Source organism: Saccopteryx leptura, chromosome 3 (genome assembly GCF_036850995.1).
Source record: "Saccopteryx leptura isolate mSacLep1 chromosome 3, mSacLep1_pri_phased_curated, whole genome shotgun sequence".
Lineage (NCBI taxonomy): Eukaryota > Metazoa > Chordata > Mammalia > Chiroptera > Emballonuridae > Saccopteryx > Saccopteryx leptura.
The window spans coordinates 242,001,210-242,073,298 of record NC_089505.1 but is presented as its reverse complement, the minus strand read 5'-3'; the positions used below and the strand labels follow the sequence as shown (position 1 = coordinate 242,073,298).

At 42.5% G+C, this 72,089-nt stretch overlaps 1 protein-coding gene, 1 non-coding gene and 2 pseudogenes across 2 annotated transcripts; 3 read left to right on the top strand and 1 right to left on the bottom strand.

Moving 5' to 3' along the window:
- The first annotated feature begins 3,548 nt into the window (after window positions 1–3,548).
- Window positions 3,549–3,998, top strand: LOC136397875 (proteasome subunit alpha type-6 pseudogene; annotated as a pseudogene).
- Window positions 3,999–35,480: 31,482 nt separating this feature from the next.
- On the top strand, window positions 35,481–36,195 carry LOC136397874 (max-like protein X). The gene is made up of 2 exons (XM_066372362.1): window positions 35,481–35,578; window positions 35,669–36,195. Exons 1-2 carry the CDS (start codon window positions 35,500–35,502, stop codon window positions 36,193–36,195), a joined length of 606 nt encoding a protein of 201 aa, XP_066228459.1. The 5' UTR covers window positions 35,481–35,499.
- Window positions 36,196–38,877: 2,682 nt separating this feature from the next.
- TRNAA-UGC (transfer RNA alanine (anticodon UGC)) lies at window positions 38,878–38,953 on the top strand. Its single transcript has one exon. It is a non-coding gene; the product is annotated as a tRNA-Ala (tRNA).
- Window positions 38,954–60,437: 21,484 nt separating this feature from the next.
- On the bottom strand, window positions 60,438–61,189 carry LOC136397873 (max-like protein X; annotated as a pseudogene).
- Window positions 61,190–72,089: the final 10,900 nt, after the last annotated feature.

Below are 72,089 nucleotides of genomic sequence, written 5' to 3'. Positions count from 1 at the left end.
TCACTGTCAGCCTGAGCTAAGACTGTGTAGAAATTCTAAAGTATGTCCACAACTGTTTTCTACATTTCTTCCATTAAATGGTGGGCTTGAAAACTAGTTGGGCTTCTGTGACAAGTTCAAACAAGAGAGTATGTGGGAATGATGCTATTGGGCTTCCCAGGTTAGGGCATGAAAGGCAACACAGCTTCCACCTTGCTTGCTACAACTCTTCCTCCTGGTGCCTTCAGCTGCCATGTAAGCATTCTCAATGCCTGGGAGCTGCCATGCTGTGAGGAAGCCCAAACCAGCTCATGGGGAGAGACACCATGGAGAAGTTCTGAGGTGGCATAGAAAGAATTGTTGGGCCAGTCCCCCAGTGGCTCTAGCTTCCTGCTCTTTTAGCTCTTTTTGACCTGACTACAACTGCCTGAGAGACGGTGAGCCAGACCCACCTTTCCCAAATCCCTGACTCATGAAAACTGTGAGAGATGAAATGGTTATTATTGTGATAAGCCACCAGTTTTGGGGTTGATTTGTTATGCGATCTTTGAAAAAGTACCCAAAGTTTGGACTATGCCAGAGGCAGCTTCAATGTGTATGTTGCATAGTCTAGTCTGGTATCCTGGCTTCTCTGCCCTTGATTCTGTGCACTTATGGACCAAATCCCGTCATTCTCCCCGTGAAACTTTCAGAGGGAGCCAGAGTGATTAGCCAAATTAGTCAACATTACCTGTATTGCATGACTCATTGGCAGTTTGGCTAGCCTGAGCCTTTGGGTCAGGTCTACTACTCATCCAATCAGCAACCACTCTTGTTTGCTGTCACAGTTTGCCTGTTCAGGGGACTGTAAGTATGGCTCTCTTGGTCTGAAGTTAGGGTGTCAGGTGTCCAGTGGACCTGTGTGGTACCTGTGCCTTCTCTCTGCTGTTCCATGCTGTGCTCTGTGCTTTAGAATCAGCCCACTCCCAACACTTACTCATCTTCACAGTCTCAATTCAACATTGCCTTCCTTGCAAAGCCTGACAGGTTTCTTCAGAGCCCTCCTTTGGCTCTTTGCATTCCTGCCCCACTTCAGAAAACTCAATGGCTTCCTATTCATCCCTCCCAGCAGGTTAACTGCAACTGCTGCTGAATGACTGGGCCTGGGACTTAATCATTTCAGTATTCCCAACGCTGGCCTCTGCTGCTGGCTCCTAGCAGGGCTGGAGAAATCTTTGTTGAATAAATAGATGTATTTAGGTAAAAGAGGAGAAAAGGAGCCATCACACGAGCCACTCTTGAGTTTGGAATGCTTCTCATGTCTAAGTTGAAGGGCTGGGTTCTGGTTTACTCCTCTTCCAACATTTTGATACTGGCTAATTGATTATGTCATTCTGTTAACTGAACTAGGAACAGGTTGTGTCCTAAGTATGTGGTCTGGAACTTGAAACACATTGTTCCCTCATAAAAACAATGTTACAAGTCGGTGGTTTTCAGATTAAAAATCAAGCAAACAAAAAAAGTCATGAAACTCTCTTCAAAAGAAATTGCTCCTTGAAGCTCACTTTCCCCCTGCTTTCTACATCCTCTAACCCCACCCTATCAGCAGCAGATATCCAAGATAGACACCTGCAAGCTCAGATTTGAAGCCACAGCCATAAACCAGTGTTGGGCCGAAGCACAACCTAGAAAGCCCAGAAAATACCTGAAGTAAAGGCCTAAGGTGGTTGTAAGCTGCCTAAAGCTTATCGGGAACATAACCAGAGGCAGCAAAAGGTATCTACAGGAAAAGCAATAATGCAATTAATTTCTATTTATTCAGTGCTCACTTTAGATACCTTCTTTTAATTCTTGGAACAGCTACGAAATGGGGAAAATAATAAAGATCTACTTTGGAAGTTGTTGGGGATAGAGATAATGTATGTAAAATGCCTGTGCTATGTGGCCTAGAATAAATGTTTGTTGATTGTGTGGTCTCCTTTTCAGTCTGCCAAGGAGTCCCACCAGCCTTGGAAGGTCTGTGCTCATGGGTCAAGGTCTTGAGCCTCATGACAGGTGGTGAGTGCCTGAGAGTTCACATCAGGAAGAGTCCTCATTTGGGGTTAAGCATGCTAGCATGGAAGTTGAAACATGTAGGTCCAAATCCTGGCTTTTCTAATTACTAGTATGTACATCTGTTTCCTAATCAGTGGAAAGCAGATGATGATAACGATGACGACGATGAAGATACCTGTCCTCTCAGGTTGATGGAAGCTTACATGCATCGATACACCTGAGAACAGAGCACCCGGGAACGCTCACAAATGTTAGCTGTCAGGGTCATTGCTTTCTCCTTTGCTCCCAGAGATAGAAGCATACGCACTCCAACAAGAGTGTCTCTCACTCCTTTTTTTTTTCTTTTTTGGCTCTTGAATTTTTTTGCATCCCAAACATCTGAGTCAGAAAGTCAAGGGTGGAGACCAACAATCTGCATTTCAACAAAGGCTTCCAGAGAGTTCTGAGGCATACTCTAATTTGAGGACCACTGTTAGAGATCAAACTGCTGGAATCACTTGTTTAAGACACTCTCACTCTTTAAGCTCTCAGAGTCCTGAGTTATGTATGTAAAATAGATATTGCCACAAAAATGACCCCTGGAAAAATTTTCTACTTGCTACACTAAGACACCCTAGTAAAGGCAGCATTATTTTAAATGTCTCTGAACCACTTTTACAAAGTGGTCATATATTTAATTCCCTTCTAAATTCTAAATTGAAAATTACTTTCATATTGTTGGCACCTATCATATGTGGCTTGTGTTAGATAGACTTATTCTGTGTTACTACAGAATACTCACTTATTCAAGTAATCACAATTCAACTCTTTGAATGTTGATATAGCACCTACCAGTTTATAGCAACCTTTTGTGCGTTAGGAAAGAACAGACAACAGACCTGCTTTAATTTTTCAGATTTTTATTTTAAAAATAAACATTTTCAATGGCATTTGGAAGTTTATACTTGTAAAGAATTTGAGTGAGTTTGGGGAAATTTTCTTTAGCTCTTTAAAAATGTCTGGAGTTCCCTTGACCTTCTCTCACATTGATGTCCATATAAGAGAAGACTTTCCAGGATTTTGCTGCTTTCATTGAGTTCTAGATTCCAGGTACAAAGAAATTATATCTTAGGTTCTGGAGGGTTTGCTGGATAGAAGACTTGTCCTAATGGTGCTCTTTGAGCCATTTTAGGGCAATGACAGAAGGCCTGGAAGAGGAGAGCTGAATAAAAGTCATTTGGATGCTCAGAGGGAGGTTACAACTTGTTGAAATACTACTGCTTTGTCTCCGACAAGTTCTAGACTAGATTACTTAAAATAATGATAATAATAACTCCTGGTGCAGAAAAAATGGGGCCCAGAGATGTGCTTGACATAGTGGGTGCACCAGCACGTTCCATGGTTGCAGCACTGGTTTTGACCACACAACTCCATTTTATCACCCAAGGGCTGGGCTCTTCCGAGTAGAATATCCTTTTAAGGCCATTAGGCAGGGTGGCCTTACATTAGTAGCTGTCAGAGGAAAAAAATGTGCACTAATTGTCACACAGAAGAAAATGCCTGACAAAATGTTGGATTCCAGCACAGTGACTCACTTAGTCAAGATTACTGAAAACACTGGCTGTGTGATGACAGGAATGACAGCTGACAGCAGATCCCAGGTACAGAGGGCATGCTATGAGGAAATGCGAGCATTGTGTGAGGCTCCTGTGGACACACTCTGCCAAAGAGTTGCTGGTGTTTCTCAGGTCTACATGCAGGATGAGGCTGAAATGAGGACTTTTGGTTGCTGCATGATTTTAATTCGTATCGTTGAAGAGCAAGGCTCTCAGGCAAACCAGTGTGATCCTGCAGGTTACTACTGTGGGTTTAAAGCTGCTGCAGCAGGAGTAAGACAAACCAAGCCGACCAGTTTTCTTGAGGAAAAAAAAGTGAAGAAAAAATTTAATTGGACATTTGAACAGGCAGTGAAAACTATGATTACATGCCTGACTATGGTTTTATAAATTTTTCAAACCTTCAGAATTAGAGTTGCACCAAAGTTGTGAGTTCGATCCCTGGTCAGGGCTCATATGGGAAGCGAACAATGAATGCACAATTAAATGGAACAAAATAAATGCTTCTCTCTCTCTCTCTCTTTCTCTCTCTCTCCAAATCAGTTAATTAAAAAAATAGAATTTCAAGTAATTACAGCAGAAAACCCTAAATTCAGAATTCTTACAGAAGCAGAGATGGACACTTATCTTGTTGCTATAGCAGACAGACTAAACATTGTAGTTAAACTAAATCCATGATACCACTTGCTGGTGTGTTTGGTGTCCACAGACCACCATTACGGAGCCCCTGGATTGAAAAAAGGAACTTCTCTCACTCCTTCTGCCACTGAAGTGGTTAAGACTCTATATAAATAAAAACAGTGCTTTTTGGAGAAATATAATAATAATAAAGTTTGAAAGACTTTTGGAAAAGTAGCAGTCATTGGCATTCAGCCTAAGATTTTAAAAAACAAACTAGGTCAGCCTGACCTTTTCATCGCTTGATACTGTTTCTAGAGTCATCTATTGAGAAAACATAATAGACACAAAGTCTGGAGCATAAGAGAGACTCAACCCATATTTGTTGACTGAATAAATGGAGACTTTTGCAAGGCTTTTGATAAGGTCTTTAATGACTTGGTTGATACAGTGATAGCACAATGCAGGCTGGATTCAAGGGCAATTAGCTGGGTTAGACTTGCCCAGAAAATGCCATGCATACCAGCCCGGAGGCAGAGTGCTAATGCTGGGCGATCTCTCTCCAGAAAACTCTCCGTGACAGGGATGCAACATAGAGAACAGGCTCTTTGAATAATGCCGGAAGGCAAGGTATATATGTGCTGAGGAGTGGAATCCAGACCAACAGACTTTACTTAGCAATTAAAAAAATTATTTGTTGATTTTTAGAGAGAGAAGAAGGGAAACAGAGAGAAAGAGCTTCACTCATTCGTGCTGTCATTGGTTAATTCTAGTATGTGCCCTGACAAGGGATTGAACCCACAACCTCAGAATATAGGCTATACACTCTAACCAACTAAGCTACCCAGTCAGGGCCTACTTAACAATTTTTAAACCCCTTTATTCCTTCTTGAATATATGCAACACCTACTTACTGTAGGCAATTTGAGAAATATAGGAAAAGTTAAGGAGGAAAAGAAAAAGAATTCATGATCTCCCTTTACTCAAATATAACCACAGTTAATGGTAATGTATCTTTTCAAAATGCTGGTTTAATGTATACACATTTTTAAACCTAGATGAGTTAAGTTGAGATCTCTTTTCACTTAAACTAAACTCTTGTAGAGTATAATTTGTACTGATTATGTAACATTCCATCATACCTGGCTCTGCACATTTGCTGAGCCAAAATAAGTAATAGCAAACATAGTAGCAAATATCCACAAGGTATTTTATTAAGGCTCAGGTACTGTTCTAAGGGGTTTACACTGAACCTTTTTAATCTCCAAAATAACTCTATGAGGTATTATTATTATCCTTATTTTACAGATAAAAAAAGAAACACAACTTAGAGTTTAAATCACTTGCTCCAAATCACCCAGATATTAGGTTGTGTGGGAGCAGGAGTTTTTCTCCTTTCTGAAGTCAGTTCTGATAGTTTACATTTATTACATGGTATGGGAATAAAGAGCCACCTGGAAAAGAAATTAGGTAGATTTTCATATTACACTTTACCTTAGTATAAATTCCAGATGAATCAAAGACTTCAATATAAAAGATGAAATCTTAAATATGCAAAAACAGTGGTTTTCAGTGCTGGTTTAGAGTCACCTGAAGGATTTAAATAAGAATTATCTATTTAAATCAGAATCTCTGGAGAGAACGGAGGCCCTGGTATTTTATAAAAGCCTCCCTTTCCCCATGATTGGAGTGTAGCCAGTGTTGAGAAGCATGGACCTAAAGAAAAAATGTGCAGAATTAAAAATACATGTGGGAAAAGAGAAAGCTTTCTATATGATATATAAAACAAAAATTCTAAAGAAAAAGATGATCAATTTAGGGGGAGTTGTTATTTAATGGGTATGGAGTTTCAGTTTGGGAAGATGCAAATTTCTGGAGAAAGATGGTGGTAATGCTTGCACAACAATGTGAATCAATGCCCTTCATGCCATTGAACTGTATGCTTCAAAATGGTTAAAATGGTAAATTTCATGTTATAATATTTTACCACAATAACAACTTGCACTACAAAAAAATCATAGGAACAATCAAAACATAAATAACAGACTGGAAAAAAATATGTAACCTATTATAAAAGGAACTTATATATAAAGAGCTTCCACAAATCAATAAAAAAGAACAACTCAATGTAAAAATAGATAAAAGATATGAAAATACAGTTTATAGAAAATACAAAAAGTTCTTAAACATAAGAAAAAAGAGCATTCTCACTAATTGTGAGAAAAAGTAAAATTAAAACTACACTAAAATATTATTTTCACTTAGATTAAGAACGATAAAAACAGTTGGCTAACTCAGTGTGTTGATAAGGGCCTTAGGAAAAAGTTACTTTTATTTATTACTGTTGGCAATAAGATACAATATACACTGGTATATTGTCTATAATGGGCAATATCAATTAAAATTCCTAATGTGCACACAATTTGATCTCATAATTCCACATTCTAGAAATTTATTTTATATAAATATTTATGTACAAACTGATGTGTGTATAAGATTATTAACTACAATATTTTTAAAATGGCATAAGTAGTTCCCAACATCTATCAATAGAAGAATTCACTGGGGAACAATTTTTTTTCCCATCTTCTGTTGTATGAGGTTTTAGAACTGTTTCTATATATTTCTGCATCGCTGATTCCAAATCTGAAATCCGTTTTTTGGTGCATGCTCTAGTTTTTATACAATTTTAATTTCTTTTTGTTACAGTTAATGGCATGCATTGGTTTTTTAAATTGGAGTTAAAGGGCAAAGACTCTTGGATTGAACGTAAGCACAAGGCAATTAATGTTTTATAAACAGAACTTTTACATAATTGTAGTTGTTTTGAAATGTAAAAAGTTATCCGATAAAAACACCCTCTTATTTTGTTTTAAGATTGAATCATGGCTTCTCCGAGTAAGCGTAAATGTAAAAATAGTCCTGACACCTTCTGTTATATATGTGGCTGTTACACACTTCAATGTCAAAGGCACAATATTTCATCATTTGTGACACATGCATATATTGCCTATTTTCAAATTCCCCTTGGCGATCAAGACAAGAATTGGGCTCCTCATATTGTGTGTCATAATTGTGAGGAAATGCTTCGTGACTGGACAAAAGGAAAACACAAAGGAATGCCTTTGGGTATTCCCATGGTTTGGCATAAACCTAAGGACCACAGCAGTGACTGTCATTTCTGTCTGATCCATACAAAGGGCATCGGCAAGAAAAAACGGCATATGATCGCATATCCTAATATTCCTTCAGCAATACGACCTATCCCACACTCTGAGACACTCCTGGTTCCAGTTTTCAATGGTTTTATTTCTTCTAAGGATGAAGAAAGTGAACATGGTGATCAAGTGTATTTTGATAAGATGCATGAGGAAATGGTTGTAGAATCTGAAGGGTCTTCTTCTGATGCCAAGCAGTCATTAACCCCTCAGCACTTTAGCCAACCCAAATTGAATGACTTAGTAAGAATGACATAAAAATTGTCCTCGACTTTCTGAAGTATGAGGAGCATAACTGGATCATTTGTGTGGATCTTAAAATGGTAAATTTCCTGCTAGGACAACAGAGAGGTTTCACAAAGTATCCTTGCTTTCTGTGTTTGTGGGACAGCTGAACTCAGGAGAAACACTGGACACAGAAGGAGTGGCCGAAATGTGAAGCCCTGGAAGTAGGGATGCAAAATATTGTGAATGAACCTATAGTTAATCGAGACAGGATCATTTTTCCCCCACTTCACCTACATCAAACTTGGCTTATTGAAGCAGTTTGTTCAGGCTTTGAATAGAGAAAGTGACTGTTTTCAACATATTATTTCTGCTTTTCCTGCCTTGTCTTTTGAGAAGATAAAAGCAGGTGTATTCGATGGACCTCAAATTCGAACCCTCATATGTGACAAAGAATTTGCCAGGAAGATGAATAAGAAGGAGAAAGCAGCATGGCAGTCTTTTGTGGCAGTTACAGAGAACTTCCTTGGCAACAAAAAAGCAGAAAACTATGAACTTCTGGTTCAAAGGATGCTGTTGGCTTTCTGCGACATTGGATGTAACTTGAGCATTAAGATTCACTTCCTGAGACCCTGGCCAGTTAGCTCAGCGGTAGAGCGTTGGCCTGGCATGCAGGAGTCCCGGGTTCAATTCCTGGCCAGGGCACACAGGAGAGGCACCCATCTGCTTCTCCACCCCTCCCCCTCTCCCTCCTCTCTGTCTCTCTCTTCCCCTCCTGCAGCCAAGGCTCCATTGGAGCAAAGATAGCCCGGGCGCTGAGGATGGCTCTGTGGCCTCTGCCTCAGGCACTAGAGTGGCTCTGGATGCAACAGAGCAAAGCCCCAGAGGGGCAGAGCATCGCCCCCTGGTGGGCGTGCCGGGTGGATCCCGGTCAGGCGCATGTGGGAGTCTGTCTGATTGCCTCCCTGTTTCCAGCTTTGGAATAATGAAAAAAAAAAAAAAAAAAAAAAGATTCACTTCCTGAACAGTCACCTTGATAAGTTTCCCAAAAATCTTGGAGCTGTTAGTGATGAGCAGACTACTGCTGGAGCATCAAACAAGATTGTCCTCAACAAGTACACAAACGCAAGAGCTACAAACACAAATTTTTGCCTGAATAGAATTTAAATAAGTTTTGAGCAAGTTTTATAATTAAAATAAGTGTTTTTATATGTTCTTTTTTAAAATTGTAGACAAATTCTGATGCAATCATATCTTTTAGTGTATTAGTGTATTTACTGCATTATATAAATTATTATATTTTCACAAAGATGATGCCCAAGAAGACATTCTACTTCATTGTGTTAAATTAAACTTTGAAAATTTTACAATAAGATGAAAACCTAAAATCTTGAATTGCAAAAAACTGTAGCTTACAGAGAAAAACTAATGTCAGATTTGAGATCAGCACACTCAAAATAGGTAAGATCAAGTATTTTTGTGGATGCAACAAAAATTTTGTTCCCCAGTGTTTCAAAATATTTTTGATATGTTTATTGTGTATACTTAGGAGTAAGCTGGAGGATATTTAAAAAATAAGGCAGATTTATATATGCTATATGGAATGGTTGTAGCTATGTGAAAACAGCAAGTTTGAAACAGAGAAAGAATATAAAATAGATGTAATTTTACGCATGTAAAAATATGGTAAGAAAAGTGGTCTCTGAGAAGAGGACTGGGATATAAAAATGACATTTTTCACTGTGTGCTTTTCTTAATCATGACTTTAAAAGAAAACTTTATGAATGTTTAATCTCTCCAAAATAATTATTTTTCTTTAAATGAAGCTTCACTGGGGAGGAAAAGAGCTCTAGAAATGGGATCCAGTGGAACAGAGAGTTGAGGGCTTGTTGTTGTCTGCTTTTGTTTTTAAACAGTTGGGGGAACACTCAGATATTTTTTATGATGCAGGGATAACATCGGAAGGAAGAAAGAGGCTGCTGAGGCCAGTTATTTGGGGAGTAAAATCAAGATCGCAAGGGAAGCCTTAGCTTTGGACCAGAGCAGACACAACCTCTTCCCAGAAATAAGGGGAGGACTGGTCCCGAGAAAGACGAAAGTGGGGCAAGAGGGTCCAAAGAGCTCAGAAGAGATGGACATCCTGGTAGGCAGGTGTAAACTAGATAGGTAGGTATGCATTCCTTGAATCCAGCAGTGGCTGTGTGGACTCAGCTGGTTCACTGGCTTCTGGGGAAATTGAATGTCACGGTTACTTTTTGCCATAACCTCCCAGCTGGCCTTTTAACTTCAGTGGCAGGTGCCATCCAGAGCCTTTCTAGATCTATCTGGTCTGCTGACAGACTGAGGTCGACATCTGCACTAGGATCTCAGAAAGGCATTTGGGTTGGAGCTGAGTCACAAGTTGTGTGGTGGTTTCAAAGCCCTGGCCAGGCCTCTCACTTCTGAAAGATGAGGTTCTAACTGCCCTGGAGTGCTGCCTCGATTAGGGCTTGACTAGGGTCTTGCATTGTCTGGAGGGACTGAAGCTCCAGCCTCATAGTCTTTATTTTCTGTGGAAATCCTAAGATAAGTTATCTGCAGATAGTGAGGTGGCGGTAGCCCTGGGGAGCAGGGTTAGGGGACCACAAGGACAGTGGTTAAAATTTAAAGCTGCTGTTGTGTGACAGTGAACAAGCACTGGGGAGGCTCAGAAGGTGATAGTTGGCAGCTTTGAGGGCCCTGTGAAACTTCAGTGATGACAGTCCCTGTGGCTGAGTTTTCTCTTGCAGTTTCTAGGACCCAAGGACACTCACTGAATAGACAGTAAAGAAGGGAAGGAGCTGGCAGATGGAGGAGTGGGGGTGCTAGAGGGGATGAGGTCTGAGGTCAAGAGGGGAGAGGGGAAGCATTCATATTTCGTGCTTGCCTCTTTGTCTCTCGTGTGGACTAGACCCTCCCTTTCAGCTCCAGGCCATCCCAGGCCCAAGTCTCACTGTCCCCAGGGCCTGAGATAGTGCCTGATTGGGCACTGTGGAATGTTTGACCCTGCAAAAACAAAAACCACACAATACAAAAACAAACAAACCCGAAGTCTTTTATCGGTTGATTAAAGCTGTAGGTGTCTTTTATCCCAAATGGCATTATCCAGCTTATTTGCCTAACTTGTTCCCCAGACTTGTTTGCTATTTCCAAATATGAAAAAAAAATATTAATTGACTGCCCGTCCACTCAAAGAATGAAGCCTTTCAGCTTAGTGGCCATGCAGTGGTGCAGCACTGTTGGCCGAGCACTGTGGGACTTCCGAGGAAACGGATTGCCTTTGCCTAAGAGATATATACTGAAGGATACCCACCTGCTCAAAATAATCACATTTTCCCTTAACTTAGTTAAAACCACTTTCAAAGGAAGATGATATTGAAGATCTATGTTTTTAAATATATATTAAGCTATGATTATGATGACAAATAATTTGCAGAATTCCAAGCATCCCCTCTCCTTTCCTAAAAACAGTTTTATCACTGGTGATTGGAATTCTACTCTTGGTGATCCATTGCTGTGTACTCCTCTCCCAAAGTGTTTGTGCTTTGGGGTTGGGGGTGGGGTTGGGGATGGGGTTGTGGGAGGAAGGTTCTGTAGAGGAGAGGGCATGCCCCTGCCTGGGCTAACACTTTGTTACTGACTCTGATGTACTGGTGGCTTGCAGCTCAGAGGGGCCAGCAGACACTCAATGTGTGAGGAATGCAGAGGGGAGGTTCTTAGACATGATTTGGAAACCAACAGCTATCTTCCGTAATTGGGGAGGGCCTACCCTTCCTCCCTTCCAGACTATGCTGCACGTTCTGCTATGTTTTTTTTCTGATTTTCTTTCACCTCTATGAACCAAGGAGCTTCCTACAGCCTCCAAGAGAAACTCTTATTTGTTCAGTCATTCATCCGGCAGCATTTAGGAACCTGCTGTGTGCCAGCTCCTTTGGTAGGAGCAACGTAAAGGTGCCTGTGTTCTGGATCTCTCCCTGGATGGCTTGCATTCATGTGTCCTCAGCTCCAGCTGGCTCAAGGTTCCACAGATGTCTTTGGGTATTATTATCTAAATACCAGGATTAACAACTCACTCCTGAACCCTGAGCCATAGAGAGACAGCAGTGTCCTCCGAGGACCTGGGAAAGTGCACATGCCAGGCAGCACGTAGCTGCTACTGCAGGAATGACAGCGTTGCTATGGAAACAACCCAGGCAGCCTTTCCAATCACAACCGCTAGTTTCTTTTTGTTATTAGTTCCAGGGAGACACGTGCATAGCTGTCTCTCCTTCCTTTTCTCGTTTCTGGGAGTCGTTGAAAAATGGGGTAGGGAGAGGTTGAATGGAGCCTGGGCAGGAAAACAGCTGGTGGGTGGTGGGAATCCAGCAGACCAGTGGTACAGTGGGACAGTGGCTCATGTCCCAGCTCACAGCCTCTGCCACTGCGGCTGGAAAAGCCTCTCAGAGCTGATCACGTTACTCCAGACCCCTTGCCCACCCCTCTTCCTGTCCCCTCAGGATGCATGGCATTTAGGGGCAAGGCCAGAGAAAGCAAGATTACTGTAATTAAACCTTGTTCAGTTTCCCAGAAGACAGAAGCAAGGGTCTGGGGACTTTCAGGCTGTGCACTGTAGTTGCAAAAGCACTGGAATTGGAGTCAGGAATCTAGATTCTGTCTGAGGCCTGGCACAGTGTGATCTTAGGCAAGTCATTTCCATCCTGCTGCCTCAGTTTGCTCATCCAGAAAACAAGGGGACTGAAATAGAGCAACGATTCCAAAGTGTTGCATCAGAATCATCTGCAGATTCTTTAATAAAAATGCATATTTCTAGAACCAATTACAGGGAATCCTATTCAATATGTCTGGGGTGGGCCTAGGGAATCTGTATTAAGGTGAATATAAATTTAAATCATTTGAAGAGTATTTATATAATTGAGGTAATTTAGAAACACCTTGAGAGCAGTCACACCAGGACTGTGAATCACTGAATTAGAGGTAAATGTCAAGTATACTCAGATAATTGCAAAGAATATACTAAGAGTATGTTATCTGATTAATCTCAGGCTGTTATGGTGGTAATGCCACTTACCTCATTATGTAATGTCTTTTAGTACAACAACAACAAAAAAAAAAAAAAAAAAAGGAAAAGAAAAGAAAAAAATGATCATTGCTAAAATTCTCTTAGCCAGGCATGACTGTAAGGGTGTACTTTGGTATCAGGAATGGACAGGTACTTATTCAGCCTCTCCCCAGTGACCATGACCTACCAACTGCCATACCAGTGAGTGCAGTAAGAGGTGGGGCAGGGATGGGGTGGGTGGAGTGGGGAAGAGTAGGATTCCTAATACTTTCTCAAAACTTTCTTTCCTTCACTTGAGTAAGTCCATTTTCTCTGGGTCTTTTTGGAGTCTTCACCTTTTAAAATAAATTTATTCAATAAATATTCATTGAATGCATACATATAGCCAGACTCTGTGCTGGGTACTGGGAGACAATGAAAAACAGGGTTATAGTCTAGTGATAATAGATGTCATGAGTGCTATGAAGGTGCCAGAGGAATACTTGGGATGGATTCTCAACCAGGCTTGCCTGAAATACCTTCTTGCACTTATCCTGCCTCTAAGTATAAGCATCCCCCAGGGCTCAGTTTTACACAAACATAACATGGAATTTATTGGCAGAAGGATGGACCAGAACAAGGCAGGCCATGACCAGCAAACTGAATGGATTAAGGAAATGAAGGTGGCCCTGGCACGAAGAATCTTACAGTTGATGAGAAGTTTGAACTGGAGATCAATCAGCATCAAGAAGGTTCAAAGAACCTGACCAGGTGGTGGCACAGTGGATAGAACATCAGACTGGGATGCAGAGGACCCAGGTTCGAGACCCTGAGGTCGCTTGAGCACGGGCTCATCTGGTTTGAGCAAAGCTCACCAGCTTGGACCCAAGGTCGCTGGCATGAGCAAGGGTTGCTCAGTCTGCTGAAAGCCCATAGTCAAGGCACATATGAGAAAGCAATCAAGACAGAAAACACCAAGCCTAGACTCAACCAGCTCTACAAACAACACACCCAAACACACAGACATAATGAGAAGACAGAGAAGTGCAATTCAAATGAAACCACAAGAGAAACCTCCAGGAAATAAACTGAGTAATATGGAAATAACCAAACTTCCAGATGCAGAGTTTAATTTTTTTTTTTTTTTGTATTTTTCTGAAGCTGTAAACGGGGAGAGACAGACAGACAGACTCCCGCATGAGCCCGACCGGGATCCACCCGGCATGCCCACCAGGGGGCGATGCTCTGCCTCTCTGGGGTGTCGCTCTGTTGTGACCAGAACCACTCTAGCGCCTGGGGCAGAGGCCAAGGAGCCATCCTCAGCGCCCGGGCCATCTTTGCTCCAATGGAGCCTCGGCTGCGGGAGGGGAAGAGAAAGACAAAGACAGAGAGGAAGGAGAAGGGGAGGGGTGGAGAAGCAGATGGGTGCTTCTCCTGTGTGCCCTGGTCGGGAATCGAACCCGGGACTACTGCACGCCAGGCCAACGCTCTACCACTGAGCCAACCGGCCAGGGCCCAGATGCAGAGTTTAAAATAATGATTGTTAGGATGCTTAGGGATCTTAGAACAACAATGGATGGTCATTACGAACACCTAAATAAAGAAATAGCAAGTATAAAAGAGAACATTGAAATATTAAAAAGAATCAGTCAGAGATGACAAATATAATATCAGAAATGAAGACCACAATGGAAGGAATTAAAAGCAAAATGGTTCTGGCATAAGATCAAGCATATAGGATCAATGGAACAGAATAGAGAACCCAGAAATAAACCCACACTTCTATGGACAACTGATATTTGACAAAGGAGGTAAGAGCATACAATGGAGTAAAGACAGCCTCTTTAATAACTGGTATTGGGAAAATTGGACATCTACCTGCAAAAAAATGAAACTAAACCAAAAACTTACACCATTCACAACAATAAAATCAAAATGAATAAAAGTCTTAAATGTAAGCTGTGAAACCATAAGCATCTTAGAAGAAAACATAGGCAGTAAGCTCTCTAACATCTCTCGCAGCAATATATTTGCTGATTTATCTCCACAGGCAAGTGAAATAAAAGACAGGATAAACAAATGAGACTATATTAAACTAAAAAGCTTTTGCACAGCTAAAGACAATCAGAACAGAATAAAAAGATAAACTCACACAATGGGAGAACATATTTGACAATACGTCTGATAAGGGGTTAATAACCAAAATTTATAAAGAACTTGTAAAACTCAATACCAGGAAGACAAACAATCCAATCAAAAAATGGACAAAAGAAATGAATAGACACTTCTCTAAAGAGGACATACAGATGGCCAATAGGCAGATGAAAAAATGCTCAACATCACTAATCACTAGAGCAATGCAAATTAAAACCACAATGAGATATCACCTCATACCAGTCAGAATGGCGCTCATCAACAAAACAACACAGAATAAGTGCTGGCGAGGATGTGGAGAAAAGGGAACCCTCCTGCACTGCTGGTGGGAATGCAGACTGGTGCAGCCACTGTGGAAAACAGTATGGAGATTCCTCAAAAAACTGAAAATGGAACTGCCTTTTGACTTAGCTATACCACTTTTAGGAATATACCCCAAGATCACCATAGCACTGTTTGAAAAGAAGAAATACACCCCCACATTTATGGCAGCATTGTTCACAATAGCGAAGATCTGGAAACAGCCCAAGTGTCCATCAGTGGACGAGTGGATTAAAAAGCTTTGGTACATATATACTATGGAATACTACTCAGCCATAAGAAATGATGACATCGGATCATTTACAACAACATGGATGGACCTTGATAACATTATCCTGAGTGAAATAAGTAAATCAGAAAAAACTAATAACTATATGATTCCATAAAAATGAGACTCAGAGACATGGACAAGAGTGTGATGGTTACCCGGGGGTGGGAGGGTAGGAGAAGGATAGAGAGGGAGGGGATAAGGGAGAGGAGGGGCACAAAGAAAACCAGATTGAAGGTGATGGAAGACAATTTACTTTGGGTGAGGGTTATGCAACGTAATCAAATGTCAAAATAACCTGGAGATGTTTTCTCTGAACATATGTACCCTGATTTATCAATGTCACCCCATTAAAATTAATTAAAAAAAAGAAAAAAGAAAGCTTTCTGAGTGTTGTTTAATTTAATACTCATGTCAGTAATTTGCAATTTTGCTGAGGCATAAAATGGCTCTGAGAGGTTAAAGTTTATCTATTTATATAAAAAAAAGAGGAAGCAATCAATGAACAACTAAGGTGTCACAACAAAAAAAACTGATGATTGATGCTTCTTATCTCTCTCTGTTCCTGTCTGTCTGTCCCTCTCTATCCCTCTCTCTGACTCTCTCTGTCTCTGTAAAAAAAAAAAAATTAATTAATTAATTAAAAGAAAAGAAGGTTCGAAGAGCTCGGAAGAGATGAATATCCTGGTAAGCTGGTAAAAACTAGACAGGTAAGTATATATTCCATGAATTCAGCAGTTGTATGGGCTCAGCCTCAGGGTTCTGGGGGAATGACTACGGGATGCCTTGTCCAGAGGAACTGAGAAACTGCACATAACATCCAGGCACGGACACTGCCATGGGGCATGACAGGGGTGGAGGGAGATCAGTGAGAGATTCTCTGGGAAAATAATATTGGAGCTGAGATCTGAAGAATGAATAAAAATTAACTAGACAAGAGAAGAGGAAATTATTCCAAAAAGAGGAAGCAAGATGTGGAGGCCTAGTAGAGAAAAGGCTATCAATGCCTGCTTCCTGAATGGGATCAATGGGTTCATCTTCTATAGAGAATGAACAAGGGCTCAGGAACTTTATAGGGAAATGGGCTAGGCCAGGCATGGCCAACAGTTTTTGCCCCCAGGCCAGATTAGAAAGAAAACTTTTTTCACGGGCTGGACGAAATATTAAAATTTAAAAAGTGTTAAATATAAAAACGATTCTTTTAAGTGAACAAAATTTTATTATGTAATTCGTTTATGAATAAATGTGAGTAAAAAAATTTTAATATACAATATTATTTTAATAAACATATATTTTAATAAAAATATAATAACGTACCATATAAATATCCAAACTGTATCACAATCAATTGAAACAATATTTAATTAATAGAATGAGCTTGAAGGGGTTATATCGCAAATAAAATAATTATTTCATTTTACAAACAGCCTGGACACGTTTTCAACTATCAACTGCAGCTATTGTCTATGCTACAATGCCACTTGACTTAGCACACTTAACCACAAAAATAACAAATTGTTTAATCTTGGGTGTGCACTGGCAAACTCCGCCTAAAAGAATTTGGGTTTCACATCGCCGCTAAACGTCAAACAGTTCATGTTAAGTACAGATGAGTACAAAAGTTGTAAATCTTTATAATGGAATTTTTTTTTTTTGTGGCAGTGACAGGGAGAGTCAGAGAGAGGGACAGATAGGGACAGACAGACAGGAAGGGAGAGAGATGAGATACATCAATTCTTTGTTGCAGTTCCTTAGTTGTTCATTGATTGATTTCTCATATGTGCTTTGACCGGAGGGGGGCTACAGCAGACCGAGTGACCCCTTGCTCGAGCAGGGACCTTGGGCTCAAGCTGGTGAGACGTGCTCAAACCAGATGAGCCCACGCTCAAGCTGGAGACCTCAGGGTCTCAAACCTGGGTCCTCCACATTCCAGTTCGACGCTCTATCCACTGCACCACCGCCTGGTCAGGCTATAATGAAATTTTTTTAAAAAAATAACTATTTTGAATCCATTCCACTGGGGAACAAAATTTTTGTTGCATCTACAAACATACTTGTTTTCACACAATTCGAGTATGCTGATTTCAAATCTGACATTAGTTCTTTTCTGTAAGCTACAGTTTCTTTTTGGGTTTTTTTGCAATTCAAAATTTTAGGTTTTCATCTTATTGTAAAATTTTCAAAGTTTAATTTAACACAATGAAGTAGAATGTCTTCTTGGGCATCATCTTTGTGAAAATATAATAATTTATATAATGCAGTAAATACACTAATACACTAAAAGATATGATTGTATCAGAATTTGTCTATAATTTTGAAATAGAACATATTAAAACACTTATTTTAATCATAAAATTTGCGCAAAACTTATTTAAATTCTATTCAGGCAAAAATTTGTGTTTGTAGCTCTTGCGTTTGTGTACTTGTTGAGGACAATCTTGTTTGATACTCCAGCAGTAGTCTGCTCATCACTAACAGCTCCAAGATTTTCAGAAAGCTTATCAAGGTGACTATTCAGGAAGTGAATCTTAACGCTCATGTTGCATCCAATGTTGCAGAAAGCCAACAGCATCCTTTGAACCAGAAGTTCATAGTTTTTTGCTTTTTTGTTGCCAAGGAAGTTCTTTGTAACTGCCACAAAAGACTGCCATGCTGCTTTCTCCTCCTTAATCATCTTCCTGGCAAATTCTTTGTCACATATGAGGGTTCGAATTTGAGGTCCATCGAATACACCTGCTTTTATCTTCTCAAAAGACAAGGCAGGAAAAGCAGAAATAATATGTTGAAAACAGTCACTTTCTCTATTTAAAGCCTGAACAAACTGCTTCATTAAGCCAAGTTTGATGTATGTGAAGTGGGGGAAAAATGATCGATTAACTACAGGTTCATTCACAATATTTTGCATCCCTACTTCCAGAGCTTCATGTTTTGGCCACTCCTTCTGTGTTCAGTGTTTCTCCCAAGCTCGGCTGTCCCACAAACACAGAAAGCAAGGATACTTCATGAAACCTCTCTGTTGCCCTAGCAGGAAATTTACCATTTTAAGATCACACAAATGATCCAGGTATGCTCCTCATACTTCAGAAAGTTGAGGACAATTTTTATGTCATTCTTACTCAGTCATTCAATTTAGGTTGGCTAAACTGCTGAGGGGTTAATAATGACTGCTTGGCATCAGAAGAAGACCCTTCAGATTCTACAACCATTTCCTCATGCATCTTATCAAAATACACTTGATCACCATGTTCACTTTCTTCATCCTTAGAAGAAATAAAACCATTGAAAACTGGAACCAGGAGTGTCTCAGAGTGTGGGATAGGTCGTATTGCTGAAGGAATATTAGGATATGCGATCATATGCCGTTTTTTCTTGCCGATGCCCTTTGTATGGATCAGACAGAAATAACAGTCACTGCTGTGGTCCTTAGGTTTATGCCAAACCATGGGAATACCCAAAGGCATTCCTTTGTGTTTTCCTTTTGTCCAGTCACGAAGCATTTCCTCACAATTATGACACACAATATGAGGAGCCCAATTCTTGTCTTGATCGCCAAGGGGAATTTGAAAATAGGCAATATATGCACGTGTCACAAATGATGAAGTATTGCTCCTTTGACGTTGAAGTGTGTAACAGCCACACATATATATATAACAGAAGGTGTCCGGACTATTTTTACATTTATGCCTACTTGAACAAGCCATGATTCAATCTTAAAACAAAATAAGAGGGGGCCCTGGCCGGTTGGCTCAGCGGTAGAGCGTCGGCCTGGCGTGCGGGGGACCCGGGTTCGATTCCCGGCCAGGGCACATAGGAGAAGCGCCCATTTGCTTCTCCACCCCCCACCCTCCTTCCTCTCTGTCTCTCTCTTCTCCTCCCACAGCTAAGGCTCCATTGGAGCAAAGGTGGCCTGGGCGCTGGGGATGGCTCCTTGGCCTCTGCCCCAGGCGCTAGAGTGGCTCTGGTCGTGGCAGAGTGACGCCCCAGAGGGGCAGAGCATCGTCCCCTGGTGGGCAGAGCGTCGCCTCGGGTGGGCGTGCCGGGTGGATCCCGGTCGGGCGCATGCGGGAGTCTGTCTGACTGTCTCTCCCCGTTTCCAGCTTCAGAAAAATACAAAAAACATAAAACAAAACAAACAAACAAACAAAAAAAACAAAATAAGAGGGTGTTTTTATCAGATAATAATTTTTTACATTTCAAAACAACTACAATTATGTAAGAGTGATATTTGTAAAACAGTAATTGCCTTGTGGTTATGTTCAATCCAAGAGTCATTGCCCTTTAACTCCAATTTAAAAACCAATGCATGCCATTAACTGTAACAAAATGAAATTAAAACTGCATAAAATCTAGAGCATGCACCAAAAAACAAATTTCATATTTGGAATTAGTGATGCATAAATATATAAAAACAGTTCTAAAACCTCATGCAACAGAAAATTTAAAAAAGAAATGTTCCCCAGTGAATTATTGAAAGTTAACCCTAGATTAGTCACATGCTGAATTTTTTTCATGTATCACTATCTTCTTAAATATCTCGATTTCCAATAATCAAAGATGCTTCCACTTCTGAGTAGCTGAAATTTTAAAGTAGCGGTGAATATTAAAAATTTAATCGCAGGCCGCAGAAACTCATTACGCGGGCCGGATTCGGCCGCAGGCCGTTATGTTGGCCATGCCTGGGCTACGCCCTGGGAGGTATTAGGAAGCTTGCAAATGAGACAGAATTTGGAAATGACGTTCCTTCCTAACCAAAGGGAATATTAATGATCACTGTACAGTTGGTCTGGCTATTGTTTTGATATGGCCAATTTGGATGGCCTTTCATCCCTTTGGGATAGCTAGATAGCAGGAAAGGAAACATGAGGTGCTTGGATGTGGTTATATATATATTTTTCTTCCACAAAGCTATGTACCTCATAATAGATTGTTACTTTTGCTTTAAACAGTCAATTATCTTTTAATAATTTTAAAAAAGGAAAAAAGATTTAAAAATATTTTCCCATATAGTTACCATTTTTGGTGGTATTTAGTCTTTTTTCTAGATCTGAATTTTTATATGGTATTATTTCCCTGTCACCTGAAGAACAGCCTTTAACATTTCTCATATATGGATTTACTGATGATAAGTTCAGTTATTATTAACCTGAAATATCTTTATTTCATCTTTAATTTTAAAGGATATTATGATTGGATATAGAATCCTAATTTGGTAGTGTTATTATTTCAACACTTTGGAGATATCATTCTATTGTCTTCTGGCCTCTATGGTTTCTGGAAAAAAAGTAATCATCATTCTTATGATTGATTCTCTCTGTATGTAATGTTTTCTCCCCTTTTACTACTTTAAAATTTTTCTCTTTTTCACCTGACCTGTGGTGGCGCAGTGGATAAAGCGTTGACCTGGAAATGCTGAGGTCACCGGTTCAAAACCCTGGGCTTGCCTGGTCAAGGCACATATGGGAGTTGATGCTTCCAGCTCCTCCTCCCCTTCTGTCTCTTCCTCTCCTCTCTAAAATGAATAAATAGAAATTAAAATTTTTCTCTTTTTCTGTGGTTTTCAGAAATTTAACTGATAATAATGTTTTCTTTATATTTATTATAATTAAGTTTTCCTGAGCTTCTAAGTTGATGTTTTTGTTTTTTTTTTGTATTTTTCTGAAGCTGGAAATGGGGAGAGACAGTCAGACTCCCGCATGCGCCCGACCGGGATCCACCCGGCACGCCCACCAGGGGCGACACTCTGCCCACCAGGGGGCGATGCTCTGCCCCTCCGGGGCGTCGCTCTGCTGCGACCAGAGCCACTCTAGCGCCTGGGGCAGAGGCCAAGGAGCCATCCCCAGCGCCCCGGCCATCTTTTGCTCCAATGGAGCCTTGGCTGTGGGAGGGGAAGAGAGAGACAGAGAGGAAGGAGGGTGGGGGGTGGAGAAGCAAATGGGTGCTTCTCCTATGTGCCCTGGCCGGGAATCGAACCCGGGTCCCCCGCACGCCAGGCCGATGCTCTACCGCTGAGCCAACCGGCCAGGGCCTAAGTTGATGTTTTTAATAAAACTTGAAAAAAATTTTTGTCTGTATTTCTTGAAACAATCTTTCTGCTCAATTCTCTTGTTCTCTCATATCTTTCTGAGATTTCAATGGCCTATGTTTTTGACTTCTTACCATCTCACATGTCATTAAAGTTTTCTTCCTTCTTTCAATGTTTTTTTTTTCTTTGTATATTAGTTTGGATAATTTTTATTGACTTCTTAAATTTACTAATTCTTTTCTCTACACTATTTAATCTACTCTTAATCTTATCCAATAAATTTTAAAAGTTCAGATACTAGAATCTTTAGTTTTATAATCCCCATTTGGTTATTTTAAAAATAATTATTTATTTATTTATTTTCTTTACAGAGAGAGAGAGTCAGAGAGAGGGATAGATAGAGACAGAAAGACAGGAACAGAGAGAGATGAGAAGCATAAATCATCAGTTTTTCGTTGGGACACCTTAGTTGTTCATTGATTGCTCTCTTATATGTGCCTTGACCGTGGGCCTTCAGCGGACTGAGTAACCCTTTGCTTGAGCCAGCGACCTTGGGTCTAAGCTAGTGAGCATTTTTTATTTTGCTCAAGCCAGATGAGCCCGCGCTCAAGCTGGCGATCTCGGGGTCTCAAACCTGGATCCTCGGCATCCCAGTCTGACACCCTATCCACTGCGCCACTGCCTGGTCAGGCTTAAGAATAATTTTTAACTCTCTCATGAAATGTCCCATTCTTGATATCCACTCAGAGATTCTTTAACATATTTATCACTGTTATTTTATTTATTTATTTATTTATTTATTTATTTATTGAGAGAGACAGATAGACAGATATACAGACAGATAGGGAAAGACAGACAGGAAAGGAGAGAGATGAGAAGCATCAACTCATAGTTGCGGTACCTTAGCTGTTCATTGATTACTTTTTTATATGTGTCTTGACTGGGTGGCTCCAGCTGAGCCAGTGATCCCTTGCTCAAGCCAGTGACCTTGGGCTCAAGCCAGCAACATTGGCTTTCGAGCCAGCAATCTTTGAGTTCAAGCCAGTGACCTTGTGGTTGTCTATGATCCCACAATCAATCTGGTTACCCAGCACTCCAGCTGGTGAGCCCACATTCAAGCCGGCAACCTCAAGGTTTAGAACCTGGGCTCAGGCCAATGCTCTATCCACTGCACCACCACCTGGTCAGTCTCATTGTTATTTTAGAATGTTGTTTTTAAATTCTAACATAGGGGTTGACAATATGTCTGTGTCCATTGACTCACTGACTATTTTCTCTTGACTTTGAATCACAATTTTCTGCTTCTTCGTAAGTCTGATAATTTTTGTAATATATTCAATATTAAATGTTGCATTGCATAGGTACTGGGTTTAGCAATCTTACTCCAGAGAGGCTTAAGTTTTGTTCTTGATGGTAGTTAAATTACTGGTGGTTCACTCAGTTATTATGGAGGCTTCATTTTAGTTCTGTTATGTCAGGGATATTTTCCCCTTAATCCAGCGGGTTAGCCCTTAGTCTTACTCCTAAAATATAGCACTTATGGGACTTCACTGGAAAAGTAAGACCCTCTAAATTGGTTTGAAGTTCAAACTTGAACTTAAAAGTCAGTCTCCTCAGCATCAGACAACTCTTAAAATATCTGCATATAAAGTTATTGCTTTCTGCTGGGTTGTTTGGATTCTTTTTCTGAACATGTTTAGTTCAAAGTAATACAACGATTTGAAGGGGGTTTGCACATAGATCTTGGGGTTTCTCCTCTGTGACTCTCTTCTTTCCAGGATTTTCCCCTTCAATGTCCAATTGCTTTCCCAAACTCTGACCTCTGACTTCTTAGCCCACTAAGACTGATGCTTTTTCTCTTTGAGCTTTATTCCCCTGCACCACACCACACAATCCTTAGGGGATAGATAGGGTAACCATGGATCTAATTCATCATATTTTCCTTCTTTTAAAGGTAAAATTCTCTACACTTTCTGCTATCCACCAATGTTCTCCAGTGCCCTTAAACTTAAAAAAAATACTTTGTTTATAGTTTTAAATGATCAACAGGAGGATTAATCCTATATCCCAATATATTACTGAGATAAGAACGAATAAAAGGTGAGTTTAGTCTTTGCATTTGACTTATAAGTTTGTGAATCCAAAGTAGAAGTGATAAGAATGACTCTAAATGACTCATTTGGAACTGAGGGAAGTTTAAGGGTCAATATGGCCCTTTCATAGAACTGAGAACCAGCATTCAGAATTGTGATGATGGAGACCAGTTAGGGGGCTGAGGTCTTTATGTAGGTATGTGTTGAAGTCTCATTTTAGAAGGGTGGAAATGGAAACAGTGATGGGATTCAGCTAGGCAAGTGGACAATCTTGGGTCTGATGGAGAAAAGAGGAACAGGAAGATAAAATTGACAGAGAGGACCCCTCCGTTTTAATCTTGAATGGTAAAATAATAGCACAGCTCTTGAGAAAGCCATGAAAATTGAGAAGAGTTGTTACAGGTAGAGGTGATAACAGTACCTGTGAATAGTTCACCTGGAGGAGACAGTGTTGAAGTCAATTAAAGTAGAAGTGGTGGTCTTGTTGAAGGAGAAGGTATGGAGAGAGACAAGTGGCAACCCAGGGACTGATCCTTGGCAAAATCTGGCATTTAGAGGATGGGAGGGTAAAGTGGAAGCTTCAACAGGTCTAGAGGAAGGAATGGAAAGGTGGAAGGCAATCTCTAGGAGAACCTGTTAAGAAGGGTAGTTCAAGAATAAGGAAGCCCAAAAGTTCAGGAGCCCAAGTTGGGAGAAGGCAAAGAAAAACAACCAGAGGTAAGTAAGTGGTCACTCATGACTTGGTGAGGGTAGTTCCTGGAGAGTCATGAGAAAGAAGTCATCATAAAATGTTAAAGAGGGCCTCACCAGGTGGTGGCGCAGTGGATAGAGCATCGGACTGGGATGCAGAGGTCCTAGGTTTGAGACCCCGAGGTCGCCGGCTTGAGCGTGGGCTCATCTGGTTTGAGCAAAAGTCCACCAGCTTGAACCCAAGATTGCTGGCTCCAGCAAGGGGCTACTCGGTCAGCTGTAGGCCCGCAGTCAGGGCACGTTTGAGAGGGCAATCAATGAACAACTAAGGTGTTGCAACGCGCAATGAACCTTCTCATCTCTCCCCGTTCCTGTCTGTCTGTCCCTGTCTATCCCTCTCTCTGACTCACTCTCTGTCTCTGTAAATAAATAAATAAATAAATAAATAAATAAATAAAACTGTTAAAGAGGAAGTGAATTTAATTATTATTATTATTTTTTTTTGGTATTTTTCTGAAGCTGGAAACGGGGAGAAACAGTCAGACAGACTCCCGCATGCACCCGACCGGGATCCACTCGGCATGCCCACCAGGGGCGACGCTCTGCCCACCAGGGGGCGATGCTCTGCCGCGACCAGAGCCACTCTAGCGCCTGGGGCAGAGGCCAAGGAGCCATCCCCAGCACCCGGGCCATCTTTGCTCCAATGGAGCCTTGGCTGCGGGAGGGGAAGAGAGAGACAGAGAGGAAGGAGGGGGGTGGAGAAGCAAATGGGCGCATCTCCTATGTGCCCTGGCCGGGAATCGAACCCAGGTCCCCCGCACGCCAGGCCAATGCTCTACCGCTGAGCCAACCGGCCAGGGCCAATTTAATTATTTTTAAAGAATGTCCTCTGCCTTTAATGCAGCCCTATCCCTCATTCTCCACTCTTCCAATCTCAGGTCAGGCCCTTAATTGCCTCCAATCTTCCCAGAGACTGGTGGTTGCACCTGTTGCCAAGTGGCTTTTACTGGGAAGTTTCAGCCCTCTGGGAATTAACCACCCAGAATAGGACTTGGCTCTGGGAAAAGGAATGAGCTCGCTGGTTGAGCAGCCTGGCCTTCCCCTGCTTGGAGATAAATACGTTCCACTTCAGAATTTTAATTTGGGCTTTCTAAACATTTAACTAAGATAACAGATAACACTTAATTGCACACCTATCTTCCTCAAAGCATTTTGAACTAGATTCTCCCAGGATCCAGATTGTCTGGAGATAAATCAGAAGGAAAAATTTGTTTCTTAAGCATCATTTTCTCTTCTTACAATCTCAGTATTAGCTTTTGGAGCTAGTCTCAGATGGGGTGAGCTTCGAGCTTGATGTGGACACAGTAAGTGCTGGTCATTGATTATAGTTCTCCAAACCGAGGGACTAAGACATGGATTAACTGGGCATGGAAAGTAGGCTGGACAAACGTGGGGAGGAGGTCAGGATGCTCTGTGAGGTCCAGTTTGATGAATGAAGAGGCCATTCAACAAGATAGGGAATACAGGAGGAATAATGCATTTGGGGAAGAAATCATGACCTTAAGAACTGTTTGGTGAAGGGGTAATTTGAGATAAAACCATTCTTTTTTTTTTTTATTTCTGTAAACATTTTTTAATGTGGTATAGGTAACTAGTAATGACAGCAATTAAATTTTTAGAAAGTTTCTTCATAATAGTGCTCAGTAAATACTTTAAAATTTTTTCTTAAAATAATTTCAGGCCCTGGCACCTGGCTCAGTGGATAAAGTATAGGCACAGCATATGGAAGTTCCGGGTTTGGTTCTTGTTCAGGGCACACAAGAGAAGCAACAATCTGCTTCTCCCCTCTTCCCTCTCCTCCTTTGCTTTCTCTTCTCCTTCTGCAGCCAGTGGCCAAATTGGTTCGAGCTTGGCCCCAGCGCTGAGGATAGCTAGGTTGGTCTGAGTGTGTCAGCCCGAGGTGCAAAAGTAGCTCAGGACTGGAGCATCATCCCCAGACTGGGTTGCCAAGTGGATCCTGGTCAGGGGACACACGGAGTCTGCCTCACTATTTCCCCTCCTCTCACCTAAAAAAACCACAAACAACAACAACAACAACAACAAAAAACCCCAGTCCTTTTTCAGATAAAGGAAAGGATCACATAACTTAATTCTATTATAATGACAGCTTCTGACTTCTAACACCAGTAGGGGTCCTATCTCAATTCTTCTACTGCCTCCAAGTCAAGCACAAGAATGAACACAGAAATTGGGGTGGGTCTGGTCTGAGCTGGTTCTGGGTAGGAAGGTGATTAAAGGACCCCACTGATGAGGCTGGTTGAGGCATGGCAGGGCGGGGGAGGGTTGTAGATTGGTGTTGCTGCATAGGGAACAAGGCAGTGGGAAACTTGCAGAAATAAGCTCAATGTCTGGCATATAGTATATACTTCAATAAATGGCACCATATTTCCCCATGTATAAACCACATCTTAATTTTGGGAACTGAAATTTGAAAAAAAATGTATTACATAAAGTTATTGAACTCAAGTTTTATTCATCATAAAATTTATACAACTTGCCTGACTAGGCGGTGGTGCAGTGGATAGATTGTTGGACTGGGATGCGGAAGACCAAGGTTCGAGACCCCGAGCTCACTAGCTTGAGCACGGGCTCATCTGGCTTGAGCAAAAAGCTCACCAGCTTGGACCCAATGCCCCTCGCTTGAGCAGGGGTTACTTGGTCTGCTGAAAGCCCGCAGTCAAGGCACATATGAGAAAGCAATCAATGAACAACTAAGGTGTTGCAATAAAAAGAAATTTATGCAACTCCTCATTACTGTCAAAACTCCCATCCATTAGCTTGTCCTCAATTGTGTCAGATGGTAGATCATTGACTTCATGTATTGCCTTGTCCTCAGTTCCATCTATGGCATTTGAAATGCCACACTTCTTAAATGACTTGACAATTATCTCAATCTTGGTATTATCCCAGGATCTTTTCACCCAGGTACAAATTTCTCCTATAGTTGGTTTCTTCACTCTTCCTGCCGCTGTCAAATTGTCCCCAGAAAACTTCATCCATTGGTTCCATTCATCTCTCATTACAGCCTTGAAGGGTTTGTTAATGCTGACATCAAGTGTTTGGAGCTGGGATGTCAAGCCTCCAGGTATGATGGCAAGTTTTATTTTTCACTTTGCAGTGATCTTCTTTGTGTTTTCTTCTGTTATGTGTGCCCTGAACTGATCAAGCACCAATAGGGCAGGTTTGTGTAAGAGCCCACCTGGTCTCCTTCTCCAAACTTTCTCAAACCAGATCTTCATTCCATCCTGATCCATCCAACACTTGTCATGAATGTGGACAATCACTCATCGAGGAATGTCTTCTTTTGGCATTGTTTTGCATTTGAAAATCAGCATAGGAGGCAGCTGGGTTCTGTGGGCACAATAAGCTAGAACAACTATATAATGGCTCTTTTCATATCCACTTGTCTTCACAGTTACAATTTTCACCCCCCTCTTACCAACATTCTGTTACTTGGGACATCAAATTCAAAGGGGACTTCGTCCATATTTGCAGTCTGTCCCAACTCAAACTGATGTGTCTTTTTATATTGAATGTCAACATGATGAAATTCAAGGACCTTCTCAGGCACCTTTTGGGCAAGTCTGGTGCATGTACGCATATTTAGTACATTCCGTTTCATAAACCTGAAGCACCAGTTGTCCTCCCCTTTGAAATTAGTAACTTCTTTTTCTTTCTTTTTTTTTTTTTTAAATTTATTTATTCATTTTTTAGAAAGGACAGAGAGAGGGAGAGAGAGAGACAGAGAGAGAGAGAGAAGGGGGGAGGAGCTGGAAGCATCAACTCCCATATGTGCCTTGACCAGGCAAGCCCAGGGTTTCGAACCAGCGACCTCAGCATTTCCAGGTCGATGTTTTATCCACTGCGCCACCACAGGTCAGGCCAACTTCTTTTTCATCAGCAATTCTTCTTGCCTCATGCTGAACCATCTTTGTGGACACAGGAATTCCAATTGCTCTTTGCTCTTCAATCTATATCTTCAATTCCCTCTCTAACTCAGGCCATTTTGCTGACTTGCCTCTGATGGCTTTCTTCTGCCGTGGCATTTTCAGTAGGGTTTCTTCTTCCCGTAGCCAGTCTCAGATTGATTTCTCAGTTGGAGGACGACCAAACTTATGTTCAGCAGCATGATTTCCATTCACTTTTGCAAACTGGATCATTTTTAACTTGAATTCAGCACTGTATGAAAATCTTTTCTGAGCCATTTCTGGGCAGAATGTGGCAAAACATAACCTACTGTAATATAGCGGTAACAAATACAGTACAAAACAATGAGCTCAAAGACAACAAATGCAAAAAAGCGGGAAATGCAAGTAAAAATATCTACAACTACTGTATGAGACGCACCTAGTTTATAGATCCCAAATTTTTCAAAAAAGGTGCATCTTATACATGGGGAAATACTAGTTATCATTACTTATACACTATTATTTTTCAAAGCATACTGTATACTGGAAATCCCAGACAATATAAATGTTAGTAGGTATGAGAGTGCAAATGAGTCTAGGAACCACATTCATGGTGGCAGGGACAGTGGGGACACATTTACCACATCCATAGGGCTTAGCAAACTATCCAGAACATAGTAAATGCTCAATAAATATTTATTGACTAAATAAATGAGTAAATAAAATCAAGCCCAAATCATTTATCTCTGCAGAGATATGGTAAAGTGTGTTGGTTAAAAACACATATTCCAAACCAGATACTGGGGTCCATATCCTGAAACTGACTAGCTGGGAGACCCTGTGCAAGTTATTTAACTACTGTACTCTATGCCTTGGTTTCTGCATCTGAAAAAGGGAATGATAGCAAAAGTAACTCCCTCAAAGCATTGATGAGAGGTCTAGATGAATTAATATCTGTGATGTGCACAAAATAGTCTCTGGCACATTGTCAGAGCTATATAGTGGTTTGCTTCTTTGAGACACATTTGCATTTTTAAGAGACTCTAAATGCAGAAGAAGCATTTATGATGGAATAGCCCCCAAAATAAATCACTAATGACTAAATTCCAGTATCTTTGAACTTACATCAAGAAAGCAGTCAATGTCACCTGTGTCCCAAGTCAGGTGCTATTTTTCTCAGAGGGGAATTTGATGACCAAAGAGGCCATTAAACAAGATAGAAAATACAAACATTCTGAGATAAGATTTAGGAAAATTGCATGAGCAGGGAGGGTGGTTCTTGATTCTAAACAGCCAGAGAAAATGCTACCTTCTGTTTCCTAGAGAGAAAATGCTTGGGAAATGGCCATACTGACTCTCTTGTGAGAATGATGGGAAGGAGGTAACTCAAAGTGGTGCTGAGTCTATCCACCTCTAATTCAGCCTGAACCTTCCTGCGGGCCCAAGACTTGAGATATTTTTACAGCATTGATAGAACCTTGCAGAAGTAGAAATTCTTCTTCTCTAGGTTGAGATCTAGAAATGAGGACATCTTTATTTAATGAGAAGATCAGATGTGACCAATAACGGAAGTTAGGAGTTAGGAGAGGGAAATGTTCTTCACTATCTATTTTATTTGTAATAAAATGTTACATTATTTGTATTGGTCCAGATTCAATCAGGGAGGTTGAATCACTATGAGTATTGTGGAATAAGGAATTTAGAGAAATTACACCTTACATGATTGTGGAAGCTTCTGGGTGAGCACAGGCCTCAGAAGGGGATTTGAAGGATCACAGGAGAGTCATTAACCAGTCCTGGTGCTTGTAATTGAGCTGAAACTTGAAGGGAAGTTGGGAGGATGGGCACATCCTGTAGGTGAATTGTCCTGCAAAGGTGGCCCGTGTAGAAGTCTGTGGAAGGTGGAGGGTTTAGTATGGCTTGTGCCTCTGAATGGGTGATCTGCATATCTTTCAAGCCAGGGGTTAACAAAGCCAGGTTTGAAGTACAGTGTCTGGTAGTAAGACCTGGGCTCACTACTGGCCCACAGGGTTGGCAATTGGGAAAGACCTAGGAGAGGAGCTAGTCATGAGGGGAAGGTGCCTGTACCTCTGCATTGAGTGTTTCTCACCACTCTCATTTATGAGGCTGTTAGAGCCCAATGGTTGCTGCTACTGCCCCCACATTGCATCCAACTTCCCCTCTGAGACCCACAGTCAAAGGGGTTTTGTGAGACATAGTTCCCAACATAGACAAGATAGGTTCTTTTGTTTATTTTACTTATTTTTTTAAGAGTTATTTTTTAAACTTTTTTAAAAAATTATTCATTTTAGAGAGGAGAGAGAGTGAGAGAGAGAAAGAGAGAGAGAGAGAAAGGGGGGAGGAGCAGGAAGCATCAACTCCCATATGTGCCTTGATCAGACAAGTGCAGGGTTTTGAACCGGCGACCTCAGCGTTCCTGGTCGATGCTTTATCCACTGTGCCACCACAGATGAGGCCTGTTTATATTTTTATTAATTCCCATTTTGCTTCATTTAAAAAAGGATTTCTGAAGCAGCTTGGAGAAATATTTGCCACTGAGTGAAGTTTTTAAAGGAAGTGATGGAGGCAAAGATGAAAGTGTAGAACAATAAAATAATTCCAGGGTGATGTTAGTGTTCAAGAAATTCATCTAAGAGCCTGTTCATTGAAGATGAGGGCTATAAATTTGCTTAGAACATCCTTGGAGCTCAAGCAAATATTTTGTAATAATGATTGTCACAAAGGAGTGGCATGGATTATCCTGGTCCTGAGACTTAAGAGAAATATCTTCTGGGGTCCTCAAAAATAACCCTGCAATAGTGCCTTAGAACTATTCAATGAGAGCTGTTTTCCTACAAGGGGTTAAAGCAAAGTAGACTGAGCAGAGCCCCATTCTATATACACTCTTCTGCTGGAAAAGGGACAGGAGACTGTTTCTTTTTTTTCTTAAGTGAGAAGCAGGGAGACAGAGAGACAAGCTCCTGTATGTGCCCCAACCGGCATCCACCTGGCAAGCCCCCTATGGGTGATGCTCTGCCTATCTAGGGCTATTGCTTCATTACTCAGCAATAGAGCTATTTTAGCACCTGAGGCAAGGCCATGGAGCCATCCTCAGTGCCCAGGGCCAACTTGCTCCAACCAAGCCATGCCTGTGGGAGATGAAGAAAGCAATAGAGAGAGAGAGAAGGGAGAGGGGGAGGGGTGGAGAAGCAGATGGTTGCTTCTCTTGTGTGCCCTGACTGGGAATTGAACCAGGGACATCCACACGCTGGGCCAATGCTCTACCACTGAACCAATTGCCGCGGCCTGGAGACAACTTCTAAACATTATATCTAGATGAATGGGTGATCTGCATATCTTTCAAGCCAGGGGTTAACAAACATTTTCTGTCAAGGGCCAGATGGTAAATATTTCAGATGTTAGGGCCATGAGATCTCTTACAACTAATCAATGCTGTCATCGTAGGGTAAAAGCAGCCACAGAGACTCTGTAAACAAAGGAGTGTGGCTGCGGTCCAATAAAACTTTATTAGGAACACTAAAATTTGAATTTCTCATAATTTTTGTGTGTCACACAATGTTATTATCCTTTAGAGCTTTTTAAAGGTGTAAAAACCATTCTTAGCTTGTGGTCTGTAGCTGTACAGAAACAGGTAGCAGTCTGGGTTTGCCCATGTGCCAAGATTTGCTGACCTTAGTTTTAGATGATCCTCTATAAACAGTGATTTTTATAATTGGCTAAGAAAGTGGGAGGTAAAGTGTTTGAGGTTAGGGTGGGTAACATTACTATAACAGACAAACCTCAAAATCTCGGTGGCTTACTGTAAGTATAGTTCTCTGCTCATGTAATGTCCAAGCAGTTGTCCTTAACGGGTGGGTGGCTCTCCTCCAAAGGGTGACTCAGGGATCTGGGCTCCATCCTCCTTCTGGCTCCACTCCCTGTTAGCAGATGTGAAAAGACAAGGTGATGGTGTGCCTGGTTTTCAACCCAGAATTGATACACACAATCAGCTACATTTAGATGCAAAGATGTGGGTGGTAGGTGTGCTGAAGAAGACAGAAACTGGCCACTGTCTGATAATGATGCGCCCCTGTGAAAGGAAATGCTAGTTTGTGTTGGGCTGCTAGCTGCCCTGCTACAGTGATGTTCTTGGGCAAGAACTTGAGTATAGATAGTGATGCTGAGAAAGGGTGGCTCTTGAACCCCAATGAGTGTAGAGAGGACATTATTTTTTGAAAGTTAAAGCTACTAATCAGTATACATAGGGAACTAAGATGTTGCCCTTGAAAACTACTCTGGGTGTGTCCAGTACAAACTCCAACGTGCAGGTGAAAGCTTCAATATTCTTCCTTCAAAAACATGATTGTGCCTGACCAGGCAGTGGCGTAGTGAATAGAGTATTGGACTGGGATGCGGAGGACCTAGGTTCAAGACCCCGAGCTCACCAGCTTGAGTGCGGGCTCATCTGGTTTGAGCAAAGCTCACTAGCTTGGACCCAAGGTCACTGGCTTGAGCAAGGGGTTACTCGGTCTGCTGTAGCCCCATGGTCAAGACACATATGAGAAAGTAATCAATGAACAACTAAGGTGTTGGAATGAAAAACTGATGATTGATGCTTCTCATCTCTCTTCATTCCTGTCTGTCTGTCCCTATCTATCCCTCTCTCTGACTCTCTCTCTGTCTTTGTAAAAAAAACAAAAAACAAACAAAAAAACCATGATTTTAACATACTTTCTGGAAAACTTCAAAGAGTTGTGACCAATTTCCCAACATGGCCAAAGAAAAACAAAACAAAACCATCAACAAAGAACCCAGCGAACTAATAGTATTAAGCAATATAACCTGCTGTTGAACTTTCCAAAATATAGTCATCTTAAAAAGTATTTCCAGATGGCTCAGGAATTCTCAGCCTTGGCACTCTTCATATTTTGGGCCAGATAACTCTTTGTTGTGTGGACTTTCCAGTGCATTACATGACAAAAGTAGCTTCCCCACCCAGCTTTTATACACTAGATGCCTGTAGTGTCCTCTGCCCACCCTGCCACCCCCCACTCCTCCAGTTGTGACAATCAAAAAATGTTTCTGGACATTGTCAAGTGTCCCCTTGGGGACAAAATTGCTCCAGGTTGAGAAATATTGACTATCTAAATGACAAAACTTACCAAATAAAATTGCTGAAAATGAGCCAACTAAATGTTGCAGGGCTAATGCCATTAATGACTATGTTGATTCTTGAGTGGTTGGTCTGGGGTCATGCTTCCTGTCAATTAGGAATTGGGTTGGTCTGTTAAGACCTCTCTTGGTAAAAGATGATAGCACTTTGTCAGTGGCATAGACCTGAATGGCTGCCTTCAGTATGTTCCCTTCAATTCTCAGAAGCAGGAGGGTATTTAGCTACACATCCAACGTGGTTCCATGTCAATACATTTAAAGTAAATTATATAAAGTCTATGGTATTGGGACTAAAATATGCCAGAGTAAACTTGCATGAAACTAGTATCTGATCTGCCAGATCGACTCTACCAACCCCCACCCTGGAGGTGGTTGTAAGTCACAGGCTCTAAATACATTAATACTGCTCAGAGCCCTGACCTTTCTTATTTTCTGATTTTGGTCTTAGAGGCAAAGATGTGATCGAATAAAGGCTGAAAACTGATCCATTTCTAAGAGTATGCTCTACAACAGCGGTCCCCAAACTACGGCCCGCGGGCTACATGCGGCCCACTGAGGCCATTTATCCGGCCCCCCGCTGCACTTCCGGAAGGGGCACCTCTTTCATTGGTGGTCAATGAAAGGAGCACATTGACCATCTCATTAGCCAACAGCAGGCCCATAGTTCCCATTGAAATACTGGTCAGTTTCTTGTCTTAAATTTACTTGTTTTTTATTTTAAATATTGTATTTGTTCCCATTTTGTTTTTTTACTTTAAAATAAGATATGTGCAGTGTGCATAGGGATTTGTTCATAGTTTCTTTTATAGTCCAGCCCTCCAACAGTCTGAGGGACAGTGAACTGGCCCCCTGTGTAAAAAGTTTGGGGACCCCTGCTCTACAATGTGATGGAGAATGCACCTAGCTTAATGGCTGAAACAAAATAAATAATAAATGTTAGTTATCTTTGTTGTCATTTATTTACTTTTTGTGACAGAGACAGAGAGAAGGACTAATAAGGACAGACAGACAGGAAGGAAGAGAGATGAGAAGCACCAGTTCTTTGTTGTGGCACCTTGATTGTTCGTTGATTGCTTTCTCATGTGCCTTGACTGGGGGCTACAGCAGAGCAAGTGATGCATTGCACAAGCCAGTGACCTTGGGCTTCAAGTCAGCGACCCTTTGGGCTCAAGCCAGTAACCATGGGGTCATGTCTATGATCCCATGCTCAAGCTGATGAGCCCGTGCTCAAGCCGGATGAGCCTGTGCTCAAGCTGGCAACCTCAAAGTTTCGAACCTGGGTCCTCTGCGTCCCAGTCCGATGCTCTCTCCACTGTACCACTGCCTGGTCAGGTATCTTTGTTGTTATTATTGCCGCTATTACTATTATTATTGTTACAACTGGCAATCACAGAGAAGCTTTGCTGAAAGCTATGCAAGCAGGTAGGGTAGAATATCTCCCTGCCTCCTAGTTCATTAAAGAGGAAATTAGACTAGAATACAATCCAGACTCATTACATGGACTTCAAGACCCTGAGTGATCCAGCCCCAGCCTGAATCTAACCTGATCTTGCCCCATTTTGTCCCTAGCTCACCAAACTCCACCACTTAGGCTTTTTAAATTTCCTCTGCCTCTGGTAATTTGGCTTTAGTGGGTCTGAGGTAAGCCCAGGAATGGGTACTTTTTCCTACTGGTTCTGATGGGCCAACAAGTCTGCAAGTCATGCTTGGCTTAACCTAACCTAGCTCCGAAGCCAGACAGTTGCCAAGTGAGGTAAAAAGCATGTGTTCTGTGAAGCCAGGACTTCTTGTAGGGAGGCTGGTGTTTTAGCAGCAGTGTGGGCTGAGTCCAGGCTTGTGGAGAGTGGTGGGGAAGAGGAGACAAGCCCAGGGAAGGCAGAGCCTAGCAGGCAAAGTGAATAATGCAGTATCCACTTCAGGATCTCCCTTTCCTAATTGTGAAAAGTTGGGGGTGAGTTCAAGGCCTCAGCTCAGAACTAGACACTCGGGGAGGAGTGGAGTCTCCGGTGGTGGTGGTGAATAGGGCGGGAATGGTGTCATCTCTTAAAGTAAAACATCCCGGCTTTCTGGTTACGGTGGGTCAGAGATGACGGAACCCGGAGCCTCTCCAGAGGACCCCTGGGTCAAGGTGAAGTATGCTTACAGCGACAACAGTCTGGACCCCGGTCTTTTCATAGAAAGCACCTGCAAGGGAAGTGTAGTGTCCAGAGCTAATAGCATTGGTTCCACCAGTGCCTCTTCTGTCCCCAACACAGATGACGAGGACAGTGATTACCACCAGGAGTCCTACAAGGAGTCCTACAAAGACCGGCGGCGGCGAGCACACACTCGGGCTGAACAGAAGAGGAGGGATGCCATCAAGAGAGGCTATGATGACCTTCAGACCATCGTCCCCACCTGCCAGCAGCAAGACTTCTCCATTGGCACCCAGAAGCTCAGCAAAGCCATTGTTCTACAGAAGACTATTGACTACATCCAGTTTTTGCACAAGGAGAAGAAAAAGCAGGAGGAGGAGGTGTCCACACTACGCAAGGACGTCATGGCCCTAAAGATCATAAAAGTGAACTATGAGCAGATCGTGAAGGCACACCAGGACAACCCACATGAAGGGGAGGACCAGGTCTATGACCAGGTCAAGTTCAATGTGTTTCAAGGCATCATGGACTCCCTGTTCCAGTCCTTTATTGCCTCCATCTCCATGAGCAGCTTTCAGGAGCTGTCAGCCTGTATCTTCAGCTGGATTGAGGAGCATTGTAAGCTCAGACCCTACAGGAGATCGTGATTGGCGTCCTGCATCAACTAAAGAACCAGCTTTATTGACCCGAAGAATGGCCAACAGGAGGCGTTTAGCCTCCTACTTGGTCAGAGTCACTGGGCTTATGAGATTAGACTGCAACACGGTATATCAGTCAGCTGATTTCCTCTTGATGTTTGGTCCCCAAGTCTCCCTCATCCTCAGTGGGACTGGGTTGCTTTTTGAAAGCTTCTCATTAATTTATTATATTGACCATAGAGCTCGAACCTACCCAGTGTTTCCCCCTGTAGAAATAATCAAAGTGGGTCTGTCTGGGTACCCCCCCCCCTCTTCCTGAGCCTCAGATTACAGGTTTTGGCACATGACCTATAATATTTGTCTTGGTCTCTTGGGTAACAACTGGCCCAAGTTTAGCCGTTTTGGCAATAGTCAGATGGAAGAAAAGAATTAAGAGGAAACACTTCCACAGCGACAAAAGGTGAAAGGCCACTCACGCCTAGGTTATAGTTGCCTGGCCAGCCCCAGGTAAAGCCATGGCTTTCTGGTCCTGCCAGTTTCCTGCTCCTGCCTTCTCTTGCCCTCTCCGTCCCTCTCAGGCAGTAGCACTGCACAGCAAAGTCAAATGTGACATAGCACCACCTATTAAAGTTTTTATTTTTCTAAATACCAACAATGCAATTTTGCTAAAGTTACAATTTAAGAAAATTAGCTGGGCCTCAAAACCACCCCCAGCCTTTCTTGTCAGGTATATCTTTGTTTCCACCATCTCTCTGCTGCCTGCATTTCTCCCAGGACTTGGGGGTGGGTAAAGGCCTTCTAGGGTGTATAGAACCCAAGGGAGTCTGGAGTGCAGCCCTCGAGACTCCCTGAATGCTGTATATAATAGCCTCTCTACCCTTATCCCACTAAGCTCCCTTTTGGCCTTCTTCAGGTTTCATATCTGGGAGGTTTGATTACCAGAGGAAATTAAGTATTTTTATATCAAATTATATTACAATAAATATTGCTAATGCTTTTCTTTAAAAAAAAAAAAAAAAGTAAAACATCCCTATTGTCAAATTTTCCTTCAATGACCTGCATTTGCCCATGAAACCCCAAGTCCATTATGTGCATATGTTACTCTGTTTAGGAATTCTTTTTCACAGCAACACTTAACATTTAAGAGCCACTAAAAAAAGAACTACTGATGATGGTAGCACAACCTTGCAAATGTTGAATGCCACTGAATTGTACCCTTGACAGTGGTTAAAAATGAGAAATTCTATGTTATGGATAGTTTGCTTTCCTCCCCTGGTGGTGGTGAGGAACACTGGGCTGGACTAAATGATGTCATAAAAGGTAAATCTATATGTGGACATGGGACATTTAAATAATTCCCCTTTAACCTCTAAAAAGGTGGAGAATTCCAAAGAGTTCTTGCAGGATTTATTCTATTTTGGCTGTTTTCATTTTGAACTTTTTATTATAGAAATTGAAAAACACATTTAAAAAGTAGAAAGAATTGGCCATGGCCAGATAGGTTGGTTGCTTAGAGCATAGTCCCAAAGTGACACAGCCCCAGCCTGAATCTGATCTTGCTGGTTTGATCCCTGGTCAGTGTACATACAGAAACAGATTGATGTTTCTCTCTCCCTCCCACTTCCTCTCTTTCTCTGAAACCAATCAATCAGTCAATTTTTCTTTTAAGTAGAGAAAATTGAACAATGAATCCTCTTTGAATCTAGGACCCAGCTTCAACAAACATTAATTTTTACTATTCTTATTTATATATTCCTTTGACTTTATTTTTTGGAGTATTAACAGATCATCTACAAACACTTTAATTATTCTATTCTATGTTAACATTAAGATTTCAGAGCTCAAATCTCATTCAGTGACTCATTTGATGTTATAAAGATTAAACAAAATAAGGAGATTAGGCTAAAAAGTTAGCTCATGCTGTAGGTGGTCCTGCCTTCAACAAGTTTATACTTGACCTAAAAATACAGACCTCTAATAGAAAATGAGACTACACAGAATTAAAGTTACACTCTCGAAACCACAAATGCCAAAGGGCAGCCAGTGTGTATTCTGTTATAAGACCTGAATCCTGGGTGTGTCAGCTGTGCAGAAATCCCAGAGAGAGCTAAGCAGTTGAAGAGGTCAAGATAAGAAAAATGCCAGAATGGATCAGAAATAGATAATAGTGTCTCTTTTACTAGTCTTGGTAATGAAATTTGGTATCCCTCAGAGGTCGTTTGTAACTGGCAAGCTTTAGAGATCTAGATTCCTAGTCTTTTGAATTCTAATCCTCTGCTCCATCTGACCCTCCCTGCTTTTATAACATTTTTATACCACCAGTCCTCATCATAGACTCTTTATTCCAGTGCTCCCCTTAGGTGTGCTTCCACCCGCTCCCTGCTTCTCCTGGAGAACCTTCAGGACTCTGCTCATGCTGGGCAACGGGAAGATGCTTCCCACTAGCCTCCCTCCAGCCTTCTGGTTCTTTGGTGGGGCTGGGGTGGAGCCCACTGCTGCTGTTTGAGACTGATGAATCTTGTACATGCTTTTTGGATTTGAACTTACCATGAGACCAAAAAGCCTGTTGGTGGGGTAGTGAACACACAATACAATATACAGGTGATATTTTATAGAATTGCACACCTGAAAGTTATATAATTTTATTAACCAATATTACACCGGTAAGTCAATTAAAAAATACAAAAACCGGCCCTGGCCGGTTGGCTCAGCGGTAGAGCGTCGGCTTTGCGTGCAGAAGTCCCGGGTTCGATTCCCAGCCAGGGCACACAGGAGAAGTGCCCATCTGCTACTCCACCCCTCCCCCTCTTCTTCCTCTCTGTCTCTCTCTTCCCCTCCCACAGCCAAGGCTCCATTGGAGCAAAGATGGCCCGGGTGCTGGGGATGGCTCTGTGGCCTCTGCCTCAGGCGCTAGAATGGCTCTGGATGCAACAGAGCGACGCCCCAGAGGGGCAAAGCATCGCCCCCTGGTGGGCATGCTGGGTGGATCCCGGTCGGGCGCATACGGGAGTCTGTCTGACTGCCTCTCCGTTTCCAGCTTCGGAAAAATGAAGAAAAAAAAAATGGTAATGGTGATAACTAATTAAAAAAATTAAAAAAAAAATTACAAAAACCAAAGAGCATGTTGAGCAAATTCATGTAAGTAATGAAGGCTGAATTCCAGTGACTAAAAAGCAGTGGGCAGGGAAGGATGGAAGAAAAGAAGGACGGGAGAAAGAATGAATTAGAAGTGTAGCTGAGGCTGTCAAAGAGGCTGGTGACAGTGGCTGAGTCAGTGCTCAAGGGTCTGGGAACCAGTTCAGCCCGAACAAAAGCAGGCCTGACGACCTGACCATTGCCATCTGATGCCCTCCAGGTCTGCCCAGGGCATGTCAGGGAAAGTTCAAGTAGGGAATCTTAAGGTGGGTCGGGGTGAAATCGATTCTGCCAGGAGACAGATGAAAGGTGACCCGGACTGGAAATAGATTAAATGCAGGTAGTCCCTGTGCCATGAGATTTAGAAACCTGGCTTTTTAGATCATCCAGCTTCCCAATCTAGACACTTGCTACTTACAGCGAGGTCTGGTGTTGGCAGCATCTGCACCACATGGGAGGTTGTTAGCAACGCAGAACCCCAGGCCCTGCTCGGAGCCAATGAATCAGAAACTCTGGGAGTGGGGCTCAGGAATCTGTTTTCATTCACCCTCCACTGATTCTGATGCCTGTTCAAGTACGAATGCTTCTTAAAGAGAGATGGGGTACATGGAGAAGGAGGGCCATCTCTCCAACCCTGTGATTCTTAAGCAGTTGCTGTAGCTGAATAAAAGAAAAACACAGTTGGGGAATGAATCAAAAGCTGAACTACAATTACTGCATAATTTATTCATGTATTTTAACAAATGTTTGTTGGGTCAGACATTGTTTTAGCACTATGGGAAAAACTGAACAAAATAGACCAAGAACTCTGGCCCTTGTAGAGCTTACATAAAAAAACTGACAGGCCCTGGCCGGTTGGCTCAGCGGTAGAGCGTCGGCCTGGCGTGTGGGGGACCTGGGTTCGATTCCCGGCCGGGGCACATAGGAGAAGCTCTCATTTGCTTCTCCACCCCACCCCACCCTTCTTCTCTGTCTCTCTCTTTCCCTCCCGCAGCCAAGGCTCCATTCGAGCAAAGATGGCCCGGGCGCTGGGGATGGCTCCTTGGCCTCTGCCCCAGGCGCTAGAGTGGCTCTGGTCGCGGCAGAGCGACGCCCCGGAGGGGCAGAGCATCGCCCCCTGGTGGGCAGAGCGAGGCCCCTGGTGGGCGTGCCGGGTGGATCCCGGTCGGGCGCATGCGGGAGTCTGTCTGACTGTTTCTCCCCGTTTCCAGCTTCAGAAAAATACAAAAAAAAAAACACAAAAAAAACAGAAAAAAAAGACGAAAAAAAACCCTGACAGTACCATGTGTTGACGGAAATGCAGAACAACGGAAGTCTCGTCCACTTCTTGTGAGAATCCAAAATGATACAACCATTTGGAAGAGTGTTTGGTGGATTCTTATAAGGTTTCAATACACTCTTATCATATGACTTAGCAATTCCACTCTTAAGTATTAAACCGAGAAAAATAAAAATTTTTTACTGACCTATATATGAATGTTTATGAGAGCTTTATTCATAATATCTCAAACTAGAATCAACCCAATGTCTCTCAGCTGGTAAAGGTATGCACAAGCTGTGGCCCCCACATACACAGGATACCCCCCAGCCATAAAGAGAAGTGAACTGTCAATACCACACCAACATCCAACATGGATGAGTCTCAAGAGTATATGTCGAGGGAAAGAACTAGAAACTGAAGATCACATACTGCATATTCCCTTTATTTATATAATGTTTTTGGAAAGGCAAAATTGAAGGGATATAAATAGATGGATGTTTGACAGGAGTTACGAGTAGGTGATGGAATTACAAAGAAGCCTGGGTGAATTTTGGGGGGTGGAGAGTTGATTGAACTGTTCTATATAATTGTAATCGTCCTTACACGGTTGTACACTTTTGTCAAAAGTGTTGATAATCATTATCTTTAGCTCCAACTCCCTCCTTGGCCATTTTTTCCGTATGACTCCAAACCCTCTCCCACCTCATAGGCTCATCTCTTCTTGGACTTGTGGGACCTTGCCATTGTTTTCATTGGCTGTTGTAATTTTGAGAGTTGCTTAAATCTATTGCTCACTTCCTCAATGTTATGCCCTTATTACCATCCACATTCTATAGATAAAGAAACAGGTTTCTTTCCCTAGATCACCCAGTGAGTAAGTGGATGGCTTCCGGGCCTCCAGCTCCAGGTTCTCCTGGGCCAGATGGCCCCCACAATATCCCGCTACCCTTTGCCATCAAGAGCCTCATTCTGAATATTCCTTTTGTGACTAACTCTCAAAGTGAGAAGGAAGTTGGGGCAGTGGGTTGACGGGAACTGGCAACTGGGGACAGAGGTGAGCAGGAGAAAGTGACTGGGGGGTCAGGATTTTGAACTCCCTGCAGTTTCTGCCTCAGGGTATTTGGCAGGGGACAGTGGGGACAGAGTGGAGGCAGGTACACCTCTATAGGAGGAAAAGCTTCTAGAAGCAGTGGGCAGTATGACTGCAATTGTCAAGAGTCCATCTCAGGAAGTGGTCAACCATACTGTAGTAACAACAAGGCAAACCTCATCACGTGGGCAGAGCAGAGCCTGGAGGGCGGAGACAAAGATTCCAAGCTCGGTTCTGTTTATTACAACTGGAGCAAGTTCTCAGCCCTCGTTCAGCAAACACTTTACCCAAATATGACAACATATGCCAAAGTGTTTTGTAAAATGCTACACAAAAGCAAGTTACTATTCCAAAAATTGGGAAACTTTCATTATGAGGGCAATCCTTGTACACGAGAGTATGTTTTCCTGAGGTAAGGATGCTGCTGCCTTCCATTTGCACATTTAAAAGCAGCCACTTGAGAGGTTTACTTGCAAGCTCTACTCCAAAGTAACTTGCAGGCAACTCACTCAATTCTTTCTTACCGGGCACACCCAAATGTCAGTGGCAGAGTCTCCGGGCAGCATTAGAATTGATTCTTATTTTATTTCTTATAGAGTTCTGCATTATAAAATAGCAAAGTCATGGACATGTGACATAGCAGGGAGGGCTTGAGGAACCAGAGAAGTCAGGTGTGGCTGGAAGGTGGGGTATGCGGAGAAGTGGTAGATGGGTCAGGAGCTGGATGACAGCCACATGAAGTGTTGTTTGTGGAGTCCTTTTATCAAAGCCTGTTAAACCACTCTGCTCTGCTCTCTCTCAAAGTGTGTTGCCCAGACTAGTAGCATTGACCTCACCTGGGAACTTGTCAGAAACGCAAAATTTCGGGCCCCATCTCAGTATTGCATTAGAAAATCTGGGGTAGAGCCCAGCTCTATTTTAATAAGCCCACCAGGTAATTCTGTTGCACGTTGAAGCCTGAAAATCACTGATTTAAAGCGTTCCCAAGTTGGGACAATGCTCTCTGCCCCCAGTGAGCTAGCAAACACAGCCAGTGGCCTCAACTGTCTATTAGCCCACTCTCTTGTGTGTGGTCCCCGGTTGGTTCTCCAAACTTTACAGAATTCCTCCTCTATGACATAATGGCAGTGAGGTGAAGACGTGCCTCTGAATGATTAGTTGGGATTTTATTTACAGGCAGAGTAGTGGCTGTGAGGCGCAGATTTCACACTGCTTGCAAATCTAACTGCTTCTCTTTTTGGATCAAAAACATCTGGAAATACCCCAAAAAAGGTTCTCAGAAGGCATTGGGCCATCTAGTTCCGGGGTGTTACAATGTGTTCCCTGCTGGTTCTCCAGACTCTGTGGCTGTCCCTGCTTGTTCCCATTATCCAGGGACAGAGCCTCCCACCTAGGCCTCACACAGAACAAAGAGGCCAAGGGTGCATTGAATTGCTGTAAATAAAATAAAATAAAATAAAATAAAATAAAATAAAAACCAGGTGTTAGTTTGTTATAATAAGAATGAAATACATAAGCATGCGCCAGTTACTAAATACAAATTCTGTGAGTTTGGTAATTCTGTATATGAGTCAAAGGTTCTTATGTGCATTTATAACTTGCATTGCATAACATAAACAGTAAAGTTCATGTTAATAATTTGAAATTTTAATTTTTCTGCACTCACAATGACATTCAATAGCAAATTAAAAACATCATGGCAAGTCAAGGAAAAGAACATGGAAGAAAGAAAATAAGCTTTATAGACTTAGGCTCATGACCCACAGACTTCCACTTCTCCCTAAGACCTGGGATTATGCATTGCAATTTCAATGTTCATTTGATTGAGTCATAGTCCCAAGATATATGTTTTAGAAAAGACAATGTATTGTCTTCAAATCCCATTTCAACATGTCTCTGGAAGCCTGTTTATAGTAAACAAACCTTCTTATAGTCTGAATCTTTATAAAAACAAACAAACAAAATTTGGTTTTCTTTGGAGAGCATTAAGCTGTTTACTAGCTCCCATTGAGTGTGTTGGGAGAAGTCTGTTAGAATTTTTCTAGCATGCTGTTGCTCTTCCCCCCAAATTGTCCACTACTCTCTTCTAAAACCCTTTCTCCTTTGGGACAGTACCAGCTTATCTTAATCAATTAGGTCTTCTTCCTAATTTCTGACACACTAAAGACCCAGATCATAGTGCTTTGCCTAGCCGACATTCTGTGTCATTCTGGACAACCTCAGTCGTGAGGGTGATCTACCCTCTATCTGGATAGGAGGCACCTGAGTTCCTCAGGGCCAGATCTGTCACCTCTGACTCTGAGATCCCTCACCTGGAAGCCACCTCTGCTTCGCCTGCACTTGCTCTGCACCCAAGCGACTGGAAAGACAGCTATCCCTGTGTGCCTTGTCTTCCTTACAGTCCAAAGTGCTTAGCACATAGTAAAGAGCTCAAAAATGATAATTACTATATTGTTACTATTATTTTATGCTAAACAGGGAGAAGAGGTAAAGGCATCTTAGGTAGAGGGAACAGGAGGGTCAGCTAGATGATTTGTGGGGCCTGGTGCAGAGTGAAAATGTGAGGCCTGGTTAAGGAGCTAAGAAATCAATTTCTCCTTTTCATGGGCTGCTGCCCAACTCATGTCTGATGAGTAACCCCAAGAGATTGCAACCTCTGTGCAGGGACATGCTTGGAACCTAGACTGGGGTGTGTGAGAGGCCCCCACTGAGTCACTTGCCAAAGACCATCTGTGGGGAAAATAGCTGTGTTAGGTTTGCTCGCTGTTTTACCAGCTGCAAACACATTGCTTGATTAGTGCATGAGCATGTGGCAGCAGCCAGTGTGGATATTCTATGCAAGGCTATGGGTGCTGCACAGATGGTGGATGGGGGTGATTGCAGATGGCGGATTGCCTGCCCACCACTGTGTGGGCCTACTTTTGCTGTTTGTTTGCCAGGGAAGTGGTTTTCCCTGTCTGTTTGCTCATCCACTGCTGAGAGACTATTAAACATAAATGGCCCAATGTTTTCTGGCTCCATTGTTCTCTACTATCTGCCCGAATCCAATGTGAACCTGCCTGGCCTTGGCCACCAGCATTACACCATTACCAAGGCACTGCCAGCCCAGAGCAAAGATGACTGCCATGGCATCCTACAGGGAGCATGCCCAACCATGACCCTCCCCACTCATGCAGGCCCTGGCTGGGGCTGGAGTGCAATGGAGGAACAATCCAATTTTTGCCCAGGCAGAGGGCAACAGCTGTCATGGAGCAGGAAGAGGGATATTGGACTCCCGAGTCAGGGAGCAGCTAGCCGTGAATTCATCCCAGGAAAGTGGTGGGAGTGGGTCCACACATGAGCCAAGGCTCCAAGTCCCCAGTGCATGTCCCATTATCCCACTGTTCTTCACTCACAGTTTCAAAGACACAATTATTAAGAATGTCAAGACAAAAAAAAAAAAATGTCAAGACAGCAATCACAGAGTGCTTTTAGTGTGAAGTTCTGTGTGACAGCACTGGTCATGCACTCATGAGGCCAGCTCTGTGGGACTGAGTATGTAGACTTGGCATACTAGTGGAACTGAAAGATAGTCTGCTGCTAGAGAAAAGTAAGAGTAAGTATGGGGGTGAGGGGAACAGGGTGTGAGGTTCAGATGGCAGGTAAGGATATAACATTTAACAGATAGACAAAAGAAAAGCTATAAAACTTTTATTTAGGTTAAAATATAGTAATACATATGTATATTTAAATATTTGAAATATGCCATTACTAAGTCCCAGAGCTGTTTTAACAAATAATCACAAACTGGCCTACAGCAACAAAAATTTATCCTCTCATAGTTCAGGAAGCCAGAAGTTCAAAATCAAGGTGTTGGTAGGCTTAGATTCTTCTGGGGTCTCTGAGGGAAAAACCAGCTGGTGCCCCTCTCTTAGCTTCTCCTGGCTTCCTGGTTGCTGGCAATCCTAGGCACTCCTCGGCTTATAGGTGCATCACTCCAATCTCTGCATCTGTCTCCACATCACCTTGCACTCTGTTTCTGTCTCCTCTTTTTATAAAGATACAAGTCATTGGATTTTTCTGACCAGGCAGGTTCACATTGGATTCAGACAGATAGTAGAGGAACAATGGAGCCAGAAAGCAACACCCTAAATCCAAGATGATTTCATCTTAGGATCTTTAATTACATCTGTAAAGATCCTTTTTCAAATCAAGGTCACATTCTGTAGTTCTGAGTAGGCATGAATTTTGGGAAGGCTCTATTGAACTCACTGTAGGACAGTAAAAGGAAGAAAAGTAAATCCCCCATGCTTCTGCTATCTAGAGCAAATATTGGTTAATAATTTAGGGTATATCTTTCCCATTTTTTTATGCGTAGATTTAGCTTGGGTATTTATTTTACGTCATGATAAGCTTCAGATATATATAATTTGTTGCTTGATCAGGCAGTGGTGCAGTAGGTAGTGTCAGAATTTTTCTGCACTCACAATGACATTCAACAGCAAATTAAAAACATCATGGCAAGTAAAGGAAAACATGGAAGAAAGAAAATAAGCTTTATAGACTTAGTCTCATGACCCACAGACTTCCATTTCTCCCTAAGACCTGGGATCATGCATTGTAATTTCAATGTTCATTTGATTGAGTCATAGTCCCAAGATATATGTTTTAGAAAAGACAATGTATTGTCTTCAGATTTGATTCTATTTTAGACAAGAAATGTTTATTTTAATACTCCTTAAAATAGCAAATATTTGAAATAATATATATAGAATATAATACAATGCAACATCAACTCTTCCTTGAGTCTCCAGTTCTGACCCACCAGTCCCTACAATTGCCCAAGCCAATTTCTTAAAATAAATCTCTCACCTTATACATATACCTCTTATTGATTCAGTTTCTCTGGAGGACCCTAACTAATGCAAAGTTCTTTCTGTTTACTCTTCACTTGTCCATTTCTATGATCACAACGGGACCATGGCACAAACAGAACCTATACCGCCTCTGAAATCTTATACTCAGATGCCACTCTCTGACTCTTACACTATATCTAAATCTGTTTCTTCAGTCTCATTGAGAGTTCCAGTCCTGTCATCCTTCCATTTTCTTTTTACCATCTATCAGCCTTCTTTTATCTTTCTCAGCCAGATTAAGCTTCTACAATCCATTATCTCAATCACTCTCATGCCCCAAATATTTGGGTCTCTCTCTCTCTTTTTTTTTTTTGTTTCAACTGGCTTGACAATCTCCAACTCTGGACCAGCCTAACCAACTGCTGTCTTCACTTCTATTTCCTCATGATTGATGTTTTCGTCAGGGTTCTCCAGAGAGACAGAATTCTTTTTCCTCTGGGGGACATCATTATTTTTTTCTTGGGACTTTAATTAATTGATTGTGAAGGGTAATCAACTTTCTTCAAAGTCTATTGATTTAAATGTAATTACATCTAAAAATGACCAAATACTTGTGCACCATATCCTAATTAAGTTGACACACAAAATTGAATATCATAGCTGAGTAGTTGGAAAAACTCAAATTTTCATTTAGGAAATACTTATTGAATACATAGCACATAGAATGTGCTGTATGATGAGAACACATGGGTGGCTACAACCTGCTTCTTTTCCTCCAAGGAGCTCATCATCACAGTGAGGTGGAAACAAAAGCAGACATTTATAGTATAAGGTTGTTGTTTCTTATTAGCGTGGACGCAAAGAAGAAACCAGAGACAGATGAAAGAAAGCAGAGGACTGAAACTCCGTAAGGTGGAGTCAGCCTCGAACATCGTTCACTCTGTGTATTTACTGGTTAACATACAGTGGGGGTGCACCAGTCTAACTATGTTATTTTTCTTTTCTAAACACCAACTGTAATCTTTAAATCATGCACTTCTCCATTTCTCCCAGAACACTAGGTGAAGGACAGGACAAATGCTTTAGGTAGTCCTAATCATAAACAAGACATCTGTATCTGTGGCATGCCTCCAAGATTCCTGTGTCTGCGTGCAGAACAACACAGGCCGATGTCTTGTTATTTTTCAGACTCCTTCAGCTTCTCATGCTCTCCGCTAACTCCTGCTCCGACTTTATGTTAGTGCACAATTAAAATTCTTTCATTTTCCCCTTTTTTCTTTATAAGGAGCTTTTTGTATCATAACTGAGAATATAGCAGAACTTCTTTCTATTCTATCTTGATGGTCATTTTCTTTTCTTTGGGCTAAAATATAACAAGAATACAACAGCCTGACCAGGCGGTGGTGCAGTGGATAGAGCGTTGGAACTGGGATGCTGAGGACCCAGGTTCGAGACCCCGAGGTCGCCAGCTTAAGCGTGGGCTCATCTGGTTTGAGCAAAGGCTCTGCCAGCTTGACCCAAGGTTGCTGGCTCGAACAGGGGGTTACTTGGTCTGCTATTGCCCCCTGGTCAAGGTACATGTGAGAATTCAATCACTGAACAGCTAAGGAGCCACAAGGAGGAATTGATGTTTCTCATCTCTGTCCCTATCTGACTCTCTCTCTCTGACTCTCTCTGTCTCTGACACACATACACACACACGCACACACACACACACACACACACACACAAGATCAATTGAAATTGTTAAATGGAAAAAAATTAATTGATTCTATTACTGAGAGAATTGTTAATCTAAATCCATTAAAGAATTTTCAGATATTTAGTGGTATTTCTGGAAGCACTGTACTTATCTTATTTATTGTTGTATTCTTGTTTTTTTGTTTTTGTTGTTTTTTGGGGTGGCTTTTTTTTTTTGGTTGTTTTTTTTTTAACAGAGAGAGGGATAGACAGGGACAGACAGACAGGAACAGAGAGATGAGAAGCATCAATCATTAGTTTTTTGTTGCGCATTGCGACACCTTAGTTGTTCATTGATTGCCCCCTCATATGTGCCTTGACTGCGGGCCTTCAGCAGACTGAGTAACCACTTGCTCGAGCCAGCAACCTTGGGTCCAAGCTGGCAAGCTTTTGCTCAAACCAGATGAGCCCACGCTTAAGCTGGCGACCTCGGGGTCTCGAACCTGGGTCCTCAGCATCCCAGTCCAACGCTCTATCCACTGCACCACCGCCTGGTCAGGCTGTTGTATTCTTGTTATATTTAGCCCAAAGAAAAGAAAATGACCATCAAGATAGAATAGAAAGAAGTTCTGCTATATTCTCAGTTATGATACAAAAAGCTCCTTATAAAGAAAAAAGGGGAAAATGAAAGAATTTTAATTGTGCACTAACATAAAGTCGGAGCAGGAGTTAGTGGAGAGCATGAGAAGCTGAAGGAGTCTGAAAAATAACAAGACATCGGCCTGTGTTGTTCTGCACGCAGACACAGGAATCTTGGAGGCATGCCACAGATACAGATGTCTTGTTTATGATTAGGACTACCTAAAGCATTTGTCCTGTCCTTCACCTAGTGTTCTGGGAGAAATGGAGAAGTGCATGATTTAAAGATTACAGCTGGTGTTTAGAAAAGAAAAATAACATAGTTAGACTGGTGCACCCCCACTGTATGTTAACCAGTAAATACACAGAGTGAACGATGTTCGAGGCTGACTCCACCTTACGGAGTTTCAGTCCTCTGCTTTCTTTCATCTGTCTCTGGTTTCTTCTTTGCGTCCACGCTAATAAGAAACAACAACCTTATACTATAAATGTCTGCTTTTGTTTCCACCTCACTGTGATGATGAGCTCCTTGGAGGAAAAGAAGCAGGTTGTAGCCACCCATGTGTTCTCATCATACAGCACATTCTATGTGCTATGTATTCAATAAGTATTTCCTAAATGAAAATTTGAGTTTTTCCAACTACTCAGCTATGATATTCAATTTTGTGTGTCAACTTAATTAGGATATGGTGCACAAGTATTTGGTCATTTTTAGATGTAATTACATTTAAATCAATAGACTTTGAAGAAAGTTGATTACCCTTCACAATCAATTAATTAAAGTCCCAAGAAAAAAATAATGATGTCCCCCAGAGGAAAAAGAATTCTGTCTCTCTGGAGAACCCTGACGAAAACATCAATCATGAGGAAATAGAAGTGAAGACAGCAGTTGGTTAGGCTGGTCCAGAGTTGGAGATTGTCAAGCCAGTTGAAACAAAAAAAAAAAAAAAAAGAGAGAGAGAGACCCAAATATTTGGGGCATGAGAGTGATTGAGATAATGGATTGTAGAAGCTTACTCTGGCTGAGAAAGATAAAAGAAGGCTGATAGATGATAAAAAGAAAATGGAAGGATGACAGGACTGGAACTCTCAATGAGACTGAAGAAACAGATTTAGATATAGTGTAAGAGTCAGAGAGTGGCATCTGAGTATAAGATTTCAGAGGCGGTATAGGTTCTGTTTGTGCCATGGTCCCGTTGTGATCATAGAAATGGACAAGTGAAGAGTAAACAGAAAGAATTTTGCATTAGTTAGGGTCCTCCAGAGAAACTGAATCAATAAGAGGTATATGTATAAGGTGAGAGATTTATTTTAAGAAATTGGCTTGGGCAATTGTAGGGACTGGTGGGTCAGAACTGGAGACTCAAGGAAGAGTTGATGTTGCATTGTATTATATTCTATATATATTATTTCAAATTTTTGCTATTTTAAGGAGTATTAAAATAAACATTTCTTGTCTAAAATAGAATCAAATCTGAAGACAATACATTGTCTTTTCTAAAACATATATCTTGGGACTATGACTCAATCAAATGAACATTGAAATTACAATGCATGATCCCAGGTCTTAGGGAGAAATGGAAGTCTGTGGGTCATGAGACTAAGTCTATAAAGCTTATTTTCTTTCTTCCATGTTTTCCTTTACTTGCCATGATGTTTTTAATTTGCTGTTGAATGTCATTGTGAGTGCAGAAAAATTCTGACACTACCTACTGCACCACTGCCTGATCAAGCAACAAATTATATATATCTGAAGCTTATCATGACGTAAAATAAATACCCAAGCTAAATCTACGCATAAAAAAATGGGAAAGATATACCCTAAATTATTAACCAATATTTGCTCTAGATAGCAGAAGCATGGGGGATTTACTTTTCTTCCTTTTACTGTCCTACAGTGAGTTCAATAGAGCCTTCCCAAAATTCATGCCTACTCAGAACTACAGAATGTGACCTTGATTTAAAAAGGATCTTTACAGATGTAATTAAAGATCCTAAGATGAAATCATCTTGGATTTAGGGTGTTGCTTTCTGGCTCCATTGTTCCTCTACTATCTGTCTGAATCCAATGTGAACCTGCCTGGTCAGAAAAATCCAATGACTTGTATCTTTATAAAAAGAGGAGACAGAAACAGAGTGCAAGGTGATGTGGAGACAGATGCAGAGATTGGAGTGATGCACCTATAAGCCGAGGAGTGCCTAGGATTGCCAGCAACCAGGAAGCCAGGAGAAGCTAAGAGAGGGGCACCGGCTGGTTTTTCCCTCAGAGACCCCAGAAGAATCTAAGCCTACCAACACCTTGATTTTGAACTTCTGGCTTCCTGAACTATGAGAGGATAAATTTTTGTTGCTGTAGGCCAGTTTGTGATTATTTGTTAAAACAGCTCTGGGACTTAGTAATGGCATATTTCAAATATTTAAATATACATATGTATTACTATATTTTAACCTAAATAAAAGTTTTATAGCTTTTCTTTTGTCTATCTGTTAAATGTTATATCCTTACCTGCCATCTGAACCTCACACCCTGTTCCCCTCACCCCCGTACTTACTCTTACTTTTCTCTAGCAGCAGACTATCTTTCAGTTCCACTAGTATGCCAAGTCTACATACTCAGTCCCACAGAGCTGGCCTCATGAGTGCATGGCCAGTGCTGTCACACAGAACTTCACACTAAAAGCACTCTGTGATTGCTGTCTTGACATTTTTTTTTTTTTTTGTCTTGACATTCTTAATAATTGTGTCTTTGAAACTGTGAGTGAAGAACAGTGGGATAATGGGACATGCACTGGGGACTTGGAGCCTTGGCTCATGTGTGGACCCACTCCCACCACTTTCCTGGGATGAATTCACGGCTAGCTGCTCCCTGACTCGGGAGTCCAATATCCCTCTTCCTGCTCCATGACAGCTGTTGCCCTCTGCCTGGGCAAAAATTGGATTGTTCCTCCATTGCACTCCAGCCCCAGCCAGGGCCTGCATGAGTGGGGAGGGTCATGGTTGGGCATGCTCCCTGTAGGATGCCATGGCAGTCATCTTTGCTCTGGGCTGGCAGTGCCTTGGTAATGGTGTAATGCTGGTGGCCAAGGCCAGGCAGGTTCACATTGGATTCGGGCAGATAGTAGAGAACAATGGAGCCAGAAAACATTGGGCCATTTATGTTTAATAGTCTCTCAGCAGTGGATGAGCAAACAGACAGGGAAAACCACTTCCCTGGCAAACAAACAGCAAAAGTAGGCCCACACAGTGGTGGGCAGGAAATCCGCCATCTGCAATCACCCCCATCCACCATCTGTGCAGCACCCATAGCCTTACATAGAATATCCACACTGGCTGCTGCCACATGCTCATGCACTAATCAAGCAATGTGTTTGCAGCTGGTAAAACAGCGAGCAAACCTAACACAGCTATTTTCCCCACAGATGGTCTTTGGCAAGTGACTCAGTGGGGGCCTCTCACACACCCCAGTCTAGGTTCCAAGCATGTCCCTGCACAGAGGTTGCAATCTCTTGGGGTTACTCATCAGACATGAGTTGGGCAGCAGCCCATGAAAAGGAGAAATTGATTTCTTAGCTCCTTAACCAGGCCTCACATTTTCACTCTGCACCAGGCCCCACAAATCATCTAGCTGACCCTCCTGTTCCCTCTACCTAAGATGCCTTTACCTCTTCTCCCTGTTTAGCATAAAATAATAGTAACAATATAGTAATTATCATTTTTGAGCTCTTTACTATGTGCTAAGCACTTTGGACTGTAAGGAAGACAAGGCACACAGGGATAGCTGTCTTTCCAGTCGCTTGGGTGCAGAGCAAGTGCAGGCGAAGCAGAGGTGGCTTCCAGGTGAGGGATCTCAGAGTCAGAGGTGACAGATCTGGCCCTGAGGAACTCAGGTGCCTCCTATCCAGATAGAGGGTAGATCACCCTCACGACTGAGGTTGTCCAGAATGACACAGAATGTAGGCTAGGCAAAGCACTATGATCTGGGTCTTTAGTGTGTCAGAAATTAGGAAGAAGACCTAATTGATTAAGATAAGCTGGTACTGTCCCAAAGGAGAAAGGGTTTTAGAAGAGAGTAGTGGACAATTTGGGGGGAAGAGCAACAGCATGCTAGAAAAATTCTAACAGACTTCTCCCAACACACTCAATGGGAGCTAGTAAACAGCTTAATGCTCTCCAAAGAAAACCAAATTTTGTTTGTTTGTTTTTATAAAGATTCAGACTATAAGAAGGTTTGTTTACTATAAACAGGCTTCCAGAGACATGTTGAAATGGGATTTGAAGACAATACATTGTCTTTTCTAAAACATATATCTTGGGACTATGACTCAATCAAATGAACATTGAAATTGCAATGCATAATCCCAGGTCTTAGGGAGAAGTGGAAGTCTGTGGGTCATGAGCCTAAGTCTATAAAGCTTATTTTCTTTCTTCCATGTTCTTTTCCTTGACTTGCCATGATGTTTTTAATTTGCTATTGAATGTCATTGTGAGTGCAGAAAAATTAAAATTTCAAATTATTAACATGAACTTTACTGTTTATGTTATGCAATGCAAGTTATAAATGCACATAAGAACCTTTGACTCATATACAGAATTACCAAACTCACAGAATTTGTATTTAGTAACTGGCGCATGCTTATGTATTTCATTCTTATTATAACAAACTAACACCTGGTTTTTATTTTATTTTATTTTATTTTATTTTATTTTATTTTATTTTATTTACAGCAATTCAATGCACCCTTGGCCTCTTTGTTCTGTGTGAGGCCTAGGTGGGAGGCTCTGTCCCTGGATAATGGGAACAAGCAGGGACAGCCACAGAGTCTGGAGAACCAGCAGGGAACACATTGTAACACCCCGGAACTAGATGGCCCAATGCCTTCTGAGAACCTTTTTTGGGGTATTTCCAGATGTTTTTGATCCAAAAAGAGAAGCAGTTAGATTTGCAAGCAGTGTGAAATCTGCGCCTCACAGCCACTACTCTGCCTGTAAATAAAATCCCAACTAATCATTCAGAGGCACGTCTTCACCTCACTGCCATTATGTCATAGAGGAGGAATTCTGTAAAGTTTGGAGAACCAACCGGGGACCACACACAAGAGAGTGGGCTAATAGACAGTTGAGGCCACTGGCTGTTTTTGCTAGCTCACTGGGGGCAGAGAGCATTGTCCCAACTTGGGAACACTTTAAATCAGTGATTTTCAGGCTTCAACGTGCAACAGAATTACCTGGTGGGCTTATTAAAATAGAGCTGGGCTCTACCCCAGATTTTCTAATGCAATACTGAGATGGGGCCCGAAATTTTGCGTTTCTGACAAGTTCCCAGGTGAGGTCAATGCTACTAGTCTGGGCAACACACTTTGAGAGAGAGCAGAGCAGAGTGGTTTAACAGGCTTTGATAAAAGGACTCCACAAACAACACTTCATGTGGCTGTCATCCAGCTCCTGACCCATCTACCACTTCTCCGCATACCCCACCTTCCAGCCACACCTGACTTCTCTGGTTCCTCAAGCCCTCCCTGCTATGTCACATGTCCATGACTTTGCTATTTTATAATGCAGAACTCTATAAGAAATAAAATAAGAATCAATTCTAATGCTGCCCGGAGACTCTGCCACTGACATTTGGGTGTGCCCGGTAAGAAAGAATTGAGTGAGTTGCCTGCAAGTTACTTTGGAGTAGAGCTTGCAAGTAAACCTCTCAAGTGGCTGCTTTTAAATGTGCAAATGGAAGGCAGCAGCATCCTTACCTCAGGAAAACATACTCTCGTGTACAAGGATTGCCCTCATAATGAAAGTTTCCCAGTTTTTGGAATAGTAACTTGCTTTTGTGTAGCATTTTACAAAACACTTTGGCATATGTTGTCATATTTGGGTAAAGTGTTTGCTGAACGAGGGCTGAGGACTTGCTCCAGTTGTAATAAACAGAACCGAGCTTGGAATCTTGGTCTCCGCCCTCCAGGCTCTGCTCTGCCCACGTGGTGAGGTTTGCCTTGTTGTTACTACAGTATGGTTGACCACTTCCTGAGATGGACTCTTGACAATTGCAGTCATACTGCCCACTGCTTCTAGAAGCTTTTCCTCCTATAGAGGTGTACCTGCCTCCACTCTGTCCCCACTGTCCCCTGCCAAATACCCTGAGGCAGAAACTGCAGGGAGTTCAAAATCCTGACCCCCCAGTCACTTTCTCCTGCTCACCTCTGTCCCCAGTTGCCAGTTCCCGTCAACCCACTGCCCCAACTTCCTTCTCACTTTGAGAGTTAGTCACAAAAGGAATATTCAGAATGAGGCTCTTGATGGCAAAGGGTAGCGGGATATTGTGGGGGCCATCTGGCCCAGGAGAACCTGGAGCTGGAGGCCCGGAAGCCATCCACTTACTCACTGGGTGATCTAGGGAAAGAAACCTGTTTCTTTATCTATAGAATGTGGATGGTAATAAGGGCATAACATTGAGGAAGTGAGCAATAGATTTAAGCAACTCTCAAGATTACAACAGCCAATGAAAACAATGGCAAGGTCCCACAAGTCCAAAAAGAGATGAGCCTATGAGGTGGGAGAGGGTTTGGAGTCATAAGGAAAAAATGGCCAAGGAGGGAGTTGGAGCCAAAGATAATGATAATCAACACTTTTGACAAAAGTGTACAACCATGTAAGGACGATTACAATTATATAGAACAGTTCAATCAACTCTCCACCCCCCAAAATTCACCCAGGCTTCTTTGTAATTCCATCACCTACTCGTAACTCCTGTCAAACATCTATCTATTTATATCCCTTCAGTTTTGCCTTTCCAAAAACATTATATAAATAAAGGGAATATGCAGTATGTAATCTTCAGTTTCTAGTTCTTTCCCTCCACATATACTCTTGAGACTCATCCATGTTGGATGTTGGTGTGGTATCGACAGTTCACTTCTCTTTATGGCTGGGGGGTATCCTGTGTATGTGGGGGCCACAGCTTGTGCATCCCTTTACCAGCTGAGAGACATTGGGTTGATTCTAGTTTGAGATATTATGAATAAAGCTGTCATAAACATTCATATATAGGTCAGTAAAAAATTTTTATTTTTCTCGGTTTAATACTTAAGAGTGGAATTGCTAAGTCATATGATAAGAGTGTATTGAAACCTTATAAGAATCCACCAAACACTCTTCCAAATGGTTGTATCATTTTGGATTCTCACAAGAAGTGGACGAGACTTCCGTTGTTCTGCATTTCCGTCAACACATGGTACTGTCAGTTTTTTTTTTCGTTTTTTTTTTCTGTTTTTTTTGTGGTTTTTTTTTTGTATTTTTCTGAAGCTGAAAACGGGGAGAAACAGTCAGACAGACTCCCGCATGCGCCCGACCGGGATCCACCCGGCACGCCCACCAGGGGCCTCGCTCTGCCCACCAGGGGGCGTCGCTCTGCCGCGACCAGAGCCACTCTAGCGCCTGGGGCAGAGGCCAAGGAGCCATCCCCAGCGCCCGGGGCCATCTTTGCTCGAATGGAGCCTTGGCTGCGGGAGGGAAAGAGAGAGACAGAGAAGAAGGGTGGGGTGGGGTGGAGAAGCAAATGGGAGCTTCTCCTATGTGCCCCGGCCGGGAATCGAACCCAGGTCCCCCACACGCCAGGCCGACGCTCTACCGCTGAGCCAACCGGCCAGGGCCTGTCAGTTTTTTTATGTAAGCTCTACAAGGGCCAGAGTTCTTGGTCTATTTTGTTCAGTTTTTCCCATAGTGCTAAAACAATGTCTGACCCAACAAACATTTGTTAAATACATGAATAAATTATGCAGTAATTGTAGTTCAGCTTTTGATTCATTCCCCAACTGTGTTTTTCTTTTATTCAGCTACAGCAACTGCTTAAGAATCACAGGGTTGGAGAGATGGCCCTCCTTCTCCATGTACCCCATCTCTCTTTAAGAAGCATTCGTACTTGAACAGGCATCAGAATCAGTGGAGGGTGAATGAAAACAGATTCCTGAGCCCCACTCCCAGAGTTTCTGATTCATTGGCTCCGAGCAGGGCCTGGGGTTCTGCGTTGCTAACAACCTCCCATGTGGTGCAGATGCTGCCAACACCAGACCTCGCTGTAAGTAGCAAGTGTCTAGATTGGGAAGCTGGATGATCTAAAAAGCCAGGTTTCTAAATCTCATGGCACAGGGACTACCTGCATTTAATCTATTTCCAGTCCGGGTCACCTTTCATCTGTCTCCTGGCAGAATCGATTTCACCCCGACCCACCTTAAGATTCCCTACTTGAACTTTCCCTGACATGCCCTGGGCAGACCTGGAGGGCATCAGATGGCAATGGTCAGGTCGTCAGGCCTGCTTTTGTTCGGGCTGAACTGGTTCCCAGACCCTTGAGCACTGACTCAGCCACTGTCACCAGCCTCTTTGACAGCCTCAGCTACACTTCTAATTCATTCTTTCTCCCGTCCTTCTTTTCTTCCATCCTTCCCTGCCCACTGCTTTTTAGTCACTGGAATTCAGCCTTCATTACTTACATGAATTTGCTCAACATGCTCTTTGGTTTTTGTATTTTTTTTTAATTTTTTTAATTAGTTATCACCATTACCATTTTTTTTTTTTTTCATTTTTCCAAAGCTGGAAACGGAGAGGCAGTCAGACAGACTCCCGTATGCGCCCGACCGGGATCCACCCGGCATGCCCACCAGGGGGCGATGCTTTGCCCCTCTGGGGCGTCGCTCTGTTGCATCCAGAGCCATTCTAGCGCCTGAGGCAGAGGCCACAGAGCCATCCCCAGCACCCGGGCCATCTTTGCTCCAATGGAGCCTTGGCTGTGGGAGGGGAAGAGAGAGACAGAGAGGAAGAAGAGGGGGAGGGGTGGAGTAGCAGATGGGCACTTCTCCTGTGTGCCCTGGCCGGGAATCGAACCCGGGACTTCTGCACGCCAAGCCGACGCTCTACCGCTGAGCCAACCGGCCAGGGCCGGTTTTTGTATTTTTTAATTGACTTACCGGTGTAATATTGGTTAATAAAATTATATAACTTTCAGGTGTGCAATTCTATAAAATATCACCTGTATATTGTATTGTGTGTTCACTACCCCACCAACAGGCTTTTTGGTCTCATGGTAAGTTCAAATCCAAAAAGCATGTACAAGATTCATCAGTCTCAAACAGCAGCAGTGGGCTCCACCCCAGCCCCACCAAAGAACCAGAAGGCTGGAGGGAGGCTAGTGGGAAGCATCTTCCCGTTGCCCAGCATGAGCAGAGTCCTGAAGGTTCTCCAGGAGAAGCAGGGAGCGGGTGGAAGCACACCTAAGGGGAGCACTGGAATAAAGAGTCTATGATGAGGACTGGTGGTATAAAAATGTTATAAAAGCAGGGAGGGTCAGATGGAGCAGAGGATTAGAATTCAAAAGACTAGGAATCTAGATCTCTAAAGCTTGCCAGTTACAAACGACCTCTGAGGGATACCAAATTTCATTACCAAGACTAGTAAAAGAGACACTATTATCTATTTCTGATCCATTCTGGCATTTTTCTTATCTTGACCTCTTCAACTGCTTAGCTCTCTCTGGGATTTCTGCACAGCTGACACACCCAGGATTCAGGTCTTATAACAGAATACACACTGGCTGCCCTTTGGCATTTGTGGTTTCGAGAGTGTAACTTTAATTCTGTGTAGTCTCATTTTCTATTAGAGGTCTGTATTTTTAGGTCAAGTATAAACTTGTTGAAGGCAGGACCACCTACAGCATGAGCTAACTTTTTAGCCTAATCTCCTTATTTTGTTTAATCTTTATAACATCAAATGAGTCACTGAATGAGATTTGAGCTCTGAAATCTTAATGTTAACATAGAATAGAATAATTAAAGTGTTTGTAGATGATCTGTTAATACTCCAAAAAATAAAGGCAAAGGAATATATAAATAAGAATAGTAAAAATTAATGTTTGTTGAAGCTGGGTCCTAGATTCAAAGAGGATTCATTGTTCAATTTTCTCTACTTAAAAGAAAAATTGACTGATTGATTGGTTTCAGAGAAAGAGAGGAAGTGGGAGGGAGAGAGAAACATCAATCTGTTTCTGTATGTACACTGACCAGGGATCAAACCAGCAAGATCAGATTCAGGCTGGGGCTGTGTCACTTTGGGACTATGCTCTAAGCAACCAACCTATCTGGCCATGGCCGATTCTTTCTATTTTTTAAATGTGTTTTTCAGTTTCTATAATAAAAAGTTCAAAATGAAAACAGCCAAAATAGAATAAATCCTGCAAGAACTCTTTGGAATTCTCCACCTATACTCTTTTTAGAGGTTAAAGGGGAATTATTTAAATGTCCCATGTCCACATATAGATTTACCTTTTATGACATCATTTAGTCCAGCCCAGTGTTCCTCACCACCACCAGGGGAGGAAAGCAAACTATCCATAACATAGAATTTCTCATTTTTAACCACTGTCAAGGGTACAATTCAGTACAATTCAGTACAATTCAGTACAATTCAGACATTCAACATTTGCAAGGTTGTGCTACCATCATCAGTAGTTCTTTTTTTAGTGGCTCTTAAATGTTAAGTGTTGCTGTGAAAAAGAATTCCTAAACAGAGTAACATATGCACATAATGGACTTGGGGTTTCATGGGCAAATGCAGGTCATTGAAGGAAAATTTGACAATAGGGATGTTTTACTTTTTTTTTTTTTTTTTAAAGAAAAGCATTAGCAATATTCATTGTAATATAATTTGATATAAAAATACTTAATTTCCTCTGGTAATCAAACCTCCCAGATATGAAACCTGAAGAAGGCCAAAAGGGAGCTTAGTGGGACAAGGGTAGAGAGGCTATTATATACAGCATTCAGGGAGTCTCGAGGGCTGCACTCCAGACTCCCTTGGGTTCTATACACCCTAGAAGGCCTTTACCCACCCCCAAGTCCTGGGAGAAATGCAGGCAGCAGAGAGATGGTGGAAACAAAGATATACCTGACAAGAAAGGCTGGGGGTGGTTTTGAGGCCCAGCTAATTTTCTAAAATTGTAACTTTAGCAAAATTGCATTGTAGGTATTTAGAAAAATAAAAACTTTAATAGGTGGTGCTATGTCACATTTGACTTTGCTGTGCAGTGCTACTGCCTGAGAGGGATGGAGAGGGCAAGAGAAGGCAGGAGCAGGAAACTGGCAGGACCAGAAAGCCATGGCTTTACCTGGGGCTGGCCAGGCAACTATAACCTAGGCGTGAGTGGCCTTTCACCTTTTGTCGCTGTGGAAGTGTTTCCTCTTAATTCTTTTCTTCCATCTGACTATTGCCAAAACGGCTAAACTTGGGCCAGTTGTTACCCAAGAGACCAAGACAAATATTATAGGTCATGTGCCAAAACCTGTAATCTGAGGCTCAGGAAGGGGGGGGGGGTACCCAGACAGACCCACTTTGATTATTTCTACAGGGGGAAACACTGGGTAGGTTCGAGCTCTATGGTCAATATAATAAATTAATGAGAAGCTTTCAAAAAGCAACCCAGTCCCACTGAGGATGAGGGAGACTTGGGGACCAAACATCAAGAGGAAATCAGCTGACTGATATACCGTGTTGCAGTCTAATCTCATAAGCCCAGTGACTCTGACCAAGTAGGAGGCTAAAGGCCTCCTGTTGGCCATTCTTCGGGTCAATAAAGCTGGTTCTTTAGTTGATGCAGGACGCCAATCACGATCTCCTGTAGGGTCTGAGCTTACAATGCTCCTCAATCCAGCTGAAGATACAGGCTGACAGCTCCTGAAAGCTGGTCATGGAGATGGAGGCAATAAAGGACTGGAACAGGGAGTCCATGATGCCTTGAAACACATTGAACTTGACCTGGTCAGAGACCTGGCCCTCCCTTCATGTGGGTTGTCCTGGTGTGCCTTCACGATCTGCTCATAGTTCACTTTTATGATCTTTAGGGCCATGACGTCCTTGCGTAGTGTGGACACCTCCTCCTCCTGCTTTTTCTTCTCCTTGTGCAAAAACTGGATGTAGTCAATAGTCTTCTGTAGAACAATGGCTTTGCTGAGCTTCTGGGTGCCAATGGAGAAGTCTTGCTGCTGGCAGGTGGGGACGATGGTCTGAAGGTCATCATAGCCTCTCTTGATGGCATCCCTCCTCTTCTGTTCAGCCCAAGTGTGTGCTTGCCGCCGCCGGTCTTTGTAGGACTCCTTGTAGGACTCCTGGTGGTAATCACTGTCCTCGTCATCTGTGTTGGGGACAGAAGAGGCACTGGTGGAACCAATGCTATTAGCTCTGGACACTACACTTCCCTTGCAGGTGCTTTCTATGAAAAGACCGGGGTCCAGACTGTTGTCGCTGTAAGCATACTTCACCTTGACCCAGGGGTCCTCTGGAGAGGCTCCGGGTTCCGTCATCTCCGACCCACCGTAACCAGAAAGCCGGGATGTTTTACTTTAAGAGATGACACCATTCCCGCCCTATTCACCACCACCACCGGAGACTCCACTCCTCCCCGAGTGTCTAGTTCTGAGCTGAGGCCTTGAACTCACCCCCAACTTTTCACAATTAGGAAAGGGAGATCCTGAAGTGGATACTGCATTATTCACTTTGCCTGCTAGGCTCTGCCTTCCCTGGGCTTGTCTCCTCTTCCCCACCACTCTCCACAAGCCTGGACTCAGCCCACACTGCTGCTAAAACACCAGCCTCCCTACAAGAAGTCCTGGCTTCACAGAACACATGCTTTTTACCTCACTTGGCAACTGTCTGGCTTCGGAGCTAGGTTAGGTTAAGCCAAGCATGACTTGCAGACTTGTTGGCCCATCAGAACCAGTAGGAAAAAGTACCCATTCCTGGGCTTACCTCAGACCCACTAAAGCCAAATTACCAGAGGCAGAGGAAATTTAAAAAGCCGAAGTGGTGGAGTTTGGTGAGCTAGGGACAAAATGGGGCAAGATCAGGTTAGATTCAGGCTGGGGCTGGATCACTCAGGGTCTTGAAGTCCATGTAATGAGTCTGGATTGTATTCTAGTCTAATTTCCTCTTTAATGAACTAGGAGGCAGGGAGATATTCTACCCTACTTGCTTGCATAGCTTTCAGCAAAGCTTCTCTGTGATTGCCAGTTGTAACAATAATAATAGTAATAGCGGCAATAATAACAACAAAGATGCCTGACCAGGCAGTGGTACAGTGGAGAGAGCATCGGACTGGGACGCAGAGGACCCAGGTTCGAAACTTTGAGGTTGCCAGCTTGAGCACAGGCTCATCCGGCTTGAGCACGGGCTCATCAGCTTGAGCATGGGATCATAGACATGACCCCATGGTTACTGGCTTGAGCCCAAAGGGTCGCTGACTTGAAGCCCAAGGTCACTGGCTTGTGCAATGCATCACTTGCTCTGCTGTAGCCCCCAGTCAAGGCACATGAGAAAGCAATCAACGAACAATCAAGGTGCCACAACAAAGAACTGGTGCTTCTCATCTCTCTTCCTTCCTGTCTGTCTGTCCTTATTAGTCCTTCTCTCTGTCTCTGTCACAAAAAGTAAATAAATGACAACAAAGATAACTAACGTTTATTATTTATTTTGTTTCAGCCATTAAGCTAAGTGCATTCTCCATCACATTGTAGAGCAGGGGTCCCCAAACTTTTTACACAGGGGGCCAGTTCACTGTCCCTCAGACTGTTGGAGGGCTGGACTATAAAAGAAACTATGAACAAATCCCTATGCACACTGCACATATCTTATTTTAAAGTAAAAAAACAAAATGGGAACAAATACAATATTTAAAATAAAAAACAAGTAAATTTAAGACAAGAAACTGACCAGTATTTCAATGGGAACTATGGGCCTGCTGTTGGCTAATGAGATGGTCAATGTGCTCCTTTCATTGACCACCAATGAAAGAGGTGCCCCTTCCGGAAGTGCAGCGGGGGGCCGGATAAATGGCCTCAGTGGGCCGCATGTAGCCCACGGGCCGTAGTTTGGGGACCGCTGTTGTAGAGCATACTCTTAGAAATGGATCAGTTTTCAGCCTTTATTCGATCACATCTTTGCCTCTAAGACCAAAATCAGAAAATAAGAAAGGTCAGGGCTCTGAGCAGTATTAATGTATTTAGAGCCTGTGACTTACAACCACCTCCAGGGTGGGGGTTGGTAGAGTCGATCTGGCAGATCAGATACTAGTTTCATGCAAGTTTACTCTGGCATATTTTAGTCCCAATACCATAGACTTTATATAATTTACTTTAAATGTATTGACATGGAACCACGTTGGATGTGTAGCTAAATACCCTCCTGCTTCTGAGAATTGAAGGGAACATACTGAAGGCAGCCATTCAGGTCTATGCCACTGACAAAGTGCTATCATCTTTTACCAAGAGAGGTCTTAACAGACCAACCCAATTCCTAATTGACAGGAAGCATGACCCCAGACCAACCACTCAAGAATCAACATAGTCATTAATGTCATTAGCCCTGCAACATTTAGTTGGCTCATTTTCAGCAATTTTATTTGGTAAGTTTTGTCATTTAGATAGTCAATATTTCTCAACCTGGAGCAATTTTGTCCCCAAGGGGACACTTGACAATGTCCAGAAACATTTTTTGATTGTCACAACTGGAGGAGTGGGGGGTGGCAGGGTGGGCAGAGGACACTACAGGCATCTAGTGTATAAAAGCTGGGTGGGGAAGCTACTTTTGTCATGTAATGCACTGGAAAGTCCACACAACAAAGAGTTATCTGGCCCAAAATATGAAGAGTGCCAAGGCTGAGAATTCCTGAGCCATCTGGAAATACTTTTTAAGATGACTATATTTTGGAAAGTTCAACAGCAGGTTATATTGCTTAATACTATTAGTTCGCTGGGTTCTTTGTTGATGGTTTTGTTTTGTTTTTCTTTGGCCATGTTGGGAAATTGGTCACAACTCTTTGAAGTTTTCCAGAAAGTATGTTAAAATCATGGTTTTTTTGTTTGTTTTTTGTTTTTTTTACAAAGACAGAGAGAGAGTCAGAGAGAGGGATAGATAGGGACAGACAGACAGGAATGAAGAGAGATGAGAAGCATCAATCATCAGTTTTTCATTCCAACACCTTAGTTGTTCACTGATTACTTTCTCATATGTGTCTTGACCATGGGGCTACAGCAGACCGAGTAACCCCTTGCTCAAGCCAGTGACCTTGGGTCCAAGCTAGTGAGCTTTGCTCAAACCAGATGAGCCCGCACTCAAGCTGGTGAGCTCGGGGTCTTGAACCTAGGTCCTCCGCATCCCAGTCCAATACTCTATCCACTACGCCACTGCCTGGTCAGGCACAATCATGTTTTTGAAGGAAGAATATTGAAGCTTTCACCTGCACGTTGGAGTTTGTACTGGACACACCCAGAGTAGTTTTCAAGGGCAACATCTTAGTTCTCTATGTATACTGATTAGTAGCTTTAACTTTCAAAAAATAATGTCCTCTCTACACTCATTGGGGTTCAAGAGCCACCCTTTCTCAGCATCACTATCTATACTCAAGTTCTTGCCCAAGAACATCACTGTAGCAGGGCAGCTAGCAGCCCAACACAAACTAGCATTTCCTTTCACAGGGGCGCATCATTATCAGACAGTGGCCAGTTTCTGTCTTCTTCAGCACACCTACCACCCACATCTTTGCATCTAAATGTAGCTGATTGTGTGTATCAATTCTGGGTTGAAAACCAGGCACACCATCACCTTGTCTTTTCACATCTGCTAACAGGGAGTGGAGCCAGAAGGAGGTTGGAGCCCAGATCCCTGAGTCACCCTTTGGAGGAGAGCCACCCACCCGTTAAGGACAACTGCTTGGACATTACATGAGCAGAGAACTATACTTACAGTAAGCCACCGAGATTTTGAGGTTTGTCTGTTATAGTAATGTTACCCACCCTAACCTCAAACACTTTACCTCCCACTTTCTTAGCCAATTATAAAAATCACTGTTTATAGAGGATCATCTAAAACTAAGGTCAGCAAATCTTGGCACATGGGCAAACCCAGACTGCTACCTGTTTCTGTACAGCTACAGACCACAAGCTAAGAATGGTTTTTACACCTTTAAAAAGCTCTAAAGGATAATAACATTGTGTGACACACAAAAATTATGAGAAATTCAAATTTTAGTGTTCCTAATAAAGTTTTATTGGACCGCAGCCACACTCCTTTGTTTACAGAGTCTCTGTGGCTGCTTTTACCCTACGATGACAGCATTGATTAGTTGTAAGAGATCTCATGGCCCTAACATCTGAAATATTTACCATCTGGCCCTTGACAGAAAATGTTTGTTAACCCCTGGCTTGAAAGATATGCAGATCACCCATTCATCTAGATATAATGTTTAGAAGTTGTCTCCAGGCCGCGGCAATTGGTTCAGTGGTAGAGCATTGGCCCAGCGTGTGGATGTCCCTGGTTCAATTCCCAGTCAGGGCACACAAGAGAAGCAACCATCTGCTTCTCCACCCCTCCCCCTCTCCCTTCTCTCTCTCTCTATTGCTTTCTTCATCTCCCACAGGCATGGCTTGGTTGGAGCAAGTTGGCCCTGGGCACTGAGGATGGCTCCATGGCCTTGCCTCAGGTGCTAAAATAGCTCTCTTGCTGAGTAATGAAGCAATAGCCCTAGATAGGCAGAGCATCACCCATAGGGGGCTTGCCAGGTGGATGCCGGTTGGGGCACATACAGGAGCTTGTCTCTCTGTCTCCCTGCTTCTCACTTAAGAAAAAAAAGAAACAGTCTCCTGTCCCTTTTCCAGCAGAAGAGTGTATATAGAATGGGGCTCTGCTCAGTCTACTTTGCTTTAACCCCTTGTAGGAAAACAGCTCTCATTGAATAGTTCTAAGGCACTATTGCAGGGTTATTTTTGAGGACCCCAGAAGATATTTCTCTTAAGTCTCAGGACCAGGATAATCCATGCCACTCCTTTGTGACAATCATTATTACAAAATATTTGCTTGAGCTCCAAGGATGTTCTAAGCAAATTTATAGCCCTCATCTTCAATGAACAGGCTCTTAGATGAATTTCTTGAACACTAACATCACCCTGGAATTATTTTATTGTTCTACACTTTCATCTTTGCCTCCATCACTTCCTTTAAAAACTTCACTCAGTGGCAAATATTTCTCCAAGCTGCTTCAGAAATCCTTTTTTAAATGAAGCAAAATGGGAATTAATAAAAATATAAACAGGCCTCATCTGTGGTGGCACAGTGGATAAAGCATCGACCAGGAACGCTGAGGTCGCCGGTTCAAAACCCTGCACTTGTCTGATCAAGGCACATATGGGAGTTGATGCTTCCTGCTCCTCCCCCCTTTCTCTCTCTCTCTCTTTCTCTCTCTCACTCTCTCTCCTCTCTAAAATGAATAATTTTTTTAAAAAGTTTAAAAAATAACTCTTAAAAAAATAAGTAAAATAAACAAAAGAACCTATCTTGTCTATGTTGGGAACTATGTCTCACAAAACCCCTTTGACTGTGGGTCTCAGAGGGGAAGTTGGATGCAATGTGGGGGCAGTAGCAGCAACCATTGGGCTCTAACAGCCTCATAAATGAGAGTGGTGAGAAACACTCAATGCAGAGGTACAGGCAGCTTCCCCTCATGACTAGCTCCTCTCCTAGGTCTTTCCCAATTGCCAACCCTGTGGGCCAGTAGTGAGCCCAGGTCTTACTACCAGACACTGTACTTCAAACCTGGCTTTGTTAACCCCTGGCTTGAAAGATATGCAGATCACCCATTCAGAGGCACAAGCCATACTAAACCCTCCACCTTCCACAGACTTCTACACGGGCCACCTTTGCAGGACAATTCACCTACAGGATGTGCCCATCCTCCCAACTTCCCTTCAAGTTTCAGCTCAATTACAAGCACCAGGACTGGTTAATGACTCTCCTGTGATCCTTCAAATCCCCTTCTGAGGCCTGTGCTCACCCAGAAGCTTCCACAATCATGTAAGGTGTAATTTCTCTAAATTCCTTATTCCACAATACTCATAGTGATTCAACCTCCCTGATTGAATCTGGACCAATACAAATAATGTAACATTTTATTACAAATAAAATAGATAGTGAAGAACATTTCCCTCTCCTAACTCCTAACTTCCGTTATTGGTCACATCTGATCTTCTCATTAAATAAAGATGTCCTCATTTCTAGATCTCAACCTAGAGAAGAAGAATTTCTACTTCTGCAAGGTTCTATCAATGCTGTAAAAATGTCTCAAGTCTTGGGCCCGCAGGAAGGTGCAGGCTGAATTAGAGGTGGATAGACTCAGCACCACTTTGAGTTACCTCCTTCCCATCACTCTCACAAGAGAGTCAGTATGGCCATTTCCCAAGCATTTTCTCTCTAGGAAACAGAAGGTAGCATTTTCTCTGGCTGTTTAGAATCAAGAACCACCCTCCCTGCTCATGCAATTTTCCTAAATCTTATCTCAGAATGTTTGTATTTTCTATCTTGTTTAATGGCCTCTTTGGTCATCAAATTCCCCTCTGAGAAAAATAGCACCTGACTTGGGACACAGGTGACATTGACTGCTTTCTTGACGTAAGTTCAAAGATACTGGAATTTAGTCATTAGTGATTTATTTTGGGGGCTATTCCATCATAAATGCTTCTTCTGCATTTAGAGTCTCTTAAAAATGCAAATGTGTCTCAAAGAAGCAAACCACTATATAGCTCTGACAATGTGCCAGAGACTATTTTGTGCACATCACAGATATTAATTCATCTAGACTTCTCATCAATGCTTTGAGGGAGTTACTTTTGCTATCATTCCCTTTTTCAGATGCAGAAACCAAGGCATAGAGTACAGTAGTTAAATAACTTGCACAGGGTCTCCCAGCTAGTCAGTTTCAGGATATGGACCCCAGTATCTGGTTTGGAATATGTGTTTTTAACCAACACACTTTACCATATCTCTGCAGAGATAAATGATTTGGGCTTGATTTTATTTACTCATTTATTTAGTCAATAAATATTTATTGAGCATTTACTATGTTCTGGATAGTTTGCTAAGCCCTATGGATGTGGTAAATGTGTCCCCACTGTCCCTGCCACCATGAATGTGGTTCCTAGACTCATTTGCACTCTCATATCTACTAACATTTATATTGTCTGGGATTTCCAGTATACAGTATGCTTTGAAAAATAATAGTGTATAAGTAATGATAACTAGTATTTCCCCATGTATAAGATGCACCTTTTTTGAAAAATTTGGGATCTATAAACTAGGTGCGTCTCATACAGTAGTTGTAGATATTTTTACTTGCATTTCCCGCTTTTTTGCATTTGTTGTCTTTGAGCTCATTGTTTTGTACTGTATTTGTTACCGCTATATTACAGTAGGTTATGTTTTGCCACATTCTGCCCAGAAATGGCTCAGAAAAGATTTTCATACAGTGCTGAATTCAAGTTAAAAATGATCCAGTTTGCAAAAGTGAATGGAAATCATGCTGCTGAACATAAGTTTGGTCGTCCTCCAACTGAGAAATCAATCTGAGACTGGCTACGGGAAGAAGAAACCCTACTGAAAATGCCACGGCAGAAGAAAGCCATCAGAGGCAAGTCAGCAAAATAGCCTGATTTAGAGAGGGAATTGAAGATATAGATTGAAGAGCAAAGGGCAATTGGAATTCCTGTGTCCACAAAGATGGTTCAGCATGAGGCAAGAAGAATTGCTGATGAAAAAGAAGTTGGCCTGACCTGTGGTGGCGCAGTGGATAAAACATCGACCTGGAAATGCTGAGGTCGCTGGTTCGAAACCCTGGGCTTGCCTGGTCAAGGCACATATGGGAGTTGATGCTTCCAGCTCCTCCCCCCTTCTCTCTCTCTCTCTGTCTCTCTCTCTCCCTCTCTCTGTCCTTTCTAAAAAATGAATAAATAAATTTAAAAAGAAAGAAAAAGAAGTTACTAATTTCAAAGGGGAGGACAACTGGTGCTTCAGATTTATGAAACGGAATGTACTAAATATGCGTACATGCACCAGACTTGCCCAAAAGGTGCCTGAGAAGGTCCTTGAATTTCATCATGTTGACATTCAATATAAAAAGACACATCAGTTTGAGTTGGGACAGACTGCAAATATGGACGAAGTCCCCTTTCAATTTGATGTCCCAAGTAACAGAATGTTGGTAAGAGGGGGGTGAAAATTGTAACTGTGAAGACAAGTGGATATGAAAAGAGCCATTATATAGTTGTTCTAGCTTATTGTGCCCACAGAACCCAGCTGCCTCCTATGCTGATTTTCAAATGCAAAACAATGCCAAAAGAAGACATTCCTCGATGAGTGATTGTCCACATTCATGACAAGTGTTGGATGGATCAGGATGGAATGAAGATCTGGTTTGAGAAAGTTTGGAGAAGGAGACCAGGTGGGCTCTTACACAAACCTGCCCTATTGGTGCTTGATCAGTTCAGGGCACACATAACAGAAGAAAACACAAAGAAGATCACTGCAAAGTGAAAAATAAAACTTGCCATCATACCTGGAGGCTTGACATCCCAGCTCCAAACACTTGATGTCAGCATTAACAAACCCTTCAAGGCTGTAATGAGAGATGAATGGAACCAATGGATGAAGTTTTCTGGGGACAATTTGACAGCGGCAGGAAGAGTGAAGAAACCAACTATAGGAGAAATTTGTACCTGGGTGAAAAAATCCTGGGATAATACCAAGATTGAGATAATTGTCAAGTCATTTAAGAAGTGTGGCATTTCAAATGCCATAGATGGAACTGAGGACAAGGCAATACATGAAGTCAATGATCTACCATCTGACACAATTGAGGACAAGCTAATGGATGGGAGTTTTGACAGTAATGAGGAGTTGCATAAATTTCTTTTTATTGCAACACCTTAGTTGTTCATTGATTGCTTTCTCATATGTGCCTTGACCGCGGGCTTTCAGCAGACCAAGTAACCCCTGCTCAAGCGAGGGGCATTGGGTCCAAGCTGGTGAGCTTTTTGCTCAAGCCAGATGAGCCCGTGCTCAAGCTAGTGAGCTCGGGGTCTTGAACCTTGGTCTTCCGCATCCCAGTCCAACAATCTATCCACTGCACCACCGCCTAGTCAGGCAAGTTGTATAAATTTTATGATGAATAAAACTTGAGTTCAATAACTTTATGTAATACATTTTTTTTCAAATTTCAGTTCCCAAAATTAAGATGTGGTTTATACATGGGGAAATATGGTGCCATTTATTGAAGTATATACTATATGCCAGACATTGAGCTTATTTCTGCAAGTTTCCCACTGCCTTGTTCCCTATGCAGCAACACCAATCTACAACCCTCCCCCGCCCTGCCATGCCTCAACCAGCCTCATCAGTGGGGTCCTTTAATCACCTTCCTACCCAGAACCAGCTCAGACCAGACCCACCCCAATTTCTGTGTTCATTCTTGTGCTTGACTTGGAGGCAGTAGAAGAATTGAGATAGGACCCTACTGGTGTTAGAAGTCAGAAGCTGTCATTATAATAGAATTAAGTTATGTGATCCTTTCCTTTATCTGAAAAAGGACTGGGGTTTTTTGTTGTGGTTGTTGTTGTTTGTGGTTTTTTTAGGTGAGAGGAGGGGAAATAGTGAGGCAGACTCCGTGTGTCCCCTGACCAGGATCCACTTGGCAACCCAGTCTGGGGATGATGCTCCAGTCCTGAGCTACTTTTGCACCTCGGGCTGACACACTCAGACCAACCTAGCTATCCTCAGCGCTGGGGCCAAGCTCGAACCAATTTGGCCACTGGCTGCAGAAGGAGAGAGAAAGCAAAGGAGGAGAGGGAAGAGGGGAGAAGCAGATTGTTGCTTCTCTTGTGTGCCCTGAACAAGAACCAAACCCGGAACTTCCATATGCTGTGCCTACACTTTATCCACTGAACCAGGTGCCAGGGCCTGAAATTATTTTAAGAAAAAATTTTAAAGTATTTACTGAGCACTATTATGAAGAAACTTTCTAAAAATTTAATTGCTGTCATTACTAGTTACCTATACCACATTAAAAAATGTTTACAGAAATAAAAAAAAAAAGAATGGTTTTATCTCAAATTACCCCTTCACCAAACAGTTCTTAAGGTCATGATTTCTTCCCCAAATGCATTATTCCTCCTGTATTCCCTATCTTGTTGAATGGCCTCTTCATTCATCAAACTGGACCTCACAGAGCATCCTGACCTCCTCCCCATGTTTGTCCAGCCTACTTTCCATGCCCAGTTAATCCATGTCTTAGTCCCTCGGTTTGGAGAACTATAATCAATGACCAGCACTTACTGTGTCCACATCAAGCTCGAAGCTTACCCCCATCTGAGACTAGACTCCAAAAGCTAATACTGAGATTGTAAGAAGAGAAAATGATGCTTAAGAACAAATTTTTCCTTCTGATTTATCTCCAGACAATCTGGATCCTGGGAGAATCTAGTTCAAAATGCTTTGAGGGAAGATAGGTGTGCAATTAAGTGTTATCTGTTATCTTTGTTAAATGTTTAGAAAGCCCAAATTAAAATTCTGAAGTGGAACGTATTTATCTCCAAGCAGGGGAAAGGCCAGGCTGCTCAACCAGCGAGCTCATTCCTTTTCCCAGAGCCCAGTCCTATTCTGGGTGGTTAATTCCCAGAGGGGCTGAAACTTCCCAGTAAAAGCCACGTGGCAACAGGTGCAACCACCAGTCTCTGGGTAGATTGGAGGCATTAAGGGCCTGGACCTGAGATGGAAAAGAGTGGGAGGATATGAGGGATAGGGCTGCATTAAAGGGCAGAGGACATTCTTTAAAAATAATTAAATTGGCCCTGGCCGGTTGGCTCAAGCTGGGTAGAGCTCGGCCTGGCGTGCGGGGGGACCCCGGGTTCGATCCCGGCCAGGGCACATTGGAGATGCGCCCCCCCCATTTGCTTCTCCACCCCCCTCTCCTTCCTCTCTGTCTCTCTCCTTCCCCTCCCGCAGACCAAGGCTCCATTGGAGCAAAGATGGCCCGGGTGCTGGGGATGGCTCCTTGGCCTCTGCCCCAGGCGCTAGAGTGGCTCTGGTCGCGGCAGAGCATCGCCCCCTGGTGGGCAGAGCGTCGCCCCTGGTGGGCGTGCCGGGTGGATCCCGGTCGGGTGCATGCGGGAGTCTGTCTGACTGTTTCTCCCCGTTTCCAGCTTCAGAAAAATACCAAAAAAAAATAATAATAATAATTAAATTCACTTCCTCTTTAACAGTTTTATTTATTTATTTATTTATTTATTTATTTATTTATTTACAGAGACAGAGAGTGAGTCAGAGAGAGGGATAGACAGGGACAGACAGACAGGAACGGGGAGAGATGAGAAGGTTCATTGCGCGTTGCAACACCTTAGTTGTTCAT

Excerpts from the sequence above, each read along its gene's own strand:
- LOC136397874 (XM_066372362.1), top strand. The coding sequence starts at position 35,500 with ATGACGGAACCCGGAGCCTCTCCAGAGGACCCCTGGGTCAAGGTGAAG. Across the intron at positions 35,579-35,668 it reads CGACAACAGTCTGGACCCCG|ATGACGAGGACAGTGATTAC; the intron begins GTCTTTTCATAG and ends TCCCCAACACAG.